Source organism: Sus scrofa, chromosome 8 (genome assembly GCF_000003025.6).
Source record: "Sus scrofa isolate TJ Tabasco breed Duroc chromosome 8, Sscrofa11.1, whole genome shotgun sequence".
NCBI classification, from domain to species: domain Eukaryota; kingdom Metazoa; phylum Chordata; class Mammalia; order Artiodactyla; family Suidae; genus Sus; species Sus scrofa.
Window position 1 is genome coordinate 47,281,858 of NC_010450.4, and position 71,157 is coordinate 47,353,014.

At 38.9% G+C, this 71,157-nt stretch overlaps 1 pseudogene; it reads left to right on the forward strand.

Moving 5' to 3' along the window:
* On the forward strand, window positions 15,249–19,572 carry LOC110261947 (annotated as a pseudogene).

Sequence of the window (71,157 nt, forward strand, 5' to 3'; positions counted from 1 at the left end):
AGTAACTGGAGGTCAGGTGACCAATTAGAAGCCATGACAGTGGTGTAGCATGTGTGAGAGACCACAGAGGCCTCACCCAGGGCAGAGAGCCTGAGGGTGAAGATGAGGAAATAGTCAGTGTTGTGAAGTGAGACCAAAGGACTTGGAAGTTTGATCTGGAAGTGAAGGGCAGAAGAGAAATCAGAGGAGTTCCTGTGTGCTGGAGCAGGTTAAGTGTCGGGCGGTTGTCACTACAGCAGCTCAGTTGCTGCTGTGGCAGGAGTTCAATCCCTGGCCTGGGAACTTTCACATGCCGTGGGTGTGCTTGACCAAAAAAAATATAAAATAATAAATACTTTTAAAAAGGAAAATAAATCAGGTTTTTCTCTCGGATTTTGTCTTGAACTATAGAGTAGATTGTGTATCACTAGCAAAGAAAGGAAATAATAGAGTCCCCCTACACTGGAGATGAATATCTCAGACAGTGTCTTAGGACCTGACCCCTCTAATGGGAGGAGGCAGACACGTGGAGTTCTGGCTGTGGACCCATCTGCTAGGGCCACACCCACTGCGTCCAACTCTCACAGGGTCTCCTGGTAAGTACAGAGTGGCCCCAACACCTACTTTGGGTTTTCCTCTGGTCCAGGCCAAGGCTGAATGCTTGCTTCAGTCCATTTCATCTGGGGCTGTGATGTGTTTCTCCAGCTAAGGCCCATCTGTCTCTGTCTCAGCCACTGTGTGGAGGCTTCTCATGCAAAAGGGCACAACCCTTGTCTTTTCTTAGGAGGCTAAGGGTGGGACACAAGAAATTCGAGCACCTGAATATTGACATTAATCCATATAACCCCCCCAATTTGACACACTCTTTGCATATGATCTGGATTGCTGGTCTTTTTTATCTTGTGTATGGTTTGAAACTGGTTATTTCCTGAGATGTGGAAAGGAAGGCTCTGTAACCCTATAACTGCGTGAAGTACAAAGTGTGATGCTGCCTGTTTTGGGGTATTTTCATTTTTAAAAATTTTGTTGAAGTATAGTTTATTTATAAGGTTGCGATCATTTCTACTGCACAACAAAGCAATTCAGTTATACATGTATACACATCCATTCTCTTTCAGATTCTTTTCCCACGTCAATTATCACACAACACTGGGTAGAATTCCCTGGTCATCTTTCTTAGACTTTGAGTCTACAGCAAGAATATGACCTATGTTCTCCAAATTTTCACCACAGAAATATTCAATATGTCAGGTTCACAGGCAGAACAGGAAATAAAAAATCCACAACCTGGTCTCCATACAAAAAAAGATGTAGTCTCGAAAGAACCTAAAAAGTCATATCAGAATGGCTTTAAACTTCAAATAATGAAAGGAGTATAACATTTTTAAAAAAAGGCTTCAGGTGATAGCAAAAATTCACTCACCTCTAAACACTATTAATTTATTGAATTTCTTATATATTCTACCATAACTTCACTTGACATGATATATAAACATATAATTTTTATAGTAGTCACCAGTTTGCTCTTGTTTGACTGAATGGGGGATTTGTAAACAAAGATATATATCAGACTCTCCTGGGAAGTATTTTTTCCTTTAGTTTTTGTTTGTTTGTTTGTTTGTTTGTTTGATTGATTTTCCCACTGTATAGCAAGGGGATCAAGTTATCCTTACATGTATACATTACAATTACAGTTTTTTCCCCATGTTCTGTTGCAACATGAGTATCTAGACAAAGTTCTCAATGCTATTCAGCAGGATCTCCTTGTAAATCTATTCTAAGTTGTGTCTGATAAGCCCAAGCTCCCGATCCCTCCCACTCCCTCCCCCTCCCATCAGGCAACCACAAGTCTCTTCTCCAAGTCCATGATTTTCTCTTCTGAGGAGATGTTCATTTGTGCTGGATATTAGATTCCAGTTATAAGTGATATCATATGGTATTTGTCTTTGTCTTTCTGGCTCATTTCACTCAGTATGAGATTCTCTAGTTCCATCCATGTTGCTGCAAATGGCATGATGTCATCCTTTTTTATGGCTGAGTAGTATTCCATTGTGTATATATACCACTTCTTCCGAATCCAATCATCTGTCGATGGACATTTGGATTGTTTCCATGTCCTGGCTATTGTGAATAGTGCTGCAATGAACATGCAGGTGCATGTGTCTCTTTTAAGTAGAGCTTTGTCCGGATATATGCTCAAGAGTGGGATTACAGGGTCATATGGAAGTTCTATGTGTAGATTTCTAAGGTATCTCCAAACTGTTCTCCATAGTGGCTGTACCAGTTTACATTCCCACCAGCAGTGCAGGAGGTTTCCCTTTTCTCCACAGCCCCTCCAGCACTTGTTATTTGTGGATTTATTAATGATGGCCATTCTGACTGGTGTGAGGTGGTATCTCATGGTAGTTTTGATTTGCATTTCTCTTCTAATCAGCGATGTTGAGCATTTTTTCATGTGTTTGCGGGCCATCTGTATATCTTCTTTGGAGAAATGTCTATTCAGGTCTTTTGCCCATTTTTCCATTGATTGATTGGCTTTTTTGCTGTTGGGTTGTATAAGTTGCTTATATATTCTAGAGATTAAGCCCTTGTTAGCTGCATCATTTGAAACTATTTTCTCCCATTCTGTAAGTTGTCTTTTTGTTTTCTTTTGGGTTTCCTTTGCTGTGCAAAAGCTTTTCAGTTTGATGAGGTCCCATGGGTTTATTTTTGCTCTAATTTCTATTGCTTTGGGAGACTGACCTGAGAAAATATTCATGATGTTGATGTCAGAGAGTGTTTTGCCTATGTTTTCTTCTAGGAGTTTGATGGTGTCCTGTCGTATATTTAAGTCTTTCAGCCATTTGGAGTTTATTTTTGTGCATGGTGTGAGGGTGTGTTCTAGTTTCATTGCTTTGCATACAGCTGTCCAGGTTTCCCAGCAATGCTTGCTGAATAGACTTTCTTTTTCCCATTTTATGTTCTTGCCTCCTTTGCCAAAGATTAATTGACCATAAATGTCAGGGTTTATTTCCAGGTTCTCTATTTTGTTCCATTGGTCTGTCTGTCTGTTTTGATACCAGTACCACACTGTTTTGATGACTGAGGCTTTGTAGTATTTCTTGAAGTCTGGGGAAGTTATGCCTCCTGCTTGGTTTTTGTTTCTCAGGATTGCTTTGGCGATTCTGGGTCTTTTGTTGTTCCATATAAATGTTTGGATTGTTTGTTCTAGTTCTGTGAAAAATGTCATGGGATTGCATTGAATCTGTAGATTGCTTTGGGTAGTATGGCCATTTTTACAATATTGATTTTTCCAATCCAGGAACATGGAATATCTTTCCATTTCTTTACATCTTCTTTGATTTCCTTGATTAAAGTTTTATAGTTCTCGGCATATAGGTCCTTTACCTCTTTAGTCAGGTGTATTCCAAGGTATTTGATTTTGTGAGGTGCAATTTTAAAAGGTAGAGCGGAGTTCCCGTCGTGGCGCAGTGGTTAACGAATCCGACTAGGAACCATGAGGTTGCGGGTTCGGTCCCTGCCCTTGCTCAGTGGGTTAACGATCCGGCGTTGCCGTGAGCTGTGGTGTAGGTTGCAGACGCGGCTCGGATCCCGCGTTGCTGTGGCTCTGGCGTAGGCCGGTAGCTATGGCTCCGATTCAACCCCTAGCCTGGGAACCTCCATATGCCGCGGGAGCGGCCCAAGAAATAGCAACAACAACAACAAAAGACAAAAAAAAAAAAAAGGTATTGTATTTTTGTATTCCTTTTCTAATATTTCATTTCTGCTTTACAGAAATGCAACTGACTCTTGAATGTTAATCTTATATCCTGCTACTTTGCTGAATTTATTAATCAGTTCAAGGAGTTTTGGGGTTGAGTCCTTAGGGTTTTCTAGGTATAGAATCATGTCATCTGCATACAGTGACAGTTTGATCTCTTCTCTTCCTATATGGATGCCTTTATTTCTTTTGTTTGTCTAATTGCTGTGGCCAGGACTTCCAAAACTATGTTGAAGAGCAGTGGTGAGAGTGGGCATCCCTGTCTTGTTCCAGATTTGAGTGAGAAGGCTTTCAGTTTTTCCTCATTGAGGATTATATTTGCTGTGGGTTTGTCATAAATGGCTTTGATTATATTCAGGAATGTTCCCTCTATACCCACTTTGGCGAGGGTCTTGATCATGAATGGATGTTGAACTTTGTCAAATGCTTTTTCTGCGTCTATTGAGATGATCATATGATTTTTGACTTTTCTTTTGTTAATGTGGTGTATGATGCTGATTGATTTGCGTATGTTGAACCATCCTTGTGAACCTGGGATGAACCCAACCTGGTCATGGTGTATGATCATTTTGATATGTTGTTGGATTTGGTTGGCTAAGATTTTGTTGAGAATTTTTGCATCTATATTCATCAATGATATTGGCCGATAGTTTTCTTTTTTGGTGGTATCTCTGCCTGGTTATGGAATGAGGGTGATGGTGGCCTCATAGAATGTCTTTGGGAGTATTCCTTCTTCTTCAACCTTTTGAAAGAGTTTAAGGAGGATGGGCACCAATTCCTCTTTATATGTTTGATAGAATTCACCTGTGAAGCCATCTGGTCCTGGACTTTTATTTGTAGGGAGTGATTTTATGACCTCTTCAATTTCATTTCTAGTAATCAGTCTGTTCAGTTGGTCTGTTTCTTTTTTTTTTTTTTTTTTTTTTTTTTTTTTTTTTTTTATTAAATTTTATTTTATTTTCCCACTGTACAGCAAGGGGGTCAGGTTATCCTTACATGTATACATTACAATTACAGTTTTTCCCCCCACCATTTCTTCTGTTGCAACATGAGTATCTAGACATAGTTCTCAATGCTATTCAGCGGGATCTCCTTGTAAATCTATTCTACGTTGTGACTGATAAGCCCAAGCTCCCGATCCCTCCCACTCCCTCCCCCTCCCATCAGGCAACCACAAGTCTCTTCTCCAAGTCCATGATTGATTTTCTTTTCTGAGGAGATGTTCATTTGTGCTGGATATTAGATTCCAGTTATAAGTGATGTCATATGGTATTTGTCTTTGTCTTTCTGGCTCATTTCACTCAGTATGAGATTCTCTAGTTCCATCCATGTTGCTGCAAATGGCATGATGTCATCCTTTTTAATGGCTGAGTAGTATTCCATCGTGTATATATACCACATCTTCCGAATCCAATCCTATGTCGATGGACATTTGGATTGTTTCCATGTCCTGGCTATTGTGAATAGTGCTGCAATGAACATGCGGGTGCATGTGTCTCTTTTAAGTAGAGCTTTGTCCGGATAGATGCCCAAGAGTGGGATTGCAGGGTCATATGGAAGTTCTATGTATAGATTTCTAAGGTATCTCCAAACTGTTCTCCATAGTGGCTGTACCAGTTTACATTCCCACCAACAGTGCAGGAGGGTTCCCTCTTTTCCACAGCCCCTCCAGCACTTGTTATTTGTGGATTTATTAATGATGGCCATTCTGACTGGTGTGAGGTGGTATCTCATGGTAGTTTTGATTTGCATTTCTCTTATAATCAGCGATGTTGAGCATTTTTTCATGTGTTTGTTGGCCATCTGTATATCTTCTTTGGAGAAATGTCTATTCAGGTCTTTTGCCCATTTTTCCATTGATTGATTGGTTTTTTTGCTGTTGAGTTGTATAAGTTGCTTGTATATTCTAGAGATTAAGCCCTTGTCAGTTGCATCATTTGAAACTATTTTCTCCCATTCTGTAAGTTGTCTTTTTGTTTTCTTTTGGGTTTCCTTTGCTGTGCAAAAGCTTTTCAGTTTGATGAGGTCCCATGGGTTTATTTTTGCTCTAGTTTCTATTGCTTTGGGAGACTGACCTGAGAAAATATTCATGATGTTGATGTCAGAGAGTGTTTTGCCTATGTTTTCTTCTAGGAGTTTGATGGTGTCCTGTCGTATATTTAAGTCTTTCAGCCATTTGGAGTTTATTTTTGTGCATGGTGTGAGGGTGTGTTCTAGTTTCATTGCTTTGCATACAGCTGTCCAGGTTTCCCAGCAATGCTTGCTGAATAGACTTTCCTTTTCCCATTTGATGTTCTTGCCTCCCTTGTCAAAGATTAATTGACCATAGGTGTCAGGGTTAATTTCCAGATTCTCTATTCTGTTCCATTGGTCTGTCTGTCTGTTTTGATACCAGTACCACACTGTTTTGATGACTGTGGCTTTGTAGTATTTCTTGAAGTCTGGGAGAGTTATGCCTCCTGCTTGGTTTTTGTTTCTCAGGATTGCTTTGGCGATTCTGGGTCTTTTGTTGTTCCATATAAATGTTTGGATTGTTTGTTCTAGTTCTGTGAAAAATGTCATGGGTAATTTGATAGGGATTGCATTGAATCTGTAGATTGCTTTGGGTAGGATGGCCATTTTCACAATATTGATTTTTCCAATCCAGGAACATGGAATATCTTTCCATTTTTTTACATCTTCTTTGATTTCTTTGATTAAGGTTTTATAGTTCTCGGCATATAGGTCCTTTACCTCTTTGGTTAGGTGTAGTCCGAGGTATTTGATTTTGTGAGGTACAATTTTAAAAGGTATCGTATTTTTGTATTCCTTTTCTAATGCTTCATTGCTGGTATACAGAAATGCAACTGACTTCTGAATGTTAATCTTATATCCTGCCACTTTGCTGAATTTATTAATCAGTTCAAGGAGTTTTGGGGTTGAGTCCTTAGGGTTTTCTAGGTATAGAATCATGTCATCTGCATACAGTGACAGTTTGATCTCTTCTCTTCCTATATGGATGCCTTTGATTTCTTTTGTTTGTCTAATTGCTGTGGCTAAGACTTCCAAAACTATGTTGAAGAGCAGTGGTGAGAGTGGGCATCCCTGTCTTGTTCCAGATTTGAGTGAGAAGGCTTTCAGTTTTTCCCCATTGAGGATTATATTTGCTGTGGGTTTATCATAAATGGCTTTGATTATATTCAGGAATGTTCCCTCTATACCCATTTTGGCGAGGGTCTTGATCATGAATGGATGTTGAACTTTGTCAAATGCTTTTTCTGCATCTATTGAGATGATCATATGATTTTTGACTTTTTTTTTGTTAATGTGGTGTATGATGTTGATTGATTTGCGTATGTTGAACCATCCTTGTGAACCTGGGATGAACCCAACCTGGTCATGGTGTATAATTTTTTTGATATGTTGTTGGATTCGGTTGGCTAAGATTTTGTTGAGAAGTTTTGCATCTATATTCATCAATGATATTGGGCGATAGTTTTCTTTTTTGGTGGTATCTCTGCCTGGTTTTGGAATGAGGGTGATGGTGGCCTCATAGAATGTCTTTGGGAGTATTCCTTCTTCTTCAACCTTTTGAAAGAGTTTAAGGAGGATGGGCACCAATTCCTCTTTATATGTTTGATAGAATTCACCTGTGAAGCCATCTGGTCCTGGGCTTTTATTTGTAGGGAGTGATTTTATGACCTCTTCAATTTCATTTCTAGTGATTGGTCTGTTCAGTTGGTCTGTTTCTGCTTGATTCAGTTTTGGCAGGCTGTAAGATTCTAGAAAATTGTCCATTTCTTCCAGATTGTCAAACTTATTGCCATATAGTTGTTCATAGTATTCTCTTATGGTTTTTTGTATTTCTGCTGTATCCGTTGTGATTTCTCCTTTTTCATTTATAATTTTGGTGATTTGGGTTCTTTCTCTCCTCTTTTTAGTGAGTCTGGCCAGGGGTTTATCAATTTTGTTCACCTTTTCAAAGAACCAGCTCTTGGTTTTATTAATTTTCTCTATTGTTTTTTGAGTCTCTATTTTATTGATTTCTTCTTTGATCTTTACAATTTCCTTCCTTCTGCTGACTTTAGGACTTCTTTGTTCTTCTTTTTCTAATTCATTTAGGTGGAGGGTTAAGTTGTCAATTTGGGATCTTTCTTCTTTTTTGAGAAAGGCCTGGATTGCTATAAATTTCCCTCTGAGCACTGCTTTCGCAGCATCCCATAGATTTTGAGAGGTTATGTCTTCATTATCATTTGTTTCAAGATAGTTTTTAATTTCCTTCTTGATTTCCTCATTGACCCATTGGTTTTTTAGTAGCATGTTGTTTAGTCTCCATGGAGTAGGTTTTTTCTCTTTCCTTTTCCCATGGTTGATTTCTAATTTCATGGCATTGTGGTCAGAGAAGATACTTGAGATAATTTCTATGCTCCTAAATTTATTGAGATTCGCTTTATGTCCCAATATGTGGTCGATTCTTGAGAATGTTCCATGAGCATTTGAGAAGAATGTGTATTCTGATTTTTTTGGATGTAGTGTCCTGAAGATATCAATTAAGTCTAACTTTTCTATTGTTTCCTTTAGGATCTCTGTTGCTTTATTGGTTTTCTGTCTAGAGGATCTGTCCATGATGTGAGGGGGGTATTTAGGTCTCCTACTATGATTGTATTCTCATCAATATCTCCCTTTATGTCTGTTAATATTTGTTGTATGTATCTGGGTGCTCCTATGTTTGGGGCATATATGTTGATGATAGTAACATCCTCTCCTTGGATGGATCCCTTAATCATTAAATAGTGTCCTTCTTTGTCTTTCTTTATGTCTTTTGTTTTAAAGTCTATTTTGTCTGATATGAGCGTTGCAACTCCTGCTTTTCTGTCATGTCTATTGGCATGAAATACTTTTCCCCAGCCTTTCACTTTCAATCTATATGTATCTTTTGTCCTAAGGTGAGTTTCTTGTAGGCAGCATATTGAAGGTTTTTGCCGTTTTATCCACTCAGCCATTCTGTGTCTTTTGATTGGGGCATTCAGTCCATTGACATTTAAGGTGATAATTGATAGATGATTATTTATTGCCATTTGATCCTCGTGTTCCAGTTGATTCTATGGTTCTCCATTCTTCTTTTTTTTTTTTTTTTTGGTTGGATGGTCTCCTGTTATTATCTGCTTGAGTGTATTTTTTTTTTTCATTTTTTGCAAATGCAATATTTGGTTTTGGCTTGTGGTTGCCCTGTTTTTTAAGTATGCTAACCCCTTCCCATAATTGTGTGTTTTAGCCTGATGGTCCTGTAAGTTCAAACACTTCATTATTATATTAAAATTAAGAAGAGAGACATACATACAAACAAAAAGGATTATTTACCTCCTAACATCCCTTGCCCACATTTTATGGTTTTGATGACTCTTTTATTTTTTTCTTTTTAATTTTATTTTGTTTGAAGCATGTTCATGATTAAATCTGTATGCTGGCTTATTTGAGTGACTGCTCTCTGATTGTATCTTCCTCAGTCCTAGTTCTTCCTCTTCTTCTTCTTCTTCTTTTTTTTTTTTTTCTTTTCTTTTTTCTTCCCTTTCCTTCCTTTCTTTTTGGTTTAGAGAAGCCCTTTCAATATTTCCTTTAACCTGGGTTTTGTGTTGCTGTATTCTTTAAGTTTTTGTTTGTTGGGAAAAATTTTTATTTCCCCTTCTATTTTAAATGATATTCTTGCTGGATAAAGTATTCTAGGTTGCATATTTTTTCCTTTGAGCACTTTAAATATCTCTTGCCATTCCCTCCTGGCCTGTAGTGTTTCTGTAGAGAAATCAGCTGATATTCTTATGGGGGTTCCCTTGTAGGTAACATTCTGTTTTTCTCTTGCTGCCTTTAGGATCCTCTCTTTATCACTAACTTTTGCCATTTTTATTATGATGTGTCTTGGTGTGGGTCTGTTTGGGTTCAGTTTGTTTGGGGCCCTCTGTGCTTCTTGTATCTTGAATCCAGTATCCTTTAGATTTGGGAAGTTTCCAGCGATAATTTCTTCAAATATATTTTCCATTCCTTTATCTTTTTCTACTCCTTCTGGAATTCCTATTATGCGTAGATTGGCCCGTTTTATATTATCCCATAGGTCTCTTATATTGCTTTCCAGTTTTTTGATTCGGTTTTCTGTCTGTTGACCAGATTGAGTGATTTCCATTATTCTATCTTCCATATCACTGATTCGTTCTTCTGCATTATTCATTCTGGTTTTTACTGCCCCTAGTTCAGTTTGCATCTCTGCAAATGAATGTTCTAGTTTTTCTTGGCTCCTCCTTATATTTTCTAGCTCCTTTCTGAGGGTATCTGCATTGCTGTTCATATCTTCTCTTAATTCCTTCAGTATTTTCACTATTTCTCTTTTGAACTCCAGGTCTGTCAGACTGCAGAGATCAGTTTCATTGTTGACTGTTTTAGGTGAGTTCTCCTGTTGGTTTGACTGGGGGTGGTTTCTCAGCTTCTTCATCTTGCTTGTTGTCTTCTTTCTCCTGAGGGAGTTGTACTCTCTGTTATCGGGTAGTGTTTGCCTTGTCACTGCCTGGAATATTTCCTGAGGGCTGTCGTTGTTGGTCAATCTTTTTTTGAGGCAGTGTGGCTTTTCTGGAGTGTTGATGGGACTAACAGTGTTTCTTTGAAGCAAAGGAGGACTTCCTGAGGGCAGACAGGACTGGGAGGTCCACCCCACGATGGTAGCAGATTTCACTTGGTTCTCAGCACCCCCTGGGGTCTTGGGCGGGTAGCAGGGCCCTTGGAGACTCAAGAGGTTCCTCCCCAGGGCAGCCCGACTCAGAAAGACCGTCTGAGATCTTTTCCCGATTCCGCCAGGCTTGTTGCAGCTTTTCTGGGCTGCAGGGGGTCCTGCCTGGAGCTGGCAGTCCTATGCAGCTGGTCCACTAGGTCTCAGCACCCCTTGGGGTCTTGGGCGGGTAGCAGGGCCTTTGGAGACTCAAGAGGCTCCTCCCCAGAACAGCCCGACTCAGAAAGACCGTCTGAGATCTTTTCCCAGGAGGCTGTGCAGCTTTTCTGGGCTGCAGGGGGTCCTGCCTGGAGCTGGCAGTCCTATGCAGCTGGTCCACTAGGTCTCAGCACCCCCTGGGGTCTTGGGCGGGTAGCAGGGCCTTGGAGACTCAAGGCTCCCCCAGGACAGCCGACTCAGAAGACCGTCTGGATCTTTCCAGTCGCAGGCTGTTGCAGCTTTTCTGGGCTGCAGGGGTCCTGCCTGGAGCTGGCAGTCCTATGCAGCTGGTCCACTAGGTCTCAGCACCCCTGGGGTCTTGGCGGGTAGCAGGGCCCTTGGAGGCTCAAGAGGCTCCTCCCCAGGACAGCCCGACTCAGAAAGACCGTCTGAGATCTTTTCCCGATTCGGCCAGGCTTGTTGCAGCTTTTCTGGGCTGCAGGGGGTCCTGCCTGGAGCTGGCAGTCCTATGCAGCTGGTCCACTAGGTCTCAGCACCCCCTGGGGTCTTGGGCGGGTAGCAGGGCCCTTGGAGACTCAAGAGGCTCCTCCCCAGGACAGCCCGACTCAGAAAGACCGTCTGGGATCTTTTCCCAAGTCGGCCAGGCTTGTTGCAGCTTTTCTGGGCTGCAGGGGTCCTGCCTGGAGCTGGCAGTCCTATGCAGCTGGTCCACTAGGTCTCAGCACCCCCTGGGGTCTTGGGCGGGTAGCAGGGCCCTTGGAGGCTCAAGAGGCTCCTCCCCAGGACAGCCCGACTCAGAAAGACCGTCTGAGATCTTTTCCCGATTCGGCCAGGCTTGTTGCAGCTTTTCTGGGCTGCAGGGGGTCCTGCCTGGAGCTGGCAGTCCTATGCAGCTGGTCCACTAGGTCTCAGCACCCCCTGGGGTCTTGGGCGGGTAGCAGGGCCCTTGGAGGCTCAAGAGGCTCCTCCCCAGGACAGCCCGACTCAGAAAGACCGTCTGAGATCTTTTCCCGATTCGGCCAGGCTTGTTGCAGCTTTTCTGGGCTGCAGGGGGTCCTGCCTGGAGCTGGCAGTCCTATGCAGCTGGTCCACTAGGTCTCAGCACCCCCTGGGGTCTTGGGCGGGTAGCAGGGCCCTTGGAGGCTCAAGAGGCTCCTCCCCAGGACAGCCCGACTCAGAAAGACCGTCTGAGATCTTTTCCCGATTCGGCCAGGCTTGTTGCAGCTTTTCTGGGCTGCAGGGGGTCCTGCCTGGAGCTGGCAGTCCTATGCAGCTGGTCCACTAGGTCTCAGCACCCCCTGGGGTCTTGGGCGGGTAGCAGGGCCCTTGGAGACTCAAGAGGCTCCTCCCCAGGACAGCCCGACTCAGAAAGACCGTCTGAGATCTTTTCCCGATTCGGCCAGGCTTGTTGCAGCTTTTCTGGGCTGCAGGGGGTCCTGCCTGGAGCTGGCAGTCCTATGCAGCTGGTCCACTAGGTCTTAGCACCCCCTAGGGTCTTGGGCGTGTAGCAAGGCCCTTGGAGACTCAAGAGGCTCCTCCCCGGGGGAGCCCGTCTCAGAAAAACCGTCAGAGAATTAGGTCGATCTATTCACGGCCTGGCTAGGCTTGTTCTAGCTTTTCTGGGCTGCAGGCCTTTTTTAGGGGGCTGGTGGTGTTTGGTGCTGCTCTGTGGAAGTGTAGCCCCTCCAAAGGGCAAGCAGGCCTGTGCAGGGAGAGCCCCTGCGGTGGTAGGCTTCAGGCAATTGTTGAGGCCAGCCCTCCTGGATGGCAGGCAGCCCCAGGTTCGGCGAGAGCGTAGGGGGTGGTGGGGGTGGGGGGAGGGAATGCACTGGGAAGCACAGCTTTCTGCTAGCTAGCGGGCCTGTAAGCTTGTTGTGGCGTGGGGGGTATTCTATGGGGACCCACCCCTTCTTCTCTCCCCTCCCCAGCACTGGCGCAGACCAGGCTCTTCTCCCAGGTTCCCTCTGAGGCGGCTTTCCACTTCCCCGCCCCTAGAGTATTGCTCCCTTCCTCTGCGACAGCTTTGTTTTCTAGTCTCCCAGGCAGTCTCTGCCCCGTCAAATGGTTTAGAGACCTCCCAAGCAGTTTCCGCTCTTCCCCGCCCCCCTAGCCCGGGGACTAATCTCTGGAGCCGAGGTCTCGGTGCCCAGCCCCCCCCCAGGCGTCCCCCGGCCCTTTCTTGGGGACTAACCTTCGGAGGCGAGGTCTCGGTGCCCAGCCCCAACCCAGGCGTCCCCGGCCCCCTCTCGGGGACCAACCTTCAGAGCTGAGGTCTCGGTGCCCAGCCCCCACCCAGGCGTCCCCCGGCCCTTTCCCGGGGACTAACCTCTGGAGCCGAGGATTCGGTGCCCAGCCCCCACCCAGGCGTCTCAATTTTTGGTGACTGTGCCCGTAGTTCAGATGGTCCGTTGGGTTCTTGATCGTTTTTCCGTACTCCAACTTACTGCTACACTCTTCTCTGCATCTGGAGATTCCTCCGGTTCGTTTGATCTTTCGCCCGGTAGGTGACTTTCCAGGGTGCGGGATCCCTTTCCCCTCCGCAGTTCCCTTTCGGGAGCGCCCGTCCCGCTCGGATTCACCTTCTCTCACTCTCCTCTTTTCTCCCGTTCTGCCCAATAATGTCACGAATTTCTTGCCGTTATTGGAGATTAGGTTCCTCTGCCAGCGATTGGTTGTTGTTCTGTGCGAGTCATTTCTTCTGTAGATGTGCTTTTTTTGTTGTGTTTGTGGGAGAGGGCGAGCGTGTCCCCCTACTCCTCCGCCATCTTGTCCTCTCTTGTTTCTTCTTGATTCAGTTTTGGCAGTCTGTAAGATTCTAGAAAATTGTCCATTTCTTCCAGATTGTCAAACTTGTTGCCATATAGTTGTTCATAGTATTCTCTTATGGTTTTTTGTATTTCTGCTGTATCCGTTGTGATTTCTCCTTTTTCATTTCTACTTTTGGTGATTTGGGTTCTTTCTCTCCTCTTTTTAGTGAGTCTGGCCAGGGGTTTGTCAATTTTGTTCACCTTTTCAAAGAACCAGCTCTTGGTTTTATTAATTTTCTCTATTGTTTTTTGAGTCTCAATTTTATTGATTTCTTCTTTGATCTTTATAATTTCCTTCCTTCTGCTGACTTTAGGACTTTTTTGTTCTTCTTTTTCTAATTCATTTAGGTGGAGGGTTAAGTTGTCAATTTGGGATCTTTCTTCTTTTTTGAGAAAGGCCTGTATTGCTATAAATTTCCCTCTGAGCACTGCATTCGCAGCATCCCATAGATTTTGAGAGGTTGTGTCTTCATTATCATTTGTTTCAAGGTATTTTTTAATTTCCTTCTTGATTTCCTCATTGATCCATTGGTTTTTTAGTAGCATGTTGTTTAGTCTCCATGTAGTAGGTTTTTTCTCTTTCCTTTTCCCATGGTTGATTTCTAGTTTAATACCATTGTGGTCAGAGAAGATACTTGAGATAATTTCTATGCTCCTAAATTTATTGAGGTTAGCTTTGTGTCCCAATATGTGGTCGATTCTTGAGAATGTTCCATGAGCATTTGAGAAGAATGTGTATTCTGATTTTTTTGGATGTAGTGTCCTGAAGATATCAATTAAGTCTAACTTTTCTATTGTTTCCTTTAGGATCTCTGTTGCTTTATTGGTTTTCTGTCTAGAGGATCTGTCCATTGATGTGAGGGGGGTATTAAGGTCTCCTACTATGATTGTATTCTCATCAATATCTCCCTTTATGTCTGATAATATTTGTTGTATGTATCTGGGTGCTCCTATATTTGGGGCATATATATTGATGATAGTAACATCCTCTCCTTGGATGGATCCCTTAATCATTAAGTAGTGTCCTTCTTTGTCTTTCTTTACGTCTTTTGTTTTAAAGTCTATTTTGTCTGATATGAGTTTTAGTTGGTTCTGCTGTTTCAAGGCATATGCCCACACGTACTCAATTAGGTCTCTGAAGTAAGGTCAGGTTAAGTGTACTTCTTTCAGTTTCCATTCCAATATCATTTTAAACCTATAAGAAAGATATGAGAATAGTACAAATAACGACACATATTCTTGATTCAGAGTTCTGATTATCTGTTGCTGTGTAAAGAATACTTCAAAAGTTAGTGACTTTAGATGTAAGTGATATCATATACTATTTGTCTTTCTCTTTCTGACTTCACTTAGTATGAGAGACTCTAATTCCACCCATGTTGTTCCAAATGGCATTATTTTGTACTTTGTACTTTTTTATGGCTGAATAGTATCCCATTGTGTATATATATGACATCTTCTTAATCCATTCATCTGTCGTGTAGCACAGGGAACTGTATCTAGTCACCTGTGATGAAACATGATGGAGGATAATATGAGAAAAACAATATATATATATATATATATGACTAGGTCACTTTGCTGTACAGTGGAAATTGACAGGACATTGTAAATTAACTATAATGGAAAAAATAAAAATTGTAAAAAAAGAAAAAAGTGACTTAAAATAACAATGGTTTCTTAGCTCACAGATCTGCAGCTTGGCCAGGTCTCAGAGAGCAGGCTTGTCTCTGCTCTTAGACAGAGTACTGAGTCCAGCAGTGGTACTGACTTAGCTGGACCCAGCTCTAGGATGGTCCTCCTTTGGCTGGCAGACCAGTGCTGCCGTGATCTGACAGCCCAGCCAGCCCTGACAGCGGAGGGCCTCAGTCCCTCCCATGTGCGCTTTTCCATGTGGGCTTCATGTGACATGCTTGACCTTCTTCTCAGCATGGCAACTGATTCCCACAGTAAGCATTTAAGAAAGTCAGGTAGCAGCTGTACTGTCTTTCATTATCTAGCCCGGAAAATCATGTAGCTTCATTTCTGCCAGGGATATACCCACCCAAATTCACAGGGGAAAATAGAACACCTATACTGGTTTAAAAAAAAAAAAAAACTGTAGGATGAGAGGTATTACTGTCAGTATTTTTGCAAAATGCAATGTTCCACACCCAGAGTCACCAGTTATTTACATTTTGCCCCATTTATTTTATCGGTCCCTAAGTACCTATATGTTTATTTATCTATATCTACAGAGATAAAGAACATCTACATAGACATAGACACATACTTAGTGTGTATTTCTTAAAAATAAGTCCATTATCTTTTGTAACCACAGTACAGTTACTCAAATCAGGGAATTGTAATAAAAGACTTGGTCATTTGGTATATAAATGTGGTATATATAAGGAAGATATGTGTTTTATATATATATATATATACATTATGAAATAATAACATAGTGAACACCCATGAAACCACTACCCAACAAAGAAACAAAATATCATTTACCTCTTCATACGTTTCTCCTATCCCACTTCCCTGCTCCCTGTCCAGATCAGCACTGATCATTATCCTAAATTTTGCGTTTATCATTCTCTTAATTTTTAGAATATTTCATCACAAATATATGTATGCATTCAATATTAGGCATCCTCAATTTATCCAGGCGGGTATGTGTTATTTATTATTTATTTTTGGCCATGCCCATGGTCTATGGAAGTTTACAGGCCAAGGATCAAACCTATACCACAGCAAAAACAATGCCAGATCCTTAATCTGCTGAGCCACCAGGGAACTCTGGCCAAGTGTTATTTTTATGTTATTTATTTTCATGATGGTATGTTTATTGCGTCAGAGTTTCACAATTTATTAATCGATTCTGTTAAAAACTATCATTTTCATAATAGAAAAAAATACCCTGATCTGTGCTGCCTTGAACTTTCTTCGAATTGCTCCTGGTGCTTAAGTACAAAACATTCTCTGAGGCATACCTAGGAGTGAAACTGCTGGGTGGCAGGGTATGCAAATGTGCTGCCTTTCAAAATAATGCCCAATAGTTTTCCAATGTGATGGTATAGACCTTCTTTTCCATAAAGATGAACAAACACAAAGTAGAAAGGTAAATAGAGGACATGTGGCTTTAAGGTTTAGAACTTTAGAGTTCCCGTTGTGACTCAGCAAGTTAAGAACCCATCTTAGGGAGTTCCCGTCGTGGCTCAACAGTTAACGAACCCAACTGGGATCCGTGAGGATGCAGGTTTGATCCCTGGCCTTCCTTGCTAGGTGGGTCAAGGATCCAGCACTGCCCTGAACTGTGGTCGCAGATACAGCTTGGATCCCAGGCTAGGGGTCAAATGGGAGCTAGAGCCACCAGCCTACAGCACAGCTACAGCAATGTGGGAGCCGAGCCATGACTGCGACCTACACCAGAGCTCACAGCAATGCCAGGTCCCTAACCCACTGAGTGAGGCCAGGGATCGATCCGATCCTGAGTTCGTTAACTGCTGAGCCGTGATGGGAACTCCCTGTTGGGTTATTTTTTGAGGATTTTTGCATCTATACATATGAGACAAACTGAACTTTAAGTTCTCTTTTTTGAAATATCCTGCATAGGGTTTGATATTTGTTATGCTGGCCTCATAAAATTAATTAATGTTTTCCTTTTTTTCTCTGTTCCTAGGAAGATTTTGTTTAAGATTTTTTTTTTTTTTTTTTTTTTTTGTCTTTTGTCTTTTTAGGGCCCCATCCACGGCATATGGAGGTTCCTAGTGGTCCAATCAGAGCTACAGCTGCTGGCCTACGCCAGAGCCACAGCAACAGCAGATGCCAGCTGTGTCTATGACCTATACCACAGCTCACGGCAACACTGGATCCTTAACCTACTGAGCAAGGCCAGGAATCGAACCTGCAACCTCATGGTTACTTGTCAGTCTCGTTAACAACTGAGCCACTATAGGAACTCCCAGATTTTAAGATGTTGGTAGCTTGCTTAAATTTTTGAAGATTTCATTAATGAGTCCTTCTGAACCTGGAAATTTCTTTGTGAGGAGGCTTTTTTGTTGTTGTTCCTGTTTTTTTTTTATAATTTAACTATTTTTAACAGAAAGTAGACTGTTCAGATTCCCTTTTTCTTCCTGCATCAGTTTATACATTTCACTTAAATTTTCAAATGTATTAACATAAAGCTATAAATATTATCCCTTTTTTAGTGTCTGTGGGACTTTGATGTTGATGAGCTTTTTTTGTTTGTTTGTTTTTAGCCACTACCAAAGCATGTAGAAATTACCCGGCCAGGGATCAAACCCATCCCATAGCTGTGACAATGCCATATCCTTAAACCACTGTGCTACCAGGAAAGCCTAGATTTGGGGGGGAGGTATTGATTATGTTTATCTTCCCTGTTTTATTTATTTGTTTGTTTGTTTATTTATTTATTTTTGTCTTTTTGCCTTTTCTAGGGCCGCTCCTGCAGCATATGGGAGGTTCCCAGGCTCGGGGTCGAATCTGAGCTATAGCTACCAGCCTACACCAGAGCCACAGCAGCGCAGGATCCAAGCCGCGTCTTCGACCCACACCACAGCTCACAGCAACCCCGGATCCTCAAACCACTGAGCAAGGCCAGGGATCGAACCTGCAGCCTCATGGTTCCTAGTCGGATTCGCTAACCACTGCGCCACAACCGGAACTCCAATCTTCCTTGTTTTTTTCTAGATCAGGTTTCCTAGATATTTATCAATATTGTTAGTAATGCATTTTCTCCGGTTTATGTTTGCTTTTAATTTCATCAAGTTCTGTTCTTAATATAATTCCTTCCTTTATATTTTTTAAGGTTAATTTTCATTTTGTTTATTCTAGGCTTTGAGACAGATGTCTATATACAAACTTTTCAGACTTTTTTCTAAGATTTAAGACTGCATTTTTTTGAGACTTTTTTCTAACCTATGCATTTCAGATTACATTTTTTTAAGCCCTACCTTAGCTGAATACCACAAGCTTTTTGTTTGTTTGTTTTTATTGTTGTTTTTTGTTTTTGTCTTTTGAGGGCTGCATCTGAGGCATATGGAAGTTCCCAGGCTAGGGGTCAAATCTGATCGGTAGTTTCCGGCCTGCACGATGGCCACAGCAATGAGGGATCCAAGACACATCTGCGACCTACACCACAGCTCACAGAAAACGCCGGCTCCTTGACCCACTGAGCAACGCCAAGGATCAAAGTGCATCCTCATGGATACTAGTTGGGGTCGTTACCTCTCAGCCACCAGGGTAACTCAGGAATCCCACAGGTTTTGATGCCATATTTTTATTATCCTTTATTTTAAAATATTTTGTATTTTTTTATTGTGATTCCACCTTTGACACGAGTTATCTAGAAATGTGTGACTGCTTTTTCCACATTACCCTGAAAGGGGTCCATATAGCATTGTTCTTGCTTTTTGTCAGAACAAAACAAGGGAAAATTTCATAGTGTCCAGAGCAAGTAAAAGAAAGGGATATCTTCCAGTCCCTCCCAGCAGAAGCCTACTTCAGAGGCACACACCTTGACTTCCAAATGGAACAGAACATTCACAAAAGGAAAAGTGATGGCCTCTAATCATAAATCTGTAGAGGATCTGGGAGAAACTTCATGTTATTGAAAACCCTGCTGATGTCAGGGTCACATCCTCCAAGTCATCTGAATGTGCTGAAGTTTGCTGCTGTCATGGGGGCGGCTCCATTCCTGGGACCTCCACTCACCAGATCCAGGCAACATTTCGGGAGCTGCAGCTTATGATGGTAAGTGCCCACCAGCCCCTCCCAGAGGTGCAATTTGTTAACTTGCCCGACCCACCTGTAGTACAGACTGTCCTTCACACTGTGTGGACACTGCCATCCCTGTAAGAACCAGCAAGCTCCCTGTGTGGGTCTGATGTGGTGGGTGCTGCCTGGGAAGTTCTGGGCCTGTATAACAGTCTCCCAGAAACACCCAAGGAGGTTCCACCTGAGGTCTGCTTCTACAGAGATCCTAAGGAAACTGAAAAGGAAAGACAGATGCCACTGAAAAAGCTGTGACCAAGGAGGAGTTTCAGGGTGAATGGGCTCTTCCAGCTCCTAAGCTCACTGCTACCCAACCCAAGGTCATGGCTGGTCTGTAGGTACACAGACGGCCCTGCTGGAGACCAGGTGCCAGCCATCCCTGAGCACTGGCCTGCATTTAACTGGTAGGAAACAGCCCCCATAGAGTGATCTTCAGCTTTCTTCCACAAATTCTTAAACAGAAAATAGAAATAAGGGTGACAGGAAGAAATAGTTTCTAAAGAAAAAAAGAAAGGAATATATTGCTTATTTTCTATTCATTTAGGGATTTTTCTCATTGTATTTTTGTTATTTATTCCTTTCTTAATTTCACTGTGCTCAGAGAACACATATTGATTTGACATTTGGAAAACTTATTACAACTTTCTTCACAGTCAAGATATACGTAATTTTGCAGTGTTCCATGTGAACTTGAATAGAATATGCAAAATGCAAGCATTGAGCACTATGTTCTAATTTCACACACACACACATAAAGTTAGTTAATCATGTTCTAAATTTCTGCATGTCTACTGATTACTTTCCCTATTGTACTAATTACTAAGACAGGCATGTTATATTCTTCTAGGATGCAAACTCTTCAGAATGGATAAACAACAGGGTCTTGCTGTACAGCACAGGGAACTATATTCAATATCCTGTGATAAACCATAATGGAAAAGAATGTGAAAAAGAATATATATATGTATATATGTGTCTGTGTGTGTGTAGATATCCACATATATATATGTAAACTGAATCACTTTGCTGTAAAGAATAAATTAATACAACATTGTACATCAACTATACTTCAATAAAATAAAATTTTAAAACATTTTGCTATGATCTTGGTTTTTGCCTATATCTTTTCTGATGCTGTCAATTTTGTTTTACCAATTGGAGGCTATGTACAAAAATGTAGGACTAAAATATATCCCTGATGGATGGTGCCTTTCATCATTTAAAATGCCCCTCTTTATTATTTTTAGTAATAATTTTTGCCTTAGTGTCCACACATTGAAAACACAATTCAATAAAACCCAGCTACTAGAATATCTAAAATTTTTGAGGCAGAAAACAGCAATTATTAGTAAGACTACAGAGCAGTACAATTTTTATATACTGCTGCTAGGAATATAAATGAGACACATCACTTTGGGAACGTTTGGTTAGTGTTTACTTAAACCGAACATACAACACAACTAAGGAGTCTATCTTTTGATCAAATGTACGTAAAATAAATTTCCATCACCACAAAGGGGTTCCTTTGAGCCCCTTTATATTTAATCCCTCCCCACCACCCCAAAACCTTAGTAACTATCTACTTGTCTGCTTCCTGTCACTACAGTAATACCTTTTCCAAAATGTCATGTAAAATAAATCATAAAGTACTTAGTCTTCTGTGTCTGGCTTTTTTTTCACTGAGCATAATCTTTTTTGAGATTCATATAGGTTTTTAACTGTATTATAGTCTGTTCCTTTTCCATTCCCCAGGGAATAGACATTTGAGTAGTATCTAGTTTGGAACGATTATGAATATATGAATAAAACTTCCATTGGGAGTTCCCACTGTGGTGCAGTGGGTTAAGGACCCAACATTGTCTCTGTGAGGTTGAGGGTTTGATCACTGGCCTCACTCAGTGGGTTAAGGATCTGGCATTTTCACAAACTGCAGTGTAGGTCCCAGATCCTGCGTTGCTGTGGCTGTGTCATAGGCCTCAGCTGCAGTTCTGATTTGATCCCTAGCCTGGGAACTTCCATATGTAGTAAGTGTGGCTGTAAAATGAAAAAAGGAGAGACAGAAAAGAAGAAGCAGCTTCCATGAATATTTTTATGTAAGTGTATGTGTAGCCAAATATTTTTATAACACTTAAGTAAATACTTAGAAATGAGCTTGTTTGGTCATACTGTAAGTGTATTTTTAACTTTATAAGTAACTGCCAAAATGTGCTGCAAAGTGGCTATATTGTTTTGCATTCCCATCAGCAACATAGGAGAATTCCAGTTTCTTTACATACTTGTTACAACTTGGAATTGCCAAGCCCTTTAATTTTTGTCATTTTAGTGAAAAATTTCTCTCACTGTGGTTTAAATTTGCATGGCTAATACTATTAGCATCTTTTCATGTGTTTATTTTCCACTCGTATATCTGTTTTGTTAAAGTGTTCAAATCTCTTCCTCAGTTTTTAAATTGGGCTTTTGACTTCTTATTGAGCTGTGAAGTTGTCTACATATCCTGGAAATAAGTCTTTTATATATGGTTTGCAAATAATTTTTTCCCAGGCTGTAGTTTGACTTTTAATTTTCTCAACATTGTCTTGACGTTTTCCCCTCTGACATCATGCTCATTCATTCATTCATTTATTTGTTCATTCAGCAAAAGTGTGAATTGGGAACCTATTATGAATCACAGTACAATAAAAATTAAAATTAAAAAAACTTTCTCCCTTTCCATGGGAAAATGACCTTGGGTTAACAATATCACGCTGTTTACCTAGTCAACATTATTAATGGCAAAAATGATGTGTGGTTGGAAACAATATTAGCACTGGGTTGGGGTGGGGGAGTAGGACGGGAGTGGGACAGTAGAGGACCACAAGTATCTCATCCACTGCAGTGGGAAGCCACAGCTTTGGGGCATCCCTGAGGGTACCACTCTGTAACAGGAACACTTTTTCTTGTGAATTTCTAGAAGAGATTCTCATGGGACACAGGGAGGATAATGGGCCATGGACCTTCTCAGTGAGGGTAATGCCTATGCCCACCATGTTGACTCTCTCCCTTGAAATGTTGGTAACTCGGTTCTGGTGGAAACTCATGCTGGTGACACACTTAACTGTGATGTGTGTCTGGTGCCACGATGGCTCACTGGGTCCCACAAGTGAGACTGACTCACTGAACCCAAGACCACTACCACTGATCAAGGAGAGAGAATGATTTGGGTCCCAACACACAGCACACAGATAGTTGTGTGACCAAAACCAGATCCCCTCTCCATCAACTGACCTCCCAGACGGGGAGTCAGACAACAAAGATTCAACATCACATCAGGTGTAGTGCTCCGTAGAAACTGAAGCCACATGTGGGAAATAGAGAGGGACAATGAGATAGAGCTGGAGGGTTGTATAGAGGAGTCAGAGAGGGCTCTGTGACAGTGACATCTGAGCAGAGATTTCAAAAACAAGAGGCAGCAGCCTACGTGGACATCTGTGAGGGGACTTTCCTGGCAGAGAACAGAGCAAAGGCAATGGTCCTTTGCAGAAATGTGCTTAGTGTGTGCAAGAAACAATAAGAAGACTGGAGTGAAGCAGCAAGGAGTTGGAAGGTGGTAAAGCTTGGGAGGGCAGATCTTTCAGGGTTTCATAAGCCTACAGAGACAAAGGAGGCCTCGGAGCTTCTGAGAGGGGGCACTTCTGGGACTGCGGTGTGGAGAAGAGACATGAAATCCTGGAAACCAGGGAAGCTACTGCAATAATCACATGGAAGACAGTGGGAGAAGCAACTAAGACATGCCCTTCAGGTGGGGAAAAATGGTCAGGCTCCACGTATGTTTTGAAGGCTGTGGTGTGTTTTCAGATTTATTTTTTCTTATGAGAAAAAAGAAAAATGAGTCAAGGTTGTTTGTAAGGCTCAGTGATTTCAGCATCTAGATGGCTGTGTTGCCATGAATTAAAATGTGGAAAATTGGAAGAGGAATCTAGAAGGGAAAATTCAAAGTCCCTTCCGTACATTTAAAAATGCCTATTAGATATCTAACTAGAGATGCTATTTAGATAGTTGAATGTAAAAGATTCTGGAAAGGTTGAGAATAAAGTATAAATTTCAGAGACATCAGGATATGTATGGTATTTGAAGCCAAAGAGGAAATCCAAGGACTGGACCAAATGCTTGTTAATAGTTAGTTTAATTGAGCATAAAACTTTCAGTGAATTCACAATCTTTTCAGGTCTTAATTTTTTTTTTGAGAATTTCATAATTGTTCAGTAAAGCAGTATGGGCACAAAGAACTCTATAAAAATGTGTGTGGAATTGGCCAGCGGGGACCTGCTGTCTAGCAAAGAGAACTCTACCCAATAAATGTGATAATCTATGTGGGAAAAGAATTTGAAAGAGAATAGATATGTAGACATGTACAACTGAATGCTGTAGGGAAGAAATTATCACAGCATAGTAAATCAACTACATTTCAATAAAACTTAAAAAAAATTTTTTTAATGTGTGGAGCATTGCAGTCTTTGCTTTGCACATGTGCCACTAACCAAAAGACAACTCCAAAAATGCAGTGCTCCAATCACGACAAGTATCTTGGAAAATGCCTTTTTCTCAATTTGCTTCAAAAAAAAAAAAAAAAAAAACAGTCTTCATTCTAGAATGCTTACATTCGTGGCAAGAGAGAGTCCACATAAGAGTGGACTGTTATTCACCATGAAACATTCTAGCCAACTCAATTTTTATTGTTTCCAACACCTGTTGTTATGAAAGAGAAAATAAAATGTGCCTCAGTGTCACATGTGCAGGGTCACCATGACCAGTGACTTGATTTTCATCCTCTATGAAATCAGAGCAAAATCTGCTTAGAGCCAAAATCGATTAAATTCAAGCATGAAAAGATACAAGTTGCCAGGCTGCATAAAGAAAGTGCTTCCAGCCTCTGCCTGAGGAAGCAGGAATTGAGAGTCTAGGAGCAGCAGATTCCTGCTTTTCGCTGTATCTGCTTGTGTTCATCCTGCATAGGTTCCCTTTTCAAGGAAATAACAGTGTTTGAAAAAATAGAAATCAAGATCAATTAATTAAGTCAAAATCAAGCATAAGACTTTAATGGGGCTGGAAATACTGAGGTCATTAGCTACGATGGAGACAAAAAGTCTCAGTGGCTTCTGGCCCCATTAATTTCATGGCTCTTAGGTTCTATTTCCTTTCCCCTCCTTCTATGACCCCCCAAAACTTTAACTTTAGTGCTTTAAGTGCAGTTAATTCTTTTCCCTCCCCTCCTCTTCTATTAGCCTCTGCAAGGTAAGCTTATAACTGGACTGAGAATGCTAAGGAACAGAAACATTTGAGAGATTGTGATTGCTCACCACATGTAGCTCAAACAATAAATGACATAAGCAAAAAAAAATAATAAAAGGTATTTCTATTGACTGTTAAACAACATGGTTTTGCTGGGGTTCACTTATGTGGGGATATCTTTCTATTACCATCCAGGGTTCTTAGCCTCCTTAATCAATAGAAAGACATAAGAGGCAGGGCAAGAAATTCAGGCGAGGCTTTGTTGGGGTCCCTGATGCAGCAGTGAGGAATGAAAACAAGCAAGAAGTTCTCTTGATGGCTTGCTCAGGGAGGACAAGCTGGTCCCTTATATGAGGTGAGAGTAGGGGCACTGGCCAGAGGGGTGACTTCATATATGTATTCATTCAGGTATCCTGCTGTATCTGGGGATATTCATCCTCCACTAATGATGGTGAGCCAGCCGTCTTGCCTCTCCTTCTCTTTGCTAGAACACCAAATATCCTTGCATAATGTTTCTTTTATTTCTTCAGTTTTTCAAGCTAATTATTTCTGACTGTCCTTGCAGACATCCTGTGGCTTTTATCTGTAGAATCTTTTTGCTTCCTTCTGTTAAAGTTGGATAATATGGGGTCTGCAGATGGAGAGGCCATAGCAACCTGTGACTCAGCTTTGTGGGCTTGTGGGCTTTTGTTTTGTTTTTTTGGTTTTATGTGTGTGTGTGTTTTTGTTTTTTTGTTTGTATATTTTAATGAATGCACCTGTGACAGACACATGGAAGTTCCTGGGCTAGGGACTGAATCTGAGCCTCAGTCGTGACCTATTCTACAACTGCCACAATACTAGATACTTTAACCCACTGCACCAGGCTGGGGATTAAACATGCACCCCAGGAGCAACCCAAGCCACTTAGGTAAGATCCTTAACCCACTGTGCTACTGCAGGAAATCCTCTGTGACTTAGCTTTGCTGTCCTCTTCCAGGAAATATCCTCCCACCTCTCTCACCCCAGATGTTTGTGTTTGGATGTGTGATGGGAAGGAACTTTTTAAAAAGTTTTTAAGCTTATGAAATCTTTGTGAAAGCTTCTCTTTCTGAGTCATAATTGAACTAAAGCTTTGCTTGACTCTCATGGGACAAATAAATCTTTCAGTTTTCCTACAAAAAAAAGCTATGTATTTCTGTAAGTTACTCAGGAACCCAGAGTCACAGCTACACATTCATTGGATTCTAGTTGTCATAATGGAAAACAACTTTGAAATGTTTCTGCCAGATTTGGCCAGTTTTTGAAACACCCAGAATAAGAGCACAACCCAGGCTCTTTAGCCCCCTCAGAAATCACTTGTTATTCTCCAAAATGCAAAGGGAATTCTTTTTTTTATTTCTGGAAAATCTATATCTGAGTAAAGCTTTTAAAACTAGATTGTTTTAGGTTAAGATGATTGTTGTACAACTATAAATATAATAAAATTGATTGAATTATTAAAAAAACTAGAACTGGATGTTTTAATTTTATTGAAGTATATTTAATTTACAAGGCTGTGAAAACTTCTGCTCTACAGCAAGGAAAATGGATATTTTCTTAATTAGAAAACAAATTTGATGACTGTGCTAATACACAAAAGGGGGAGTCTCCTTTAATAGGCTTTTTATTGCATTAAATATGACTATAATTTAACCATTCATAATCCAAGAAACAATATATTTATTTACATCAAAAACAACTCTACCCAGTATTCTGTGATAATCTATGTGGGAAAAGAATCTGAAAGAGAATGGATGTATTTGTATGTATAACTGTATCACTATTGTACAGCAGTAATTATCACAACCCTTCAAATGACTATACTTCAATAAAACTTTTTAAAAAATTCTAAAACCCTTTCTTTATCTTAAATCAGCTTTAAGGTATATAAAGCACATAGTTCATATGTTTCAACATATTTATACTCCTGATAAGCCATTATCACAGTCAGCACAAAGAACACATCCATCACCATTAAAGTTTCCTGGTGTCCCCCTGGTAATCCCGCCTTCCTGTTCCACTGCCATGGCCCTTCCTCTATCCTCAGGCATTACTAAATTTTATATAAACAGAACCATGTGATATGCCACGCTATGGATATGATATTGAATGCTGGGTATTATTCTATTGCATGGATATACCATAATGTATTTATTCTCCTAGTGATGAACATTTGGGCTGCTCCCAGTATCTGGGTGTTACAAATAAAGCTGCTATGAATGTTTATGTACAAATATTTGTATGAGCACACGCTTTCATGACATTTGCATAAATACCTAGGTGTGGAATGGCTGGGTTACAAGGTAGGTTCATATTCAACATTTTGCCAAACTGTCCTCCTACATGGTTGTACTATTTTCCATTCCCACCAGGAATTTATGAGTTCCACATCCCTGCCAACAAATAATATGGGCTGCCTTTTTAATTTATAGCAATTGTAGTGGATTTATAGTAGTATACAAAAGTGGATTTTAATTTACTTGGTGATGAACACCTTTTTATATCCTTACTTGCCATTCATAAGTCTTTGATGAAATGTCTATTAAATCTTTTGACTATTTCTTTTGGAATGCTTATTTTCTTCCTTTCTTTCTTTCTTTCTTTCTTTCTTTCTTTCTTTCTTTCTTTCTTTCCTTCTTTCTTTCTTCCTTTCTTTCTTTTTAAAGAAAATAAACTTTATTACATCAAGTAGAAATACAAAGATGCAAACTCTTTCATTTTCTTCCAGATGTTTGGATAAACTTCCAGGAAAGGCAGAACTGAAATCTACGTACAGTCTTAGGAATAATTTCAGGGATCTCTGTAAGTTTTGGTTTGGGAGGCTGCTCTTTCTTCTGTATTTATAACTTGTCCATTTTTAAAAATTGACTTCAAAGCACTAATGGTCATGCAAATGTTTAAGGAAAAAAGAACTTAAATTAGGCAGAATCTACTCTGAATGGCAAACGAGGGGAGCAGCTACCTAGGAGCTAAAAAAAAAAAAAAAAAAAAAAAAAAAAAGTTTTGATTTTATCAGCTTATGAAAAGGAACAAACAACAATCTGGGTAACACAGCTTCAAAAGAGGAGAGGGAGACACTGGTATCTTGGAGGCAAACTAGTTTGCTGTAAGATAGGAAACTTTTACGTGCATCTTTTGAATCAATGCTTTAAAAAACAAAAACACCTGGAGAGTTCCTAACTATTTAAAATGTAAATCCTAGTCAACTGCAAAGTCTTTCCTCAGTCTTAAAGAGGGTAAATTCAGAGCCTAGTGAACCAAGGGAGGGACACTGGGGAAGAGAAACCAAACTGTTACAATTTTGAAAACAAAGTTGCATCTGAATGGGGGAGATGAATTGTGACTTCTCTGGAAGGAGATGGAAAACCTTCCAGGCTCACAAGGCACCTAGGACCTGGCATTCCATTTGGTTTCAGCCCACCACTCCCCACACCAATCCTCTAGGGAGGATGATGCCTCATTTTAGTCTCTCCATCGTTCTCTTGCTGCCAGCATAGATGAGTCTGATCTCTTTCCCCAGCTCTTGGATGATGGCCAGCAGCTCAGCAAACTTACAGTGGGGCACCTGGCTATTCCTGCTCCCCTGGGTGTAGCCTAGAGACAGTGGCCCATAGTCACTCAGCCGCTGGCAGTATTGTGAGGACATCACCATACTGGTGGAAGAAGAACGGACACTCCCAGAGGCAATGAGGGAGACGGCGGGCAGGTGTGAGGTCAAGTTCGGTTTGTAAGACTTCCCCCTGAGCTGTGGGGCATGCCACGGTGCAGGCTGGCCAGGCAGCCCAGCGTCCCTGTGCCTGTTCCACTTTTTGTTGTGAACAGCTCGGGCTGTACCGGCAAATGTCTGGAGTACTTATTTTCTTATTGTGAAGTGTTGACCATGTTTTAATGTATACCAGGTAGAGGTACTTTATTAGATATGTGTATTGCAAATATTTCCCCTGGTTTGGGCTCATTTTTTGTTCTTTTAACAGTGTCTTTTGGAGAGCAGAAGTTCTATTAAGTGGAAAATCAGCCCAATTTTATAGAATTGTACTCTGTCTTCTTGTTCTTTGAATTTTAAAGATTTTGCCCTTAAATTCTGTTGTTTTCCTTCAGCTAGTTTTAGCTATCTCTCTGGAGGGCTATTTTTATGAAATGGAATCTTGGACTAACAAGAATTCCTCCCCCCACCACCACCAGGGCTGGAATATTTGCCATCCAGAGATAATGATAACCTATTAGAGAAAAGAAGAAACTTTTCAATGAATCTGTTGAAAGCTATCTGGCATTGGATGGATGGACTTTAAAATGATTATTATTTTCTATAATCCAAAGAAGCATCTAATTTATTTGGCAACCAGTGGTTTTCACTTCCAATCAGCAGTGTCTCTGACATTTCAAAACCATCTCAGGGTCAAGGCTTAGTTATTTGCAGCAGGGGTCAAGGTAGGTCTTTATCAAAAAATCAACCATCTCAGGAGGGTTGTGATGGTAACAGGATATTTTATTTATCTTAAAAAGAATGAGCCAACCATAGTTTTACATGTTATAAAAACTAAAACAGTATTTCTCAGGCCACAAGTGCTTTCGACAGAAGTATCTGAGGGGACTCTAGAATCAGCATTCTTATCAAGCTCCCTGAGTGAGTGTCATGCACATTTAAATTTGAGGATCATTGTCCTGAATATTTTTGCAAATTGGAAGAGTACAAGGTACTTCTCATAGAGTATACACAGTACACAGTAAATAAGAAGAGAGTTAAAGGAGGAGAAATCTGTGTGGGCTGCTATCAGAAGATATCAATAAAAGAACAAAACTTAGGCTGAAACCTAGAGGAAAAAAAGAAAATGCACCCTTTAGATTTAGAAGCAAAATGATAAAAGGCAAAGAGAGGAAAACATAAGCCTGGGATGTGAAAAGTCTGAGAAGAGAATGGCCAGATAAAAACTTTCAACAAAGTGTGTATAGAGGGAACATACCTCAACTTAATGTAAGCAATATATGACAAACCCACAGCCAACATCATAATCAACAGTGAAAAGCTGAAGGCATTTCCTCTAAATACAGGAAGAAAACAAGGATTCTCACTCTTACCACTTTAACTCAACATAGAATTGGAAATGCTTGCCACAGCAATCAAAGAAGAAAAATAAAAGGAATCCAAATTGGAAAGGAAGAATGGTCACTTTGCAGTTTGAGGTGATCCTATACCTAGAAAATCCTAAAGATGTCAAAAGTTTGGGTAAAATCTTATAGATCATGTAGGGCTTGATGTAGTAGTCATCTTCTTAAATTTGATGATAATGTAATTAAAAACAGGTAAGGAATTTAATCTAGCAATGATATGGATAATCAATTACTCATACGTATGTGAATAGTAACAGAAAAGAACAGAGGCAAGACATTTGACTAAGTAACAGTTTCAGCGTGATGCACTGCTGGGAAGAGGGAAATCCAGGCTTGTGTTACAGGTTGTGTCCATGCCCTGCTATAGAGATGGAATAAATCTAAGAGACTGTATTTTGACTATCTCAATTGATTATTCCTTATACCACAATAGTATAGCCAATAATTGACCTTTTTTTTTTCTATTTCAGTGGAAAAGAACATAAACACAGAACAACATCTAGAGGGTCAATTTGTTTTATTATCTATAATAAATAACTCCAAATAGCCAGGAAATTTCATAAACATTGTTTTTCCATTAGGCAAATAAAACTCAAGAAAAGCCTTTGCTGTTAAAGACTTAAAATAGTAAAGATATGAACTTTCCTTTCACTGCTATGTTCTGCTCTTCTTTAATGCACATTTTTATTTGTTAAATTTATATGACATAAAATAAAGATTAAATCAATCTTTAGTAATCTAGATATTAAAAATAAACACTTTCTGCCAGCTCTACTTTTATGTATTACATGCTTGTCTAAAGGAGTTGTTGGCTTTGTAAAATTCATCTGTCATCTATCTTTTCTTTTAAAGACCCTTTACAAATTCACTCTATTGATTTTATGGCAGCAAAATCTCTTGCTTCTTTATATTTTAGGACCCAATGTTGCATACATTTTGGAAGCTCTTCTCCTGAGGAGGAATTCCAAGACCAAAATACTTAGAAAATGTTAAGAAATGTCATGGGAAATCATTATATATGCCCTGAGGCAAAGCTGGTAAGGAAACAGTCCATCTCAAAGGAAATCTATGCAAGGAATTGATGAGACTATTTCTGGTAATGTGTATTTGAAGGACTTCCACTCATCAGTAAGGTTTTGACAATTTTGGGACTCAACTAGCTTTATGTATGTGGTAGCATTATGTACGTAGCATGTGATGTTGATGCCTCACCCCTTTCCCTCAGCCCACCTGAATGATCCTAAAGCTGAGGTCCATAGAACTTGGGAAATTAACTTCTCATTTCAAGGGTCTGTCTCTCTTCTAAGCTTGAAGTTGTTTTTTGACCCTATAGGACCAGGAATTACTGGAGGGCTGAAGAGTTAATACCACAAAGGCCATCTTCAAACAATAAGGGGTAAGAGTTGCATAAATGCTCCACCCTTCCTGTCCTTCAGAGGGATGGGCCCAGGGGTATTCTGTAGCATTTTTCAAAGTGAACCCTACAAGGCTGAACCTCAACTGCACACAGCAGTAGCCTGTGCATTGCGCATAGTTTTTGGCTTTTCTTCTTTCTCCATCCCTCCTTCCCACTTCATTAGTTTGGGTTCCCCCAAAGGTTCACCTTTTGGGGGAATCCAAACAAAGCAGTGTACTAATACGAAATGAGAGCTGAGTCTAGAAAATGTCTCCAAGAAACCCCCCTACTACACAAAATTCAATTAAATCACCTCTCCAAGGGTATCCAACATGTGAGCCATATTTTACTTCAATACTTTTTTGTCATTCATAGGATATGTTATTAGTTCAGGAAGTAAAATTGTCATATTTATTGTCATATTTGTTGGAGCCCTTAGGCATATATTTTGAAAATGTTATAGCAGTCAGACAAGACCTAGGTGTCAACCACTAATGAATATGGTCTGGAATATACTGGAGAAAAAAATGCCTATCATCTTTAATAGCTAAAATGTCTATGAAGAAACACATCAACAATAGCATATGTGGAGGGCTTGGCATTTTAAATCTTGTTAAATAGAGGCCTAGCTGATTGAAGAAATATGATTGTGGGATAACAGGGGCTTAGCATAGAAGAGTTAACAAGATGAAAGAGAATGTAGAGGAATCTATCTTACTAGTTTCTTTAAGATCTTCTCTGTGTCTCCTGGATGCAAAGGCACTCTAGGCTGGTAGTTCTTTTATTTCCAGTCTTTACTTGCTCTCTCTTCTTGTCCACTAACCCATTCTCTGAATCAACTTTTTTTCATCAGATCAGATATTAGAAATGGAAAAATAAACAGGATATTGTGAAGGCAGAAAGCTAGTGAACACTAGTCTGCTCAAACCATCCTCATTCTCTTCTCCTCTCTCTATCCAAATTTCCACCTTTAAAGCAACTTTTTAACTTTTAAATACAAACTTAAAACTCTTTTGGTATTGGGAAAGTAATCTTTCATACAAGCAACACACTCTGCTGAAGATTTGGCATATTTCAAAACTTTTAAAATTCAAGCCTAGGAGTTCCCCTTGTGGATTGGTGGTAATGAGCCCAACTAGTATCCTTGAGGAAGAGGATTCAATCCCTGGCCTTGCTTAGTGGGTTAAGGATCCAGCACTGCCATGAGCTGTGGTGTAGGTCACAGACAAGTCTCAGAATCCATGTTGCTGTGGCTGTGGTGTAGGCTGGCAACTACAGCTCTGATTCAACCCCTAGCCTGGGAATTTCTGTATTCCATATGCCACGGGTTCTGCCCTAAAAAAAGAAAAAAGAGAGAGAGAAAGCAAAAAAAGAGAAAATCCTCACCTAGTTTTCCCAAACTGAGAAATTGATGAGGGGAGGGATCTATCTACCTAAAATGAATAATTTATAACAATTGTGCTTTTTTCCTGCTTTAATGTCTTGCTTTAATTTTTTGAAATATTACCTCTGATATTTTCTATAGTTTTCCAAAGATATACCTAACGTAATATGACAATTATGAAGAATTCTTCATAGCATGCTATCACTTCTTTCTTTCTAAGGTTGATTTTAAATCTTGTTTTTCAGCACTAGAAGGACACCACTTAAATAACAGTTGAATACCTTTCTGTGTGATCTAAAAAATTCTATATAATGGTAACAGTGCTTGGTAAAATAACAGCAAGGCAGTCAACATAGTCCTCAAACAAGGCCTCATTCCATAAACAATAATTAGGTTCCCAAGACATCGACCTAAAGATAGACATTTCTATTTAATCAGCTGAAGTGGCACCACCACGCGGTGGTTAGGCAAACACAGTTTGCAAGTCTCGTGCCAGACCAGCCTTGAAATTATTCTCTTTTTATGTGCTGCATATAATATACACTAATTCACATTTTGCGTAAGAGTGATTTCATTATTTCGTTACTTGGTTGTCAATTTATATGATTCAAATTCCCTTAAAATAATGTAGACACAGTGAGTTTAGATCAAATTTTCAGAAAAATTCTAAATCACAGAATTGTCTAGCTTTGATTGATGGTGAATAAAAATATGATGTCTTGTCATAGAACAATCCAAAATCTTTTGAGTCTTATGACAACTAAGCATGAATTCTAAAACATTAGATTAACAACTTAAGAATAGGTAAGAAACAAAGTAAATAAATGACAGGTTTTAAAAATAAAGACATCTGGATATTCTGCATATAGGTAGAACTGGAATTCTGTTCCTGCTGGCTTTACCTAGGAATGTCTCTGTTTGAGATACCAGTGCTCAGTTATTAAAAAAAAAAATAGAGGAGTTCCCGTTGTGGCACAGCAGAAACAATCTGACTAGTAACCATAAGGTTTAGCGTTCAATCCCTGGTGTACCTCAGTGGGTTAATGATCTGGTGTTGCCTGAGCTGTGGTATAGTTTGCAGACATGACTCAGATCCCGCATTGCTGTGGCTCTGGTGTAGGCTGGCAGCTACAGCTCTGATTCAACCCCTAGCCTGGGAACCGCCATGTGCCACAAGAATGACTCCAAAAAGCAAAAAAGCAAAAAAAAAAAAAAAAAGTAAATAAGAAAAAGCAATTGCCTAACCTGTTCTGCAGTTTTGGCAATAAGTATAATGAGATGGAAAACTGTAAGTATTCTGTTAAAATCTTAGCTTTAACTAAACAAAAAACACAATTTATTTGTATTAAAATTTCCTCCAATTCAATAAATCTTAATATATTTGTTTTAGTTGTAAGCTGTAATACTTTAACAAGAAATCCAATTCATTCTCACATTTGTTTAGCCCAGGATGGCCTTTGAAATTTTTTATAAATAATTTGGCAAAGGTAGAAGTAAATTTGGCTTACTTTCTAGTTGTTTCTATTTTCTGAAGAAAAAAAATTTGCAGGGAACATTTTGACTCTAAAAAGGATATTTTTTCTCTGTAATTACAGTCCTTTATCTTGCTTGGCTGAGCAAGAGTAAGAATGAAACCACTCTGCATGTATGAAGATAATCTAAGTACACAGACCAATGGGAAGATATACTTGATATTAATAAAAAAGTTGGATATGAAAAACTATTCTCCATTTAGTTAACTATGCTATGAAATAATAAAACAATTACAAATAGAGAAATTGACTTTGCAGACATTTCTGGTATTGCATATTTTAAATGCATCACTCGCTCTTTTTCTGTTTAGTTTTTAAGTTAAATCAACTAACATTAGAAGTTCTTGTACTTTAAAAACCAACCTCTATTAAGATACCAAGTCTCCTGAGTTGTCCGTCACGAACCAGGTGCTACATAACTCTACATAACTCACTAAACCATCACACTGGATGTGCCCAGCATCCATCCATCACCAAGTGGGTCTCGACTATATCGGACAGGTTTCAAAAAGATACTAAAGGCAAAAGTAAGTGGTATTGAGATAGGCTGGGATCCAGGACCCTTTGCTGCAGTGCTTGTACCTGGACAAACATTTTTTCCAGGAACAGAATACAAAAAAATCTATAAGGGACTAAACATAACTGTGTGTATGCCCAGGTGGAGCAAATTATGAACAAGATACAAACAGATCCCAAACCCAAATGCCACTTCTGAGCAAAAGCAGAGTCCTGCACATGACTCCTGAACACAGCACCTCTTAGGGGATGGGCAGACCACCCAAGCCACCCTCCAACCTGACCCCTGACCCACTACCCTCACCCCATTTAAAGAACCAGGTTTCTACCCCCTCAAGGGGTGAGCAAGGGCAACTATTATTTGTTTTCACTCCCTCCTGTTGCAATATCAGTTCCAATAAAGCCTTCCCTGAATTCCTCCTCTGGCCTCCTATCAATTTCTATTGATTAAAGTGTCTCAGAACCCAGGTCAGCAACAGTGTGAGCACTGGCTCCAATCCTATGGCACAATCCCTCTCACCAGCGGCCCAGCATGCCCTTTCCGTAGTCCCAGCTACAGAAAGGAGGAAGGCAAAGAAGAAAATAGCAGAAAAATCCAGTAAGGGAATGATGGAAAATATGATTTACAGGAGGAGCAGCCAGCAATCATTTTAGAGAGCAGCCTTTCCCAGAATGTGTCCATAAAGCACTATATCTGTGGTGGCTATGTGCACAGGCTCATGCAGAGAGTACTTCTGGAGTCAGTTTTTTTTGAGAAATTCTGGGTTCAACAAATGAAAGTTTGGTTCTGGGTCCTTGAGTCTTCACATCTAGTTTTCCCTCATCTTTGAGATTTTTATTCTAGGTCAGCTCATGTCATCTGATGTCACATCATGTCAACTAGTTGACTATCCCTCCAAAAAACAAGGTAACTAGTACATCCAGAATGGTGTTTGTCACCTCTTTCCTACCTAATAACCATGTGGCTGGTGGGGCACCGTATTAATTCTTACTTTTCTTTGCAATTGGCACTAAAATAAGATAGGCATAACTCTGCCAAGGCATATGGTCTCCTCACCCCAGGTGTAGATGCACTTGATTCCCAAGCATATCCCTACTGACATTGAACCCGAGGGGCTCTTTCTCAAATAGGAGCAATGGGAAGGTGGTGTGCCAAAAATTTGTGCTCAAATTGATGAAAGCTACAGTGCCCAATACAATAACTACTTCTCCTGTATGGCTGTTAAACAATTAAATGAAAAATTTAGCCATATTTCACACTAGCCATATTTCAAGTGTCCACACTAGCCATATTTCAAGTGTTTATGGCCAGTAGCTACTGCACTGGACAGTGCAAATATAGTAAGTTTCCATCATTACAGAAATTTCTATTAATAGTGCTGGACTGGAGTTCCCATTGTGGAGCTGTGGAAATGAATACAACTAGTATCCATGAGGATGCTGGTTTGATCCCTGGCCTCGCTCAGTAGGTCGGGGATCTGGCATTGCCATGAGCTGTGATATAGCTCATGGACATTACTCAGCTTCCACATTGCTGTGGCTGTGGTGTAGGCTGGCAGCTGTAGCTCCGTTTTGACCCTAGTCTGGAAACCTCCATATGCCACAAGTGTGGCCCTAAAAAGCAAAATAATAAAATAAAATAAAATAAAATAAATAAAAGGGCCAGACTAGTGTTATACCACACACACAAGCGCACAGAGAATCATATTCTTCTGGAGGATGCTCACTACATCTCAGGAGCCTGCAGAATCTTGAAAGGAAACCCTGTCTTGGCAACATCCAGGCTTCTACTTACTATGCCTCAGTAAAGCGACTGCACCAAGCAAACAGGTAAAAGGAAATATCTACCATTAACATTTCCAGGCACTGGAAAACAAAGTATTATAAGCCACAAGTACACATGCACGTGTGCGTGCGTGCACGTGCACACACACACACACACACACACACACACACACACACACACACAAAATCTTTTTTCTACCAGTAGAAGATAATAGACTGATTTACCAAGGGACCCGTGAATGATTAGAACGATCCTGCCTCCTAGATCTTCATTGTTCCAAGCGTGATGGCTCTCCCAAAACTAGTTTCCTTTGCTTCTAACCTATTTGATATACTGTATGAATAAGTAAGATAACCATTGGAGAACTGACTATAATAATTCTACCCTGAGAAAATAGGTGTCAGCTGGACTGACCCCAAACTACCAAGACTCACTCTGTTTTCATGATTTATCTCTTTGTTGATGAGCTACGTATTATTTATCAATTAAGCTCATCTTAAGAGTTCCTGGTCTTTGATGCTTCATGCTGTTTTTATGACTTTTTACAACCTGTTTGCCTAACATGGTTTATATTCAGTCATTTCCAAAGGGCATCAGGGTCATGGATAAGACCAAGGTCGGAGAACAAGCCAGAATCAGAAATCAGGCTTAGCCAAAATTTCAAACCAGTAATTCCCAATCCTGGCTGTTTATCAGAAATTATGAGGAAATTTAAAACCTCAGACTCCTGGCCATTCCTTAATATCTGTGATACCAGTTACATTATCTGGGAGATCTAGATTATTAAAATCTCACCAGGTGATTTAACATAGTACACACAAGGTTAAGAACTATTGTCTGAGAAGATTCCTAGGTCCTAACCCCTAAAACAGGAGCTGGCAAACCCATGGTCCAAAGACCAGATCTGTCTGACCCAAGGGCCCATTCAATTACACACCATCTGTGCTATTCCCCATTCCCACCAGACAATAGCAGAGTTGAGGAGTTGTAACCAAACCAAGTGACCCACAAAGCCTAAAACAGTTGCCACCTTGCTGTTACCAAGAAAGATTTCTGATTCTCGTCCTGGAGCAGTGCTTCTCAAAATGTGACCAGCAGCATCACCTGGCCACCTGTTAGAAACATCCATCCTTAGGCTGAATCAGAAACTGTAGCAGGACCCAGTAATCTGTATTTCAATTAGCTGTTAGGGTGATTACCATTTGATGTGTGCTAGAATAGCAGTTTGATTCCAAAACTATCAAAATCACCCTCATGAACTGTTGGTGGGAGTGTAAATGGGTGCAACCACTATGGAGAATAGTATCAATGTTTCTCAAAAAACTAAAAATAAATCTACCATGTGATCCAGCTATCCCACCTCTGGATATTTTTCCGAAGAAAACAAAAACTCTCATTTGAAAAGATACAGGCACTCTTATGTTCATAGCAGAACTATTTACAATAACCAAGACATGGAAGCAACCTAAGTGTCCATCAACAGATAATGGATAAAGAAGAATGTGAGTAAGGTTAGTGAGCCATGGGAAGATATGAAATCTTGCCATTTGGGACAACATGAATGGGCCTGAGGGTATGATGCCAAGTGAAATAAGCCAGACAGAGATAAGAGAAATACTATATGACTTCATTTATATATGGAATCTAAAAAAACATGACAAACATGACAAAACAGGGTTAGGGTTAGGGTTAGTAATTTGAATATACATTGTTTCTTACATGATTCCACTGAAACAATGAGTCAGTGAATTTATATCACTGGTATGTTCTGGAAGAAAAGCCCATAGCTGTTTAAGTGAAAGAGCAAAGTGCCACTGCAAGAAAATTTTGATGAGCAGACTGAAAGCAAGGTAAGTATTTATCTATATTCAATGTTTATTTTATGTTTAATTTCTATCTATTTTATGTGCAAGAACGAAGTACCCATTTTCTTTATTTACTTCAGGGTTTGTTCCCTTGATTTGGGGTCTTAAATGAAGGGAGGGAGTTCCCTGGTGGTACAGCAGGTTACGGGTCCAGCGTTGTCACAGCTGTGGCTTGGATCACTGCTGTGGCCTGGGTTCAATCCCTGGTCCAGGAACTTCCCTATGCCAGGGGCACAGCTCCCTTCCAAAAAAAAAAAAAAAAAAAAGTAGAGAGACTCTGATTTTTTTTTTTTTTTTGCCTTTTCTAGGGCTGCACCCACAGCATATGGAGGTTCCCAGGCTAGGGGTCTAATCGGAGCTGTAGCCACCAGCCTACACTAGAGCCACAGCAATGCGGGATCCAAGCCGAGTCTGCAATCTTTGCCACAGCTCACGGCAACGCCGGATCCTTAACCCACTGAGCAAGGCTAGGGATCGAACCCACAACCTCATGGTTCCTAGTCAGATTCATTAACCATTGTGCCACAATGGGAACTCCTAGAGAGACTCTGATATTTGACTACCTCAAAGTATCTGCAACAAATTATTACAAACTCCATGGCTTAAAAATTACAAATGTGTTATCTCCCAGTTCTGTAGGTTAAATGTTCATCCCAGGTATAATCAGGCTAAAATCCAGGGATTGGCAGGTCTGTGCTCCTTTCTGGAAGTTCTAGAGGGGGATCTACTTTCCTGGCTTTCCCAGCTCCAATCCCCCTTCTTCGTCCGTGGTTCTTTTCTCCATCTTCAAAGATGATGGAAGCGTAGCTTCTCTCTGACGCGTCCATCCTCTGTCTCATTCTCACCACAGTCAGGAAAGATCCTTTTCTTTGAAGGGCTCATGATGAGATGGGACTCACCCAGATAGTCCAGGATAATCCCCCCATCTCAGGGCCTGCAGCCTTAATCCCATCTGCAAAGTCACTTTTACCACATCAGGGAACACATTCAAAGGTTCCAGGAATGAGGGCAAGGGCATAATTTCGGAGGAAGGAGGGGGCATAGTTCTAAGTAGGAAAGAAGGAGCAGGCAGTGGGGGGGAAAAAAAAAAGGCTTTCTCAAAGAAATGAACCTTAAAGCAAGTTTTGAAGGTGGTAGGGACTTGCCAGCTAGGGAAGAGATAAAGTGTATTTTTTGATGGGATACCAATATTTATTCATCAATGAATATTTACAATGCTCCTACCATGTCCCAGGCACTCTGAAGTAGCGAGCACAAGACATAATGAAGGAGTTACAAGTGCAGCACATTAAAATTGCAATGCAGGGGAAAGTTGGGTGATAGGAAGAACCAGCCTGGGAGGCAGGCAAGGGTCAGAATCCTGTTCAGAAGTTTGGATTTTATCCTGAAAAATGATGAGGAACTATTGAAATATTTGAAGTAGGAATGAATGTTATCAGATCTTTGAAAATTTTCACTCAATAGTGGAAATTATGGGTAGGATAGAAAAGAAATGAGCATAGTAGTGGGATATTATTGGTAGTGAAGGATAGAAAGATTAATTCAGAAATACTAATTACCAAGAGTCTAGTTTGGATGAATAATCCAGGGATGGGGAGTGATCCTTAGGGATGGAGAATGAAAGAGGAAGACAGGTGTGCACTGGACATGAGTTCTGCTTTGCACACATTCATTCGGAGGTGAAATTCTTATTATAATATTTCTTAGGCATTTAATTGTAACAAGCTGGAACTCTGTGGAGGTATCTGGCCTACAGTCACATATGTTTTGTTTTGTTTTCTTTTTTTAGGGTTGAACCTGAGGCATATGGAAAGTCCCAGGCTAGGGGTCAAATCAGCTGCAGCTGTCAGCCTACACCACAGCCACAGCAACACTGGATCTGAGCCGCATCTGAGACCTACATCACAGCTCATGGAAACACCAGATCCTAACCCACTGAGCAAGACCAGGGATTGAACCTACCTTCTTCATGGCTACTAGTCAGGCTCATTTCCACTGAGACACAACAGGAACTCCTATGTCAGATTCTTAACCCAGTTCCTGTTAGTTCCACCATAAGAACTCCTAGGGTCATGTATTTTTGAGTTTTTGATAAATAGTTGATAACTACAATGATGGGCATGGTTCAAATCAAATAATGAGAGAATATAAAGTGACCCAAGAAGAGGAGGGGATGCCAATATCCTGGATTGACAAAGGAAAGAGAGTCTGTGAAGGACACCAGGGAAGAAGAGACAAAGTAAGAAACAGCCACCAAAGGGTCGTTGCATCAACCAGAGGAAGAAAGAGTCTCAGAAATGATGGCCAGTCTTGTAGAATGAAGCAGAAATGCAAAGGAAGAAAACACTGCCAAGGACCATTGGACTTGACAGATGGAGAGAGGACATCATTGTTAAGCTTTGTCAGTTGTCAGAATGATTTCAGTAGAGTGGTAGGGCTTGCTCCACCTTACACTGATCTAAGGAAGTCAGGAAAGGCAAGCAACCCAGAGAGAGAAAAACATGCCTTCAAAAAGAGAGGCAGGTGCTCAACAAAGAAAGAATTGAGAAAACAGGCTTCATTAAAATTTAAATTTTCTGCTCTGCCCAAGACTCTGTCAAGAAAATGAAAAGACAAAAACCACAGACTGGGAGAAAATATTTTTTAAAGACACATCTGATAAAAGACAATTATCCAAAATATCAAAAGAAGGCTTAACACCACACAATCAGAAAAAAAAAAACAATTTGAAAATGGGCCAAATACCTTGAGATATTTGTCTCACTAAAGAAAGAAAGATAGATGGCAAATATGCATACAAAAAGATGCTATGCATCCTACATCATCAGGGAAATGCAAATTAAAACAGCAATGAGGTGCCACTACACATCTATTTAAATGGCCAAAATATGGTACAATGACAACATCAAATGCTGGGGTGGGAGTGGGGGAGTTGTGGAGCAGCAGGAACTCTCATTCAATATGGGTGGGAATGCAAAATGGCACAGCTCCCTCAGAAGACAATTTGAAAGTTTCTTGTAAAACTACACATACTTTCATCATACAATTCAGCAATAATATTCCTTGGTATTTACCCAAAAGAGTTAGAAAATTTTTTACACACAAAATCTTGCACGAAGATGTTTACAGTAGCTTTGAGTAATTGTCAAAACTTGGAAGCCACCAAAATGTCCTTCAGGAGGTGAATGGATCAATAAACTGTGGTCCATCCTGACAGTGGAATATTATTCAGCTTTAAAAAATGAGCTATCCAGCCGTGAAAAGACATGAAGGAAACTTATGCATGTATTACTAGGTGAAAAAGTCCATCTGAAAAGGCTACACACTGTATGATTCCAACTGTGTGACATTCTGGAAAAGGCAAAACTGTGGGAATAGCTCATTCATTCTCAGAGGTTTGAAGGGAGAAAGAAATGAATTGACAGAGAACAGAGGATGTTTAGGGCAGTGGAAACACTCTGTATGATACTATAATGGTGGATACATTTCTTTATACCTGTGTCCAAACCCATCCAATATGCAACACCAAGAGTGAACTCTGGACTTGGGTGATAATTATGTGTCCATTTAATTTCATTGATTATGTTACAATCTGGTGAAGATGCCATAATGGGTGAGGCTATATGTGTGTGGGAGCAGGGAAATTTCTCTACTTCCCAGTCACTTTTGCTGTGAACCTAAAACTGTCCTAAGAAATAGTCTATTTTTTTTTTAAAGCTCGGGCTGGGAAGTGCAGAACTAAAACAGTAACAAGGGACAGATATGAGGAATACCGCCAAGGAAAACAGAGCCGCTGAAAGCCTAGGAATGGATCTGCATCTGCATGTTTATGTGGATGCTAAAAGAATTGGTAGAAAGTCTAAAAAGAATATTCCGAGAGAGAGAAAAGATCCCTGAAAAAGCAAAAGGCAGAGGAAAGTCACAAATCCAGGACACCAGCTGAATTTCAATCTGAGCAAGAAGATTTCTGACTCTTCTCCCCAAAGAAGAGTGGGTTTAGATGTAGTGGTGATAATTTTATAAGTTGAGGAGTTTCCAAAATGAAAGGTGGTATTCTCTCTAAAGTTGTGCTGAGGTCATTTATTAAGAGTAGAAACTTTAGGGGGTGGGTCCGTAAAGAGAAGATAACAGATTTTCAACACACTCTGAGGGAACAGGGAAAAGAAGCTTGATTGTCAAGGAGGCTTGGGGTCCTTAGGCTGAAGGTCGTGAATCAGTATTTGTAGTTTTCTGGCCACTAGCTCTCATCACTGGCTTCCAGTGTACCGTGTTTATTCTTGCCTTAAGACTGGGCACTAGCTATGTCCTTTCCCTGCAGTGTCTTTCCTGGACCTTCTCCTGGCTGATGTCATCTTGGAATTCAGGTTCCAGCTCGAAACGTCCTTTCCTTAGAAAGATCTGCCTAAAACAGCATCTGGAAATACTCCCTATCACATCTGCTCAATTGGCTTTCTTTCAAATTTTTATAACTCTTAATATTTTCTTGCTTGCTTATTAATTGCTTCTTACTATCTGCTTTTTTCCCCCACCAGAACGCAAGCTCCATTATATGGGAATATTACCAGTCTCATTTACATTCCACCTCCAGCCCAGAAGACTGTAGATAATCAGTAAATATTTGCTATTAAATCCTGTGCAGTTTTTGCTCCAGTGGCTCAGAGGTCAGAGTGTAAGAGAGGAAAAGACAGTGACAATGTGACTGGAATGAAAAGTGGGAAAGGAAAGTTCAGATAGAGTCGGTAGATTAGAGGAAAGGTAAAGGGCTTGGAAGCCCCAGTAAATGGATTTAGTGAGAGAAATGACAGGACAGGGTTGAGATATCTTAAAAACATTTTTTATAATGGAAAACTCCAGACATATTTTAAAAAATAGGAGGATTCCTATATTGTGTTCTCGTACTCATCAGTAAATGAGACAGTAAATGAGACAGTAAATGAGACTCATCAGTAAATGAGACAGTTATCGACTATTTGCCAATCTTTATATCTCCTACAAAATCAATCCCTCCCTATAGAATATTTTAAAGTAAATATCTGATATAATATCATTTCATCTGTAAAAGTTGTAATATATTTCTAAAAGATTTAAAAACCATTTTCATTCTTAAATTAAAACTATTTCCTGGAGTTCCCATAGTGGCTCAGTAGGTTAGGAACCCAATATAGTGTCCATGGGAATGCGGTTCTAGTGCCTGGCCTTGCTCAGTGAGTTAAGGATCCAGTGTTCCCACCAACTATAATATAGGTCACAGATGCGGCTTGGATATGGTGTGGCTGTGGCAGTGGTGTAGGCCGTCAACTGCAGCTCCAATTCGACCCCTAGTCTGGGAACTTCCATATGCTGCAGGTATAGCCATAAAAAGAAAAAGTAGCTTAAAAAAAAAAAAAACCTGCCTTCCCATTGTGGCTCAGTGGTAATGAACCCAACTAGTATCCATGAGGACATGGGTTTGATCTCTGGCCTCATTCAGTGGTTAAGGATCTGCATTGCTGTGATCTGTGGCGTAGGTCACAGATGTGGCTTGGATCCTGCATTGCTGTGGCTATGGTGTAGGCCAGTAGCTACAGCTCCAATTCAACTCCTAGTCCAGGAACTTGCATATGCTGTGGGTGCAGCCCTAAAAAGGAAAAAAAAAAAAAAAAGCCTACTTCCCAACCTAAATATCTATTAACAGGTGAATGGATAAAAAATATTCTGTATATACAATGGAATATTAGTCATTAAAAAATGAAAAATGCCATTTGTAACATCATGGATGGACCCAGAGATGATCATACTAAGTGAAGTAAAGTCAAACAGAGAAAGACAAATATTATGTAATATCACTTATATGTGGATTCTAAAATATGGTACAAATGAACTTATTTGCCAAACAGAGACAGATTTACAGACATAGAAAACAAATTTTTCTTTTGTTAATGTGGTGTATGATGTTGATTGATTTGTGTATGTTGAACCATCCTTGTGCACCTGGGATGAATCCTATCTGGTTGTGGTGTATGTTGTTGGATTCGGATGGCTGAAATTTTGTTGAGAATTTTTGCGTCCATATTCATCAAAAATATTGGCCGATAGTTTTCTTTTTTGGTGGTATCTTTGTCTGGTTTTGGAATTAGGGTGATGGTGGCATGGCATCATAGAATGTCTGGGAGTGTTCCCTCTTCAACCTTTTGAAAAAAGTTCAAGGAGGATGGGTATAAGTTCCTCTTTGTATGTTTGGTGGAATTCACCTGTGAAGCCATCTGGTCCTGGACTTTTATTTGTAAGGAGTGTTTTTATGACATATTCAATTTCATTTCTAGTGATTCATCTGTTCAGTTGATCTATTTCTTCTTGATGCAGTTTTGGCATGCTGTAAGTCTCTAGAAAGTTGTACATTTCTTCCAGGTTGTCAAATTTGTTGGCATACAATTGTTCATAGTATTCTCTCATGGTTTTTTGTATTTCTGTAGTATCTGTTGTGACTTCTCCTTTTTCATTTCTGATTTTGTTTATTTGGGGTTTTTCTCTCCTCTTGGTGAGTCTAACCAGAGATTTGTCAATTTTGTTTACCTTTTCAAAGAACCAGCTCTTGGTTTGATGGATTTTGTCTATTGTTTTTTGAATGTCTATTTTATTGATTTCCTCTTTGATCTTTATGATTTCCTTCCTTCTGCTGACTTTAGGTTTTTTTGTTCTTCTAATCATTTAGGTGGTGGGTTAAGTTGTCAACTTGAGATTTTTCATCTTTTTTGAGGAAGGCCTGTATTGCTATGAGTTTCCCTCTGAGCACTGCTTTTGCAGCATCCCATAGATTTTGAGTGGATGTGTTTTCATTATCATTTGTCTCGAGATATTTTTTAATTTCCTTCTTGATTTCCTCATTGACCCATTGGCTTTTTAGTAGCATGTTGTTTAGTCTCCATGTAGTAGGTTTTTTCTCATTTCCTTTCCCTGTGGTTGATTTCCAGTTTCATGCCATTGTGGTCAGAGAAGGTACTTGAAATAATCTCTATATTCTTAAATGTCCATCGACAGATGATTGGATTAGGAAGATGTGGTGTACATATACAGAATGGAATACTACTCAGCCATAAAAAAGAACAAAATAATGCCATTTGCAGCAACTAGAGACTCTCATCCTGAGTGAAGTGATTCAGAAAGAGAAAGATAAATACCATATGATATCACATATCTGGAATCTAATATAAGGCACAAATGAACCTTTCCACAGAAAAGAAAACTATGGACTTAGAGAATATACTTGTGGTTGCCAAAGGGGAGGGGGAGGGAGTGGGGGTGGTTTGGGAGCTTGGGGTTAATAGATACAAACTATTGCCTTTGGAATGGATTAGCAATGAGATCCTGCTGTGTAGCACTGGGAACTATGTCTAGTCACTTATGATGGAGCATGATAATTTGAGAAAATTGAATGTGTACATGTATGTGTAACTGGGTCACCATGCGGTAACAGTAGAAAAAAAAATTATATTGGGGAAATTTAAAAAAAAAAGGAAACAAACTTATGTTTACCAAAATGGATGCAGGGGGCAGATAAATAGGAGTTTGGGACTAGCAGATACAAATTATTATATATAAAACTCTATTCAGTATTCTGTAATAACCTATATGGATAAAGAATCTGAAAAAGAATGCATACGTGTATATGTATAACTGAATCACTGTGCTGTACACCTGAAACTAACATAACATTGTAAATTAGCTATACTCCCAACATAAAATAAAAATCAAATTAAAAAAATACCTCCTTAATTATTATTTTTTAGAGTTCAGAATTACAGATGTTCCAGCTGAAAAATTCTAGGACCAACTCATGTGGGCGGAAGGCGGAAGGGAATTGAACATGGGTTCATATGGCATTAAAGATTTAGTGAATCTGAGGTTGGTGGCTGCAAAAATTAACAATGGCTACTTCCAGGATGATGGAGAAACTTGTGAGATAAAGAATCAGTTGCTCAGTGAATTGAGGGGAGAGTAGGCAAGGAATTAGGTCATAAGATTCTATAGCTGGGAAACTCCAAAAGGAATAAAGATGCTATAATTTTTTTTAAGGGCCTGAGATGTGGCATAAGGAAATTCCTGGGCTAGGAAATTCCTGTGTGTATTGTCCATAGGACTGGGGATTCACCACTGCAGGTGAAATACATTACTTGAAGCATCTGAGCCCCCCATTTACTTTGTCTCTAGGATTATGATGAGGCAGAGCTGCATTTGCCAGCTATGCCACAGCCACAGCCACATGGGATCCAAGCTATGTCTGTGACTTACACCATAGCTCATGGCAACACTGGATCCTTAACCCACTGAGTAAGGCCAGGGATCAAACCTGAATCGTCATGGCTACTATTTGCATTTGTACCCACTGAACCACAGTGGGAACTTCCTTTTATTTTTTATTGAAGTATAATTAATTTATGATGTTGTGTTGCAGTGTATAGCAAAGTGATTCAGTTTTGTGTGTGTGTGTGCATGTGTGGGTGTGTGTATTCTTCTTCATATTCTTTTTCCTTTTACAAGATGTTGAATATAGTTCCCCAAGCTGTACAGTTAAGACCTTGTTGTTTATCTATTTTATATACAGTAGTTTGGGAAAGGGGGAGGGAAAGGATAGATTAGGAGTTTGTGATTACCATATACAAACTCCTACATATAAGATACTATTACTTTTTTTTTTTTTTTTTTTTTTGGTCTTTTTAGGGCCACACCTGCAGCATATGGAAGTTCCCAGGCTAGAGGTCGAATCAGAAGTTTAGCTTCTGGCTTACACCAAAGCCAAAGCAACACCAGATCCAAGGTGCATCTGTGACCTATACCACAGCTCATGGCAATGCCCTTTCCTTAAACCACTGAATGAAGCCAGGGATTGAACCCATGTCCTTATGGATCCTAGTTGGATTTGTTACCACTGAGCCATGATGGGAACTCCACTATTACTTTTCATTCTACAGGAAGCCCTCCTCAACTGCAACTTCTCATGTGGTACTCTAGCACGCATGCATATTCTTTTGAATGTATTTCTTTCAATCAAATATGAGAATTGGGGTTATACTTCTTGCAGCTGCATAAGTGGCCAGACACTCTTTTTGGCAGATAATTAGCAAAACTCACAATATGCAAACAATCCTGGACACTGAGGTTGGATCCCAGGCTTGCCTGCACCATTCCATTTGAAGGGAGGGCCCCACAGCACGGTAGAGAACGTGGATCTGTGATGTTTGGCGTGAAGAACAAAAGATGGAGACAACATGATTGCTGTGTGTGTGTATTGTCCATAGGACTGGGGATTCACCACCGTGCAGGTGAAATACATTACTTGAAGCATCTGAGCCCCCCATTCACTTTGTCTCTAAGATTATGATGAAGCCAGGAATGCAGGGAGAAGGAGGAAATCCATGTTCTAAAATTACCATGGCATTCTATACTTGCAAGGAGGACTAGGCACTAAAATAGTGTCTCTCACCATCCATATTATCAGTAACAAAGCAAAAGAAATTTACAACAATCTCACTGAAATGGGGGAAGACAGCCTCAAAATCTTATAACAAGATTTGTGTTAAAAGCCTTAATTGCACAGTACCACGATCCCTGATTTATATGTGTAAAATGCCATTGTGGCTTTATTTAATATACTTTTGTATCATTTCATTTTCATGAACTTAAAAATATCTGGAAGTCTTTTCATAGTATCCATCTTAATTTGGTCCTGTTAATCCTATGTCCACTATGTCTTTATTCTTCCACTCTTTCCAAAAGGGTTTTAGGGAACTCACCTTCTGAGTTACAGAGGATTCACCATTGCACTTACTTTAATGATGTCTTATTTATTGGAGCACTGACTTAATTTCTTTTGAGTCTGAGCCTGGAAATGTATAGACATCTATGACTGGTATAGGCTAATTTCACAGTCCCATGTTTTCATCTGGTGGTTCTAAGTCTACGTAGGACTTAGAAAAAAGTAATATATATGTTTTCAGACTTTGGGTAGTTCTATGTAGGTAATAGAAAAAAAGTAATATATATGTTTTCCCTCTATTAAGTGGTACAAAAAAAAATACTGCCTACCAGTCCTCTGACAGAGAAAGTATGCTAGAACAGTGTCTAACCCCAAACCAGAAAGTCCCAGCCCTAAATACTGCTCCAAATATTGAAGCTCTATTGTGTGTGTTTTCTGCTTCATTTATTAGAGAATTTAAACCCAGGATGTCCTTGTTTCCACCCAAAATATTCTTAGAAAGTAATCATTGATGAGTCCATGAGTCTTTTTTTTTAATTTCATCTTCCTTAACCTGTTTAGCTTTTGGTCAAGAGATTTTTTTTTAAGAGATGGGATTTTGATAGCTCATATCTGCAGTGTGTTACCAACAACCTTAAACATTCTGCATTTTACTTCCTACAAAAAGAAAAATCTGCTCAAGTATGATTCTGAACTCTATGGATATGGAGTCATTTTCAAAATTACCTAAAAGAGCTTGAAAAGTGCTAGAAAGTGCCCCTCAACTACCATATTATTCTATATAACTGGTACCCCATGATCAGATCTTCCTGATCTTCTTTTCTGCCTTTATCCTCTAAGCTCCTTTCTGAATTTTTTCTAGTCGTTTAATGTTGGAGTAACAGCAGTATTATGACAACTGTTTAATGACATATGCTTCCTTTCTGTCGATGAGCAATAACTAACTAGAAGCAACCATAAGAAAATAAATAACACACTTAGTGGTATAGAGTTCAAGGAAAATTAGACTTGATAGGGCTAAAGAGATCACACTCAGGAAAACAACCTTACATAAAATCGAAAATAACAGAGCATAACCCTGGAAAGCTATTCATAGAATCTGGGATAAAAGTAGTGCTAGAAATTACCTGGTCTACTGTCCATACTCTACTGAGGAGAAAACTAAACCTTGAAAGAGTAAGCAGCCTGAGTAGTTCTGATTGTTGGCAGTCTTAAGTATTCTAATTATTTTCTGTATTCCAAAAATTATTCACAGCATGAAATGAAATACTCCATGTTCACTGTTTGGAATCAAGCTGTTTTGAACACTCAGTGAATAAAGCCATCCTCTTTGGGGGCAGCCATAGGAGAGTTACAGCCTTTGTACTTGTTGAAAGAGATAAAACCAGCATGAGAGCCCAGAGACCTAAAGACCAAGGCTGGGCATTGGCCGTCTTGGTCCCCAGAGTGAGATCAAAGGAGCAGCTACCATGTAGGTTTGGTGACAGATTAATCATTGGATTTAGGTGTTGGCGGATATAAATGACTTGCTTTCCTTCTTCTGGCCTCAGATACAAGCAGACCAGTACTGGACAATCATCATTGGTAGACCAACCCAAATATCCTGGGGTATTCTTTTTGTTGTTGTTGTTGTTTTCATTTTTTAAAGTTTTACTGAAGTACAGTGGATTTACAATGTTGTGTTAATTTTTGCTCTACGATATAGTGACTCAGTTATACATTCTCTTTCATATTCTTTTCCCACATAGATTATCACAGAATACTGGGTAGGGTTCTCTTGTGCTACACAGCAAGTCCCCATTGGCCAGTCATTCCGTATACCACAGTGTGCATACGTCAATCCCAAACAACTAGTCCATCCCTCCAACCTCTCCACTTGTCCCCTTTGGTTTGGGGGGGGGTCCCCCACCTTAAGTTTGTTTTCAAAATCTGTTAATGTTTCTGTTCTGCAAAGAAATTCATTTGTATCCTTTTTTTTTTTTTTTTTTTTGGCTTTTTAGGGCTGCCCCCATGGCATATGGTTCATAGGCTAGGCTAGGGGTCAAATGGGAACTACAGCTGCTGGCCTGTACCACAGCCTCAGTAATGTGGGATCTGAGCTGCCTCTGTGACCTAAACCACAGTTCATGGCAACACCAGATCCTTAACCCACTGAGCAAGGCCGGGGATCAAACCCAAATCCTCATAAGTCCAAGTTGGGTTGATTCACCACTGAGCCACAAAGGGGAACTCCCAATTTGTGTCCTTTTTTAAGATTCCACATATAAGTGATATCATATGATGTTTGCCTTTCACTGTCTGACTAAAGGAGTACTCTGTTTTCACCCTTTATTTACAGAAGGTAAGTGGCAATTCATGTAGGGTAGATTCAAGTGTAGGAACCCTCCCACCCTCTATGTGGAAGAAGTGTACCCTGTCATGTGATGGAGCAGTATTAGCCAAAAGCTGAGAAATACCAGCCCAGTGTCCCCAACCACCACTGTGCAATGAACAACATAGATAAACAGCCCTGTCCTTATAAGTTTACATTCTAGAAAGGTCAGACATGTAATAAACACAATGATCAGATAAGTTATAGGGTACATCAGAAGATTATGAATGCTCTGGTAGAAAGAGTATGGGAGGGTGAAGAAGATCAGAGGTACCAAGGGGTGAATATTACAATTTTAAAGGGAGTCATCAGGACAGGATCCTTGATGGTGACATGAGAGCAGAGATTTGAAGAATGTCAGAAGTGTAGCCCTATGGATATCCCTGGGGCAGTAAAATTCCAAACAGAGAAACAGCCAGAGCAGTGTCATTGAGTTAAATATGTGACACATTTTGTGGCCACTTCAAGTCTCCTCAGCCCTACCACATCCGCCCATCACTTACATGATATTCTTATAATACCTAGAAAAATTCTGTAAGGATTTCCATCAAGATATTAACTAAAATTCCTAACTTTTCTCATGATCACCAGTGTTTATGTTCTTGTGCTCATTTAATTTTCTATATTGTTTTTCAAAAAATACACATAGCTCCTGTAGTAAAATTTTTTTTTCGCTTTTAAAAAAGGTAAAAGGCTGTACCAGTTTACATTCCCACCAACAGTGCAGGAGGGTTCCCTTTTCTCCACAACCCCTCCAACATTTGCTATTTGTGGACTTATTAATGATGGCCATTCTGACTGGTGTGAGGTGGTATCTCATGGTTGTTTTGATTTGCATTTCTCTTATGATCAGCGATGTTGAGCATTTTCTCATGTGTTTGCTGGCCATCTGTATATCTTCCTTGGAGAACAGTCTATTCAGGTCTTTTGCCCATTTTTCCATTGATTGATTGGCTTTTTTTCTGTTGGGTTGTGTAAGTTGCTTATATATTCTAGAGATTAAGCCCTTGTCCATTGCATCATTTGAAACTATTTTACCCCATTCAGTACAGCCACTATGGAGAACAGTTTGGAGATACCTTAGAAATCTATACATAGAACTTCCATATGACCCCGCAATCCCACTCTTGGGCATATATCCGGACAAAACTCTACTTAAAAGAGACACATGCACCCGCATGTTCATTGCAGCGCTATTCACAATAGCCAGGACATGGAAACAACCCAAATGTCCATCGACAGATGATTGGATTCGGAAGAGGTGGTATATATACACAATGGAATACTACTCAGCCATAAAAAAGAATGACATAATGCCATTTGCAGCAACATGGATGGAACTAGAGAATCTCATACTGAGTGAAATGAGCCAGAAAGACAAAGACAAATACCATATGATATCACTTATAACTGGAATCTATAAGTGAACATCTCCACAGAAAAGAAAATCATGGACTTGGAAAATAGACTTGTGGCTGCCTGATGGGAGAGGGAGGGAGTGGGTGGGATTGGGAGCTTGGGGTTATCAGACACAACTTAGAATAGATTTACAAGGAGATCCTGCTGAGTAGCATTGAGAACTTTGTCTAGATACTCATGTTGCAACAGAACAAAGGGTGAGGAAAAAAAATGTACACATGTAAGGATAACTTGATCCCATTGCTGTATAGTGGGAAAATAAAAAAATTAAAATAAAATAAAATTTTTTTAAAAAAAGTTAAAAGGAAAGGCATAATGACATTCTTAGTGTGATATAACTTACTTTGAGTAGAATTTTTAATTTTAAAAACTTGAAGTATTTTATTACTGGTTAACTTACATTTTAATGTCAAAATATATTTTACAAAAAATGTTTTGTGACAATGGTTTTCTACCATAACATTATGGTTTGAAATGCTGTTAAAACAAAAAAATTACAAGACCACATGCAAATGTAAAATTAATCTGTTAGTACATACAGAACTGAAATGGTGACATCATTCAACACTGAGACATTATTATGTAAGTATTTAAAACCAAAATATCTGCCACTATGGTCTGGTGATAAAATATTAAAATAAGTTTATTAGACAAAAACAGCTAAATGAACTTTAAAAAGCATGAAAATTATGATGAGTTTCAAGCACTAAATGCAAGAACATTTGTCAAACTCCAAATGTTAGGTGACAATTTAGCAATCAGGGATGGCACTTATGTAAGCAAGCAGCATGAATAAACACATACTTTAAAGTTTTAGGTGACATTCAGCTTCCACTAAAGGGAAGGGTTTCCCCCCATTACAGAGGCATTGATACACTGCCCTCTGTACCTGGCACATCCTGGCAGATACCACCTTCTTCTCTGCCATGATGCTACTATTGTAGGTTTCTGAGAGACACCCCACGGGACTCCTCCCTTCAGAGGAACTAGTCTCTTCTGAAGAAGCATTTGTTGTGTTGTCGCCAAGATTCATTGACACAGAGTTACCTTTATTCCCAACTTTTGTTGGCTCTACAGTAAAATGCACAACAAAACTTTAACGATATCCTTTAAAATTGCTTTAGGACAAATGGCCACATTCAATCAACTACCTAAAATGAATGATCACCAAAAAAACCTGCTTTGTTGGAAGGCCATTTTGAAGCAATTAGAATCTGGGATATTTTTGCAGTAGAGGATCCAAAGGCTATTTAAGAATATTTAATATAGTAAGGATGTTGAAGTAATTAAAGGGAGTGGGAGGGATCGGGAGCTTGGGGTTATCAGACACAACCTAGAATAGATTTACAAGGAGATCCTGCTGAATAGCATTGAGAACTATGTCTAGATACTCATGTTGCAACAGAAGAAAGGGTGGGGGAAAAAAACTGTAATTGCAATGTATACATGTAAGGATAACCTGACCCCCTTGCTGTACAGTGGGAAAATAAAAAAAAAAATTTAAATGAGTATTAAATATAAAAGTGTAAATTATGATATAAAAATATTGATTTTTTACCAACAAATCTCATAGGAAAATGGCACCCCACTCTATTAAGAAGTATAAATAGAGATATAACATTACAGCAAATCCACCAATACATAAAATACGTTACAATGATTATGCATGTTTTAAGGAGGAAGGGCGTCCTAATTTCTTTAGCGATGTTAAATATTAAATAGTTGTTTGTAATAAAAAATATTCATTTTCATTTTGCAAGTGAAAAAAAAAAGAAAAAAGAAAAAACTTTCTTTGCTTCATTGGCAAAAAAAAAAAGAAAGGAAACAAGACACATTTGGGCCAAACCCTAGCGCAAACTGACATTGTCAGGGAGAAGAGGAGGAGCCATCAGAGCAGACTAAGCCAGTGAGTAGTAAAACCAACAAGGTGAAACGTCTGTGGACCAACTGAAGTCTATCGAAGAGTCAGGAACTTGTTGGCTGGATCAGGTAAGGTGGAGACTGAGCAATGACCACAACATTTTATTAACATAGAGGTGTGACCTGGTCAACACCCATGTTGGTGGAGTGGTAGTGGTAAAACCTGATTGAGTGGGTTTAAGAGCAAAAAGGGCTCCAATACTACTAGTAAATAGATATTGAAAATGAATGGATACAGTGATGGAGTCTATGGAGGTTCTTTAATTGCCTCAATTTTCTAGTTAAGGAGCACAGGAAATTGGGATTGAGTAATATTTTCTAGGAGGCAATACTTTCTAGGAGGTTACTGCAAAGGAAAGTGAAGAAAGTGTCCAGGCTGTAGCTGATGGAGAAGTTGTATGAAGACAAAGGTTTTGTTCCATTTTGTTTTAATTAGATGACCATGTTAACAAAAGCTTTGTACACTGATGCCAGTGATCCAGCAGAAAGGAAATTTAAAAGATGAGAGCGTAAAAAAAATTCCTTGGATAATTATACTTGATTAAATAATAGAGGCTCAGGACAAGAATATGGAGTATTTCTGCCTGCCTAACCTCTTCTCAACACTGGCTCCTCTCTGCTCAAGGTGCTGCATCTCAGATCCACCTACAGCACACAGGATGCATGGCCACCCCTTGAGAACACCTTGGTTATCTTTGGCCAGTATGACAGAGTGTGGCCTGCCCTCTCATAATGGACACTTTTCTTTCTGGAAGGCAAATTAGAAGAGGTCATTGCAATATCTGTAACAGGGCTTAGGGCATGTTAGACAAGGCATGCCAAGGTCCTGGATGTCCAGAGCATGGTCTAGAAAAGAGAACACATTTTTGGGTGTGAACTTGCCCACTTGCCCCTGCAGATCTTTCAATTCATGGAGAGCAATACAGCCACAGAAATACCAAAACAGGCACTTTTAAGGTGGGAGGGCTTAGAGCAGGGGGCACAGATCTAGCAGAAAAAAAGACAAAGACTACAAATGAGTAGATATAATAATGGGAGTCTTTGGAAGTTCTGCTTTAATTGCCTCCATTTTCTAGTTAATAGTGAAGCAAGGTAAACAGAAGAGTGTATGAAGGAGATACTGGCATATGAGAACACAGAAGAAGGTGTGAAAGACATCCAATGATGAAAGTCAGAGACTAGACGGGAATGGTCTGTTGACAGGCACTGTTCAGACATAACTTGAAGTTTGTGATCACAACTTAAATTGAGATGAGTCACTGTGACTGTGAATATATACTAATTTCTTTTGGTTCATTAGTATAAAACAGCTGTCTTTCTATCCCTTCAAATTTCAGTCTGCTCTTACATCTGAGGTGAATGTCTTATAGGCCACATATAGATAGGTCTCTTTTCTTTTTCATTCATTAGTTCTTATATATCTTTTGATTGGAGAATTTAGTCCATTTACATTTAAAGATATTGTAACAATTATCGACATTTCGTTCATTCTTTTCTGACTATTTTGTAATTTCTCTCAGTTCCTTTCTTTTCTTATTTTCTTTTTTTTTTGTGGTTTGATGATTTCCTGTAACATTATTCTCAGAGACCTTTCTCATTATTTTCATGTTATCTATTATAGAGTTTTGCTTTGTGGTTCCCATGAGGCTTATGAACAATAGCATATATATATATAACAGTTTAAGTTGATAAGTTAAGTTTGAATGCTTTCTAAAACTTTGCTATTTTACACTCTTCCTCATGTTTCATGCTTTTAATGTCAGTCTTACAACTTTTCATTTTGTGTATCCTTTAGCTAATTATTACAGTTGTAGTTATGCTTAACTGTTTTTTCTTTTAACATTCATAGCAGCATTACAAGTGATTATTACATTTCCTTTACTCTATATTTGCCTTTACCAGTGAGATTTTTAATTTCATTATGTCTTCTTGTTACTAATTCCTGCCCTTTCATTTCAGCTTAAAAAAGTCCCTTTAACATTTTTTGTAAGGTTAGTTTCATGGAGATAAACCCCTTTCGTTGTCTGGAAAACTCTTTTGCTTGTGGGTCGCCACACCAGTGGTGGGGATTTTGGTGAGATTTTGTCTCTGCCTTTCCTACCTGTCCCAGGGTGCCCTTCTTTCCTTTGTTATGGGTTAGCTGTTCAGCTAGGTCTCAGGTTCTTTAAAGAGGGAATTGTTTTGTATGTAGCTAAAGAGTGTTTGTGTTCATGGCAGAGGGTGAGTTCCTACACCACCACCTTCATCCGCCTCCTCCTATATAGGACTATTATGTTATTACTGAAGAAAAATTGACTGACAATATTATATTAATTTCAGGTGCATGACATAGTGATTCAATCATTTTATACAAATGAATACCAAGGTAAGTCTAGTTACCATTGGTCACCATGCAAAATTATCACAAAATTATTGACTATACTACATGCTATGGTATATATTACATCCCTGTGGCTTATTTTAAATTGGGAATTTTATAACTTTTAATCTCCTGTATCTATGTCATTCATTCCACCCCCATGACCCTCCTTTCTGGCAACCCATTTATTTTCTCTATCTATGAGTCTGTTTCCGTTTAATGTTTGTTCATTTGTTTTGTTTTTTAGATTTTTACATATACATACACATATATTTATGATTATTTTAAAATAATTCTACCAATATTACTACTAATGGTGAGTCTACTGAAAAGTTTAAGAATTCTTTGGTTCTCTGTATGCCTTTAAAACATATGATCTTAGAACATATGTCCATAGAAAATATATGTACAATCAAAAGAGTGAGCTCTGAAGTCTCTTGAAATCATACTTTTCTTTGAATGATTTTGTCTCCAATGAGCAATGCATTTAAACTCATTCATTTTAGTCTATTTTCAATTCTTAAATATTTCTCTTTTAATTTTTGTTTTGTGAACATAGGCATATTTACACAATTCTGAAGTTGAAATTTATAACTAAATATAAAGAAAGCCTTATTTCCATATCTCCCTTATTTACCCTGTTCCTTCCCTCCCCTATAGATTATGTTTATGTTCATTTTAGCTTATCCTTTCAGTATTTCATTTTTCAAATAAACAAATACATGCATACACATGCACACGCTCCCGCTTTCCTACACCAGAGGTGATTTGTCTTAAATATGTCTTTCTGCACCTTGCTTTACTCATTTAACAATATACTTTGGAAACCACACCACATTAGTGTATAGAAAAGTTTCCTCCTTCCTTTACATGTCTACCTAGTATTCCATTGTGAGGTGGACCACACGTTTGGGTTTTATTTGTTTTTCCTTACTATGATTACAAGTAATTGTATTTGTGTGTATTTACTTATATATGTATATGTAATTCTTTACTACATTACACATAAGTAACATATATTATAGACTTAAAAAACACAATGAATACTCTTTTGTTGACACCAGTTCTAGTTATACTAATGTGTTCTTGGATGATATTCCTAGAAATTGGAATGCTGGATTGAAGAACAAATGCATATGTATTTCGGGAAAATATTGCCAAATGTCTTTTCATAAGGGGAGATAACAATTTTGCATCCCACCAGCTCTATGTGAGAGTGCCTACTGCATTACAACCTTGGCAACAGAATGTGCTACTAAAAGTCAGATTGTTGCCAACCTAATAAAGGAGAAGTAGTTTTCAATATAGTTTTAATTTGCATTTCTTCTATCTTCAGTGAATTTGAGGATCTTTAAATATCCTTAAAGATCATTAAACTCAATTTTTACTTCTTGTGAACTCTCTGTCATATCACTGGCCATTGGTTCTATCATTTCTCTTTCCTGTTTGTAGTATCTTCCTTATGTATTAGAACTATAAGATACAAATATTTCCTTCACAATGTGTGTTTTTCTTTTACCTATTTATAGTTATTGCCATGAAATTGTTCTTGAGTAGTCAAATATATCAGTCCTTCCTTAAATGAGAGAGCCATAATGTTTTAGCTGTTTTCTGAATAACGGTGATAAATTTTAGACCGTCCATTCTCTTACCCAGACCCTATTGTAAACAATGACTAATGTTTCCCAAAAAAGATGAACATAATTAAAAACAAGTTCGTGACACTAATGACCTCACTATTCTACCTAAAGTTCAGATTAAAGGCACAATTTTGACTCTATTAGTCCATTGGCTCTATTTCATTCAGGTACACTTTGTGATATTCTCATCTGACCAGTCCCTTCATTTCTCTAAGGACGTAATTCAGGCTCAGAAAAGTGAGCTGGTTTACCATCATTCTCCCACTGAATTAGAGGAAGTGGTTCTTGGGCTGGAGCCTAAGCTCCTAATTTTTCCCATACTGGGTTAATGTAGGGCTTGATGGTTTCTATATTCATAAATTGCCATAGTAATAATGAAGAATTATGTTCTTTTTATTCTAATTCTTAATCAACAAGCCTTCCTTTTTGTATCTTCTTCTTTAGAAACCTAACCAGGAGCTATTTGGACTTTTTCTTGCACAGTGGATAAAAGGCACAGGTGAGAATACAAAGATGGCATTTGCAGTCTCTTCATTATAATCCTTTTTTTGCCACATGCAGTAAAGAAAAATCGCTAGTTAGATACCATTTTTCATGCTTCTTACTCCAACCTTTACTAGTATGGTAGACTGTGTTTTCCTACAGACCCTCCTTCTCCAAACTAAGTATTTAAAAGTATTGAGAGAGTGTTCTTCTTTTCTGCTAAAATTTAATATTAACACAGTATTTAAACATATTATTATAACTTTTAATTCAGTGGAATCACATTAAGTATTGCTTTCAATAATATGATCACTCTTGAGAATGTGTTAAAAACTGGGGGAGAGAGAAAATTAATCAGTAAGAAAGAAGAATGTTTCTACTTTTATCTTTAGCCAACAATAAATAATCCATTTCCTACACACACACACACACACACATGCACGCACATGCACACACAAACCTATATCTTATTGGTAACTATTTACACTCACCCTAAGGATTCTACTTTCTCTACTACATTTGTTCCAATTTCACTTGCCCTATTTTATTTTTTCTCATACTTTCTAATCCAAAATTGACCAGATGGGTTAAGAAATCAAAGCTATCAAATGCTCCAAGGATTTCTTTACAAAGCAGTAAATATGCCATGTGTTGCAGCTAATAAAAAAGGCCAAAACTGTTTAACATGATCTTTTTTACTGCTTTGGTCTTTAACATTTTAAAGATTTCTTATTCACCACTTTCATAAAAACAAATAATTCAAACAGTAACTCATTATTGTACAATTTCCTTAAGTAACAATTACACTTGATTTTTTAATCATAAGAATTCAACTATCTATTTTGTTAAAAACATTTTTTAAATCCCATAACCAACCAAAGCATGTTTTAGAATTCATCTGATCATTCACAGTGTGGAAGTAGTATTATAAATCAGAGTGCCATGTTTAAGAGAATGTAAGCACAACTCTCCATTACTAATGAAAATTTAATAGACTGATTCATCACAGGCCAAATAAATTATTAAGAGGAATTGAGATCTAAAGTAATCAAAATCTTACCTTATTCAATCATGTAAGCATTACTGACCAATGGAAGGTAATAAGAAGAACAAAATATATATATTGATTTTCTCATAACTGAGCATCTAGAGTTCAATAAATGTTAACTTAAAAACCACTCCAAGGAGTTCCCACTGCGGCACAGTGGGTTAAGAATCTGACTACAGCAGCTCATGTTGCTGCAGAGATGCAAGTTCAATCCCCACCCCAATGCAATGGATTAAAAGATCTTGAGTTGCTGCAGCTGTGACATTGGTCACAACTACAGCTCAGATTCAATCCCTGACTTAAGAATTTCCCTATGCCATGGGTACAGTCATAAAAAAAAAATGCACTCCAAATAATATCTTAAACTGAAGAATTATAGATCAAGATACAAATTCTAGACTATAACAAATGAAAAAAAATTCATCTATGGTCAAGTAATTTTACAACATGCCAAGTCATTTTCACAAGTCACCAGAACTTTGGAATGCTTTTAAGTCTGAAAAGTCTTGCCTCTCTCTTCTCTAATAGTAAGCCTCCCCTTTTCCAAATTATCATCTTACCTTTTTCTCATCTCCATATATCTTAAGACTAAAAGTGTCTACCCAAACTATGTTTGTCCTAAAATATTCAGCCACATGAATCAAAGTTGTCCATTTTCCCAGAATTTTTTGAGACAAGTCTCTCAACTTTCCACTTTGCTTATATAATCATACCCTTAGTATATACAAAATCTAACCTGTGTTTTTTATACAATGCAGAAATATTTTTAAAAAAGACATAGTAGTTGGAGTGAATTAAATTGTATCCCCTCAAAAGTTATATCCAGGTCCTAACCCTAATATCAGTGAATATAACTTTAATTGGAAACAGTGTCCTTGCAGATTTAATGAAGTTAAGGATCTTTAGATGAAGTCATCCTGGATTTAGAGGTGGCTGTTAATTCAGTGGCTGATCCGTATAAGAAAAGGAGAGAGAGATTTGAGACACAGACACACAGAGATGATGTGAAGATGGAGCAGAGACAGCAAGCATGGAGGCAGAGGATGGAAGTGTGAGAGAATATATTTTTATTGTTTTAAGCCATCAAATTTGTGGTAATTTGTTACAGCCCAGCCTTAGGAAACAAATCCAAAAAATATTAACTGTAAATAATCTAAGAACTAGTAACTCATGCACAAGGTATCACAGTTTCCAGTTTCTGCCTGCAATTTTACTTATAAAAATTTACAACTCAATACTTCCAATACTACTCACAGTTTTGAAGCTGGATGGCTGACATAATTGTCCCAATTTTAGAGGCTATTTAGAAATATATCTTATTTTTTAAGTTTTTTTCATTATTTTTTAAAAATATTATTTTCTATTACGGTTTATCATAGGTATTCAATATAATTCCCTGTGCTATATAGTAGGACTTTGTTGTTTATTCATTCTGTATATAGTGGCTTATGTCTTCTAACTCCAAACTCCCAGTCCATCCTTTCCCCAACCCACTTCTCCTTGGCAACCACAACTCTGTTGTCTGTATCTGTGAGTCTGTTTCTGTTCTGTAGAAAGGTTTATTTGTGCCACTTTTTAGATTCCACATATAAGTGATATTATATAGTATTTGTCCTTCTCTTTCTGACTTCACTTAGTATGAGAGTCTCTAGTTGCACTCATGTTGCTCCAAATGGCATTATTTTGTACTTTTTGTGGCTGAATAATATTGTATATATATGTACCACATCTTCTTAATCCATTCATCTGTCAATGAACATTTAGGTTGTTTCCATGTCTTGGCTATCATGAATTGTGCTATGAACATTGGGGTGCATATATCTTTTAAAATTATGTTTTTCTCTGGCTGTATGCCCAGGAGAGGGATTGCAGGATCAAATCATAACTCTATATTTAGTTTTCTGAGGAACCTCCGTATTGTTTTCCATAGTGACTCAATCAACTTACATTCCCACCAACAGTTTAGGAGGGTTCCCTTTTCTCCACACCCTCTCCAGCATTTGTTATTTGCAGACTTTTTAATGGTGGCCATTCTGATTGGTGTAAAGTAATACACCATGGTAGTTTTGATTTGCATTTGTCTAATAATTTTCCAGGTTGAGCATATTCTCATGTGTCTATTGGCCATACATATGTCTTCTTTGGAGAAATGTCTATTTAGGTCTTCTGCCCATTTTTTGTTTTATTTTTTCTGTTGAGTTGTATGATCTTTTTGTATATTTTGGAAATTAAGACCTCACAGGTCACATCATTTGCAAATATTTTCTCCCAATCCATAAGTTGTCTTTCTGTTTTGTTTATGGTTTCCTTTGCTGTGCAAAAGCTTGTTAAGTTTGATTAGGTCCCAATTGTTTATTTTTGTTTTTACTTCTATTGCCTTGGGAGACTAACCTAAGAAAACATTTGTAGAATTTCTGTAAGGGAATGTTTTGCCTATAATCTTTCAGGGTTTTTATGGTTTCATGTCGTATGCTTAAATCTTTAACTCATTTTGAGTTTATTTTTGTGTACAGTGTGAGGGTATATTCTAACTTAATTGATGTACATGTGGCTATCCAACTTTCCCAGCACCACTTGCTAAAGAGTATATCTTTTCCCCATTGTATAATCTTGCCTTCCTTGTCAAAGATTAATTAGGTTTATTTATGGACTTTCTATTCTGTTTCGTTGATCCATATGTCTGTTTTTTGTGTCAATATGCTGTTTTGATTACTGTAACTTTGTGATATGTCTGAAGTCTGGAAGGGTTATGCTTCTTGCTTCCCCCTTTCCCCCAGATTGCTTTGTCAATTCTGGCTCTTTTATGATTCCATATACATTTTTGGATTATTTGTGCTAGTTCTGTGAAAAATGTAATGGGTAATTTTATAAGGATTGCATTAAATCTGTAGATTGCTTTGGGTATTATGACCATTTTAACAATATTAATTCTTCCAATCCAAGAGCATGGGATAGCTTTCCATTTCTTTCCATCCTCTTTAATCTTACTCATTAATGCTTTATTGTTTCAGTAGGTAAGTCTTTCACCTCCCTGGTCAGGTTTATTCTCAAGTATTTTACTTTTGGGGATGTTACTTTAAAAGATATTTTCTTTTACATTCCCTTTCTGGTACCTCATTGTTACTGTAAAGAAATGCAACTGATTTCTGTATCTTAATCTTGTATCCTGCTACCTTGATGGATTTATTTATCAGTTCTTGTAGTTTTCATGTGGAGTCACTAGGATTTTCCATTAATAATATCATGTTGTCTGCATATAATGACAATTTTATCTCTTCCCTTCCAATTTGAGTATCTTTTAGTTCTTTTTCTTGTTGGATTCCTGTGGCCAGAATTTCTAATACTATGTTGAATAGAAGAAATGAGAATGGTAAAACTTGTCTTGTTCCAGATTTTACCAGGAAGGCTTTCAGCTATTCACCAGTGAGTATTTTATTCACTGTGTGTTTGTCATAAACGGCTTTTATTATGTTGATATATTTTCCTTTATAACCACTTTGGTAAGGGTTTTTATCATGAATGGATGTTGGATTTTGTCAAATGCTTTTTCTGCATCTACTGAAATGATCATGTGGTTTTTGACTTTTCTTTTATTGATGTGGTGTATCATCCTTGCTTGATTTGCATGTGTTGAACCATCCTTGAGAATTGGAAGTGAGTTAACCACATGGTTGTGGTTAATGATCTTTTTAATGTGTTGGTGGATTCAGCTTGCTAATATTTTGTTAAAAATTCTTGCATCTATATTCATCAAAGATATTGGCCTGTAATTTTCTTTTTTTGGTGACATCTTTTTCTGGTTTTGGTATTAGGGTGATGGTGGCTTCATAGAATGTCATTGAGAGCATTCCTTCCTCTTCAATCCTCTCATTTTTTATTATAACATGCCTTATGCATCAGATTGTTTTTCTTTTTGTCACCAAAAATATTTAGTTCAGTAGTGGCAAACTAGGAAAAGATATTTCCCCTGGTTCTCTAATGAATGTCCTTGGAAAGACAAAAAAGATTGGTTCTGATGCTGCCCAGTGTGGGAGAAGAGAAGATATCTACACAAATATTCTATTCTTTCAGTCTCAGTTGCAGAAGAAAGACCTTAATTCCCTAGAAGAACAATATTCCTCAAAAACATATCTGAACACTCTTGGTTTATTTCTCTGATAGTCTACTGTCATTTTTGGTAAGATAGTTACTCTCTTCTGAAGTGTAATATAGGTTAGGCAATATATTCTCATAAATAAGTAGCATAAGTCAATGTGTCTAAGAATTCTTACATTAATTTGTTCAACATTAGCCTCTGTTTTGACTTCGGGTACTAAGTTGGGTATGATGAACATAGAGTTATTTAAGAAATAGCCCTTTCCTGGCCAACAGGCATATGAAAAAATGCTCAAAATCACTAATCACCAGAGAAATGCAAATCAAGGCCACAATGAGATATTACCTCAAGCCTGTCAGAGTGGCTGTGTTTGAAATGTCTACAAATGACAAATGTTGGTGAAGATGTGGAGAAAAGGAAACCCTCCTACATTGTTGGAGGGAAATGTAAATTTGTATAACTACTTGGAAAACAGTATGGCAGTCCTCAAAAAACTAAAAATAGAACTTCCATATTATCCAGCAATTCCACTTCTAGGGATTTATCAAAGTAAATGAAAACACTAACTCAAAAACTATATATACCCCAATGTTCATAGCAGCATTATTTACAATTGTCAGGATATGGATGCAACCTAAATGTCCATCGACAACAGATGAATTGATAAAGGATAAAGAAGAGGTGGTACACACACACACACACACACACACACACACAATGGAATACTACTCAGCCATATAAAAGAATAAAATTGTGCCATTTGCAGTAGCATGGGTGGACCTGCAGAGTATTATGCTTAGTGAAATATTCAGACAGAGAAAAACAAATACTTTAGGTTATCACTTATATGTGGAATTTAAAAAGTAATACAAGTGAATGTATATAACCAAACAGAAACAGACTTATAGACATAGAGAGTAAATTAGTAGTTAAGAGTGGGAAAAGAGAGGAGTTCCCTTTGTGGCTCAGTGGTTCATGAACCCAACTAGGATCCATGAGGATGTTGGTTCAATCCCTGGCCTCGCTCAGTGGGTCAAGGATCCAGCATTGCTGTGAGCTATGGTGTAGGTCACAGACATGGCTCAGATCTGGTGTTGCTGTGGCTGTGGTGTAGGCCAGCAGCTGTAACTCCAATTTGACCCCTAGCCTGGGAACTTCTATATGCTGTAGGTGCAGCCCTAAAAAGTGGGGAAAAAAAAGAGAGAGAGAGAGTGGGAAGAGAGAAAGGGGGAGGAGCAAGACATGGATATGAGATAAAGAGACATAAAGTACTATGTATAAAAAAATAAGCAATTGTGATATACTTTACAGCACAAGGATATACAGCTATTATTTTGTAATAACTTTAAATGAAGTATGATCTATAAAAACATTGGATTACTATGCAGTGCACCTGAAACTAATATGATATTGTAAATCAAATATACTCAATAAAAGAAAATGACTCTGGAAAAAAATAAATAAATGGGTCTTCCCCTCAAGTGGCTAGAGGAATCGGAAAATAAGAAAATAAATTATAGCGTGGTATTAAAAAGAACCATCACAGAGATATGGTCAAAATGTTATGAAAACAAAACAAGAAAATGGAGAAATTAACTCTGCCTGAAAGCACTTTAGAATGATATCACCAAGCAGACTTCCAGCAGGGATCCACTGAGGAGGCTGTTGCCATGTGAAAGTTGAAGACACAGGGGGCTGGAATTAAGACAAAGACAAGGGGTGTGCAGTTTTCCAGGATCCTCACACACCTTGAAGAAGAGATGCATTTGTTCTCTGGCACAAAGGGAATGCCAGCCTTAATCAAATTCATCCCATTTACATACTTGTGATGGTGACAATTTAGTTATTGAAATCTCCACTGGCAATGCCAAGAGGGAGAGACTTGGCCAGAAAGAGCCAAGTCAGAAACCACAGTCTCCCTCTGGGTCTAGATGACCACTCTGTGGAGTTGCTTGGTCCTGTTGGCTATAATCCCCAGAAAAACCTGGAGCACATACCCAGAACATGACACATAGCTTTATATCCTTGAAGAAGAAAATGTTCTGGAAGAGAAGAGGAGGAGGCAGCTCTGGTCCAAGCAGAGGGGGGAAAAAAATCAAGCTCCTCAAGAGATAGAGACATTCTAAATGAAAACATTCACTTCATTTAGTGAATGCTAAACACATTGAATGTGCAGTTGTTGGATCACTTTAATTAACTGTTGCACTTATATGTGCCTATGTGTATAGAGTAGAGTGCATAAAGGCATTTCTATAAAGTGATGGAACTCATTTTTAAACAAACCTGCCTGAACCCGCAGCTTTAAATGAGGGGTTCTTGCTTCATAATCACCCAGGAAGGTCATCTGCTATTTTGATGATGCCCAGCTGCAAATGACACTTGGGTCTCTATTTGTCTTTGCCTCTTTTTGGCTGGATGTGGATTAGCCCCCTGGGATCACTGGAAATGGCTCCAATTCCAAGGGGATGGTGGGCATTTTGGAATAATTGGAGGCTAATGCCAAGGATGGTCATTTGCTTTTGAGGCATAGAAGACAGCCCCCTTCAGAATGGGGGCATATCCAAGAACAAATGCTTGAGAATATCTTTTGAGAAAGTTTATAATAGTTCCATCCTGCAATAAAAGGGAGTTTATTCAAAATTTTTTAAGTTTTTATGAGGAAAAGCTGTCTGTCTCTTAATGATCCCTGAGAGCATGGGAAAAGGGGCTTGTTGTCGAGAGGCAGATTCTTAAGTCAACCCTGGAGCAATGCCCTGAGCATCTGGGACCCTGAGAGTCAGGCAGTTTCAGAACCAAGCAGTGAGAACTGGAATTAAAGATGTGTTGCTGTAATTACATCAGGAAGGGAAAGGGGGGTGCACCCAGCTGAATTTCCATCTACCAAAACAGGAAATCAAATTTTTAAAAAATTAGGGACTCCAAGAGAAGATCTTAAATCAATCAATAATGATAATTACAGGTACATGTCATTGAGAAATATGGAAATAAACACCAGAAAAATAGCTAAGGAAGTTGGAAATTGTTGCCTATGGACACCAGGGGGGAAGGCAGAGAGGTGCATACTTTTTTAAAAAATATAAAACTTAATTATAAATAATGAACATGCATTCCTTTTTCAAAAATGTTTAAATTTAAGGAACCAAAAGGAAAAAAGTACCAAAAAAAAAAAGTCCTGAACTGATGTGTCACTTTAATGTTAATATAGTATATTTTAAGGAAATCAGTGTGTTTCAGATTTCTCTTTAAAAAAAATCTAGGAGTTCTGGTGGTAGCTCAGAGGGTTAAAGACCCAACTTTGTCTCTGAGGATGAAGTTTAATCCAAGGCCTTGTTCAGTGGGTTAAGGATCCAGCATTGCCCCAAGCTGCCTTGTAGGTCACAGATGCGGCTTAGATCTGGTGTTGCTGTGGCTGTGGTGTGGGCCTGCAGCTGCAGCTCTTATTCAGCCGCTTGCCTAGGAACTTCCATATGCCACAGGTGCAGCCATAAAAATAAATAAATAAATATCTAGTAATTCTACATTTTATAGCTACTTGCTCCTGGTATAATCCACATACCCTTAGATTCATAACCAAGCATCAGAGATTAGCTGATGAGAGACACTGGTCAGGGCTGGTTAAGAATTTTCATCTCAGAACATCTGCCTGTTTTCTGATCTCTCTTTTCTCTCTGTCTACCTGTCTGGACCTGTGCAGCTGTCATTTCTGGCTTGGATCCTATTTCATTATCTCCACAGCTGTAGACCAGTGGATCTCTGACATGACTAAATATTAGATCACAGAGTGGGCTTTTTTAAAATGTTGATAGCACTTGCAAAGATCTTCTCCCATTCTGCAGGATATCTTTTTGGTTTTTTAATGGTTTCCTTTGCTCTGCAAAAGATTTTGAGTCTAATTAGGCACTATTCATAATAGCAAAGACATTGAGACAACATAAATGTCCATTCACAGATGAATGGATTAAGAATATGAGGTACATATACACAATGGAATACTACTCAGTCATAAAAAATGAAATAATAACATTTGCAGCAACATGGATGCAACTAGAGAGTCTCATACCAAGTGAAGTAAGCCAGAAAGAGAAAGACAAATACTATATGATATCACTTATATGTGGAATCTAAAATATGGCACAAATGAACCTATCTATGAAACAGAAACAAACCCACGGACATAGAGAATAGATTTGTGGTTATCAAGGGGGAGGGAAAGGGATGGTCAGGGAGTTTGGGGTTAGTAGATGCAAACCATTACATTTAGAACAGATAAGCAATAAGGTCTTACTGTACAGCACAGGGAACTACGTCCAATCTCTTGGGACAGAACATAATGGAAGATAGTATCAGAAAAAGAGTGTGTGTGTGTGTGTGTGTGTGTGTTTAATGAACTGTGTCACTTCACTGTATAGCAGAAATTGACACAACACAGTAAATCAACTATAATTTAATAAAAATAAATTTTTTGGAGCTCCCATTGTGGCTCAGTCATTAACAAATCTGACTAGGAACCATGAAGTTGAGGGTTCAATCCCTGGCCTCGCTCAGTTGGTTAAGGATCCGGAATTGCCATGAGCTGTAGTTTAGGTCACAGATGTGGCTTGGATCCCACGTTGCTGTAGCTCTGGCGCAAGCTGGTGGCTACAGTTCTGATTAGACCCCTAGCCTGGGAACCTCCATATGCCATGGGTGCGGCCCTAAAAAAGAGAAAAACAATAATAATAATAATAATAATAAATAAACAAATTTTTAAAAATGTCAATACCTAGACACTACTCCTGATACATTGAATTTGAATAACTGCGTTCAGGGCCCAGGCCTTGGTATCATTCAAAGCTTCCCAGATGATTCTAGTGTGACACCAGGTTTATTAACTGCTGCTGTATACATTTGTTTCTCTGGTGGCTCTGGTGTCTGGAGTGCAGTTTGGGGATTATATCACATGGCAAAGTCAGAGGCCCCAGAATATTTCCATATCTTTCTGGTCTTTCCCTGTGCCAAGGTCTTGAAACACGCAGAATGTTTGTGCCTCTCCAAAATTCACATGTTGAAACTCAAGGTGATGGTATTTGAAGGCGAGGCCTTAGGAGGGGGATGGGTTCATGAGGGTGGAGTAATATGAGTAATATTTCTCATTTTCTATGGAATTCAAAAATCGCCTACTAACATACACATGGTCAGAAGTTCATAAGAAAAAACTTGGTAGTGGAGTTCCCTCTGTGGCACAGTGGGTTAAGAATCTCAGGTCCCCACCAGGCAGAGCGTCACATGTTACTCATTCCTTCAGCATCACTCTCCTTAATTATCTGATGTTCAGTGTCTCTAAAACCATTATTCCAAATATTTCTTTCATTATTATTTTTTTTTAAATTTTGCTGGAGTATAGTTGATTTACAATGCTGTATTAATTTCAGGTGTACAGCAAACAGAATCAGTCATACATATAGGTATATCCATTCCTTTTCAGAATCCTTTCCCATATAAGTTTTGAGAGAATATTGAGTAGAGTTCCCTGTGCTATAGTATCTTGTTAGTATCTATTCCATATATAGAAGAAAACTGTAAAAACACACACGCACTCAAACACGTGGAGGCTGAATAACACTTTACTAAACAACCACTGAAGAAATCAAAGAGGAAATCAAAAAATACCTAGAGATAAATTACAACAAAAAACACAACTATCCACACAACAAAACAACTCTGAAAGGGAAGTTTATAGTAATACAATCTTACCTCAGAAAATAAGAAAACTCTCAAATAAACAATCTCTGCTAGTCTTTTTTTTTTTTTTTTGATAGGCAAGAAGTGGATTTATTGATATAGGAAGGATAAAAGAGGGTAGGCAAGAAGGCTCTTCCCAGAGAACTTAGTGAGAAAGCAGGTTTATTTAGGGAAAGACATTCCACAGACAGAATGTGGACCATCTCAGAAGGCGAGAGACCCCAGTATATGAAGTGGATAGTGGTTTTTTTTTTTTCATGTTTTAAAGTTGTATTGAAGTACAGTTAATTGACAATGTTGTGATAATTTCTTTTCTTTAAAGCTTTTTTTTAATTATAGTTGATTTACGCTATGGTGCTAATTTCTGCTGTACAATAAAGTGATTCAGTTATCTGCTAGTCTTTTTTTTTTTTTTTGGTCTTTTTTCATCCTTTTAGGGCCACACTTACAGCATATGGAGGTTCCCAAGCAAGGGGATCCTTAACCCACTGAGCGAGGCAGAGATGGAATCTGAGTCCTCATGGATGCTAGTTGGGTTCATGCTAACCACTGAGCCATGACGGGAACTCCGTTGTCTGCTAGTCTTGATTGTTCAGTCAAGAGGGTAATTCTGATCTATTATCCCATCTTGGCTGAAAGTAGAAAGTTACTGCTTCCAAAAAGATAAACATATGGAGGATAATTATTAACCAGAGTTGATTGGAAAGAGCTGTGAATTGACAAGGACTCTTCTGTTATGCAGCCATTGCTCTTTCAAGGTTGCCTGTTGGCCTTTCCCTGAGGTAAAACTTTGTTCTGCTTGTGAAAGGGACATGGCTTGGGTGTCAGAATGTGGATCGGGTGGCACTGGCCCTGGAGATGCCTCCTTGATGAGCCTACTCAGGAAGAGTAAGAGTCAAATGTTGATACCGAGGGAAGGGTGCCTCTGCGTTCAGTTCTGTAACTTGAGGGGCCTTGTACATTTTATCTCATTTTAGCATAACTATTATTACCTAAGTCCCTTGAAACAAGCTCTACTTTCTTAGAGTGTAGACCTGATTATTCTCCTAAGTGGTTTCACATCATCACTTCCCTTTATGACCATCTGCTTTGCATAGTCTTATCTCTGAACAAATGCACCCGGTCACCAATTCTCCCTACTTTCTCAGTCCTCTATCTTTTCAAATATCAAAAGAAGTTCAGGTTCCTGGACAAGTCAAACACATAATGGTTGATGTATTTTATTCTAATGTGACCACTTTGCCCATTTTCTAGTAAGATTCATTTAAATTTTAGCCAGAATTAATGTCAGACATAGCAATGTGTGCGGACAGCTGGAATTTAAAGATAATTTCTGGTCATTTTTCCCTTTGAAAGTTCCCCTTGTCTCTCTGTTTCTTCCTCTGCAGATAGAAAGTAAGTTTTCTGTGTAGAATATCACTCTGTGATGCTGTTAATTGACTTGAAATTAAGCTTTCTGCTATCACTGTAATTGCAAGCTTTCTACTATCGCTGTAATTATGTTACTTTTTAAAAAGTTTTCCAAATTTTTAGACATGACAGTTCTCTGTTATGGATTAATAAACCTAGGCTTCCTGTTTGGTTTGTGAATTTCATTGAAGAATGTAATAGAAGCAACACATAAACAAATCTCTTAATTCTGTTACTGACCCAAGGCAGTAAAAATGTTGTTAGTTTACTTAAAAAAAAAAAAAAAAAAAAAAAAAAAGAGTTCACCTCATGGCTCAGTGGTTGGCTGGTGAATCAGACTAGGAACCACAAGGTTGGGGGTTCCATCCCTGGCCTTGCCCAGTGGGTTAAGGATCTGGCGATGCCGTGAGCTGTGGTGCAGGTCACAAACGCATCTCAGATCCTGAGTTGCTGAGGCGTAGGCTGGAGACTACAGCTCCCATTCGACCCCTAGCCTGGGAACCTCCATATGCCATGAGTGCAGCCCTAAAAAAAAAAAAAAAACTCTTTCAGATTGTTTTGCCAAAATAAGAAGCTCCACTTGCCCAAAGAAATAATAAACTGCCTTTTAGTTAGCTGTAAAAGTGTGTAAACAAATTTAGTGAGAGATTATCTTGGCAAGGCATGCTCAGAACTTTTATCTGGAAGGTTTCTTTTTATTTCCCCATGACAAACATATGCTAGTGAAGTTGGAGCAAATGCTTGAGGTCAAGTGGATTCAAGCGAACCCTTGGTGGAGAGCATGTCTTCCTGGGATGGTTTCCAGTTGCATTGGCATCTCTCTGAAGGGCTCACTTCTACATGAGG